Source organism: Mytilus trossulus, chromosome 13, assembly GCF_036588685.1.
Source record: "Mytilus trossulus isolate FHL-02 chromosome 13, PNRI_Mtr1.1.1.hap1, whole genome shotgun sequence".
Lineage (NCBI taxonomy): Eukaryota > Metazoa > Mollusca > Bivalvia > Mytilida > Mytilidae > Mytilus > Mytilus trossulus.
Window position 1 is genome coordinate 61,277,982 of NC_086385.1, and position 72,089 is coordinate 61,350,070.

At 32.2% G+C, this 72,089-nt stretch overlaps 1 protein-coding gene and 1 long non-coding RNA gene across 2 annotated transcripts; both read right to left on the minus strand.

The window, feature by feature from the left end:
- Positions 1-25,280: 25,280 nt before the first annotated feature.
- LOC134695272 (uncharacterized) lies at positions 25,281-39,309 on the minus strand. Its single transcript, XM_063556492.1, has 9 exons — positions 39,254-39,309; positions 36,487-36,744; positions 34,935-35,894; positions 34,595-34,701; positions 32,046-33,290; positions 31,044-31,074; positions 28,591-28,859; positions 26,297-26,324; positions 25,281-25,591 (listed from the first exon to the last, which is right to left on the minus strand). Exons 2-9 carry the CDS (start codon positions 36,524-36,526, stop codon positions 25,281-25,283), a joined length of 2,991 nt encoding a protein of 996 aa, XP_063412562.1. The 5' UTR covers positions 36,527-36,744; positions 39,254-39,309.
- Positions 39,310-42,343: 3,034 nt separating this feature from the next.
- On the minus strand, positions 42,344-50,917 carry LOC134695008 (uncharacterized). The gene is made up of 4 exons (XR_010102671.1): positions 50,762-50,917; positions 48,007-48,148; positions 45,672-45,775; positions 42,344-42,613 (listed from the first exon to the last, which is right to left on the minus strand). It is a non-coding gene; the product is annotated as an uncharacterized LOC134695008 (long non-coding RNA).
- Positions 50,918-72,089: the final 21,172 nt, after the last annotated feature.

Genomic DNA, 72,089 nt, shown 5'->3' on the forward strand with positions numbered 1-72,089 from the left:
GATATAAGTTAACTTCGAACCAGTCCTGTCATAAGTTAACATAAGTTAACTTCGGAACCAGTCCTGTCATAAAGTTAACATAAGTTAACTTGGAAACCGGTCCTGCCACAAAGTTAACTTCTGCTTGGACAAATCCGATCAAAACCAGACCTGTTCCCAAGTTAACTTTTGACTGGTCTGCTCTACACTAAGTTAACTTGTAACCAGGACCGCTCTTCGTTGATTTAGAAAAAAAAATTAATATCTTTTTTTCGTAGTATAAACATCGAAAATAAAGTAATTTGAAAATGAATACTTCCGTTTTATGAACAAAATTAAATACAAATATTTGAAAATAAGTACGCACAGAACGTAACACAAATTTATCTGTGATCTGACAATCTATCTATTATAAAAAACGATCTCGGTTACAATGATAACAGGCACTGAATATATATATATTCCGAGATCAAAATCAATCATATTATGTATATTTTTGAAAAGAAGTATATTTGATGTTAGGTGTATACGTCCTTGTTAGTTAAACATCCTTGAACTATGCAGCCACAATCAGCAATAGTTTAATTCATTTAAATAATGACTACAAATTTTTGCTCGCCTAAATTAAGGGTGCCAGCATGTCCTCTTTTTACTCAAGTATTGATACGTAACAAAATTTCAGTAGTTTTGATGCCTCCAGTTGACCTGTACAACAAAATTATTTGACCGCATCCACCAAAACTGACCATATATGCACTTTAATTTGTAAATCTATATACCTGCATAGTAAATCAGCCATATTTTTTTTATGTCAGGATTCAATGTATAATACAATCATGACAATAAACAGCAATATTGCAATATAATAACAACAAATTTTTGTTCGCATGAATTTAGGATACCAGCATGTCCTCATTTTATTCAAAATATTGATACGTAACAAAATTTCAGTAGTTTTGATACCTTCAGTTGACTTGTACAACAAAATTATTTGACCGCATTACCAAAACTGACCATATGTGCACTTTAATTTGAAAATCTATATACCCAGACAGTAAATCAGTCATTTTTTTTATGCCAGAATCAATGTATAATACAGTCATGACAATGGACAGCAATATTGCAATATAATAACAACAAATTTTTGTTCACATCAATTAAGGATACCAGCATGTGCTCATTTTATTCAAAATATTGATATGTAACAAAATTTCAGTAGTTTTGATACCTCCAGCTGACTTGTACAACAAAATTAGTTGACCGCATCCACCAAAACTGACCATATGTGCACTTTAATTTGTAAATCTATATACGATGTATACACACATAGTAAAACAGCCATATTTTTTATGTCAGGATTCAATCTATAATACAATCATGACAATGGACAGCAATATTGCAATATAATAACAACAAATTTTTGTTCGCATAAATTTAGGATACCAGCATGTCCTCATTTTATTCAAAATATTGATACGTAACAAAATTTCAGTAGTTTTGATACCTCCAGTTGACTTGTACAACAAAATTATTTGACCGCATTACCAAAACTGACCATAAGTGCACTTTCATTTGAAAATCTATATACTAAGACAGTAAATCAGTCATTTTTTTATGTCAGGATTTAATGTATAATACAATCATGACAATGGACAGCAATATTGCAATATCAAAACAACAAATTTTTGTTCGCCTAAATTTAGGATACCAGCATGTACTCTTTTTACTTAAAATACTGATACGTAACAAAATTTCAGTAGTTTTGATACCTCCAGTTGACTTGTACAACAAAATTATTTGACCGCATCCACCAAAACTGACCATATATGCACTTTAATTTGTAAATCTATATACCAGCATAGTAAATCAGCCATATTTTTTTATGTCAGGATTCAATGTATAATACAATCATGAAAATGGACAGCAATATTGCAATATAATAACAACGAATTTTTGTTCGCTTAAATTTAGGATACCAGCATGTCCTCATTTTATTCAAAATATTGATACGTAACAAAATTTCAGTAGTTTTGATACCTCCAGTTGACTTGTACAACAAAATGATTTGACCACATTACCAAAACTGACCATATGTGCACTTTAATTTGTAAATCTATATACCAGCATAGTAAATCAGCCATATTTTTTTATGTCAGGATTCAATGTATAATACAATCATGACAATGGACAGCAATATTGCAATATAAAAACAACAAATTTTTGTTCGCATAAATTTAGGATACCAGCATGTCCTAATTTTATTCAAAATATTGATACATAACAAAATTTCAGTAGTTTTGATACCTACGGCTGACTTGTACAACACAATTATTTGACCGCATTACCAAAACTGACCATATGTGCACTTTAATTTGTAAATCTATATACACCATGACGTACCCGCAAAGTATTAATAAGCCATATTTTCTTTGTCAGGAATCAATGTATAATATAATCATGACAATGGACAGCAATATTGCAATATCATAACAACAAATTTTTGTGCGCCTAAATTTAGGATACCAGCATGTACTCTTTTTACTTAAAATACTGATACGTAACAAAATTTCAGTAGTTTTGATACCTCCAGTTGACTTGTACAACAAAATTATTTGACCGCATCCACCAAAACTGACCATATATGCACTTTAATTTGTAAATCTATATAACAGCATAGTAAATCAGCCATATTTTCTATGTCAGGATTCAATGTATAATACAATCATGACAATGGACAGCAATATTGCAATATAATAACAACGAATTTTCGTTCGCATAAATTTAGGATACCAGCATGTCCTCATTTTATTCAAAATATTGATACGTAACAAAATTACAGTAGTTTTGATACCTCCAGTTGACTTGCACAACGAAATTATTTGACCGCATTACCAAAACTGACCATATGTGCACTTTAATTTGAGAATCTATATACCCAGACAGTAAATCAGTCATTTTTTTTATGTCAGGATTTAATGTATAATACAATCATGACAATGGACAGAAATATTGCAATATAAAAACAACAAATTTTTGTTCGCATAAATTTAGGATACCAGCATGTCCTCATTTTATTCAAAATATTGATACGTAACAAAACTTCAGTAGTTTTGATACCTACGGCTGACTTGTACAACAAAATTATATGACCGCATTACCAAAACTGACCATATGTGCACTTTAATTTGTAAATCTATATACACCATGATGTACCCGCAAAGTATTAATCAGCCATATTTTCTTTGTCAGGAATCAATGTATAATATAATCATGGCAATGGACGGCAATATTGCAATATCATAACAACAAATTTTTGTTCGCATAAATTTAGGATACCAGCGTGTCCTCCTTTTATTCAAAATATTGATACGTAACAAAATTTCAGTAGTTTTAATACCTCATGCTGACTTGGAAAACAAAACTATTTGACCAAAACTGATCATATGTGCACTTTTATTTGCAAATCTATATACACACATACCATTGTACTGAGAGCCTTAACGTCTTCTCCTGGCGCTCCTGTTCACATTTTTGTAGGACCGTAAATGTACACGTAATCAATAATATTGGAAAACTATTAATGCAAAAACATTCTGAATAAATTGAGAATGTCAGAATTTCATCTCTTTATTCATAATAACAGTCACATCATATATAGGAGTTCATGATGGTGTACATGTAAAACAAAACTATTATGCCACATCATCAAAGTACCAACGAATCCGTACCAACACTGACATGTCTGAATTCATTTGTACTATTTACAATGATTTAATAAAAAAAGTATACGAGGTTCTCTTCTTGGAATCTATTATGTCGGTTGATTAATTTTGTTTATAGTTAAACGTCAAGTGCAACTATTTCATTAAAATGCGCATTGAGTATAATTTTAGGACGTCCCATATAAATATCGGCAATGAAAAATCTGACGAATTTGACGAGATTGTTGATAGTTTTACCACACCGTATGCTTACGGACACTGTACAATTTCTGTTAGAATATTCTGCGGGAAATAGAATAGTAAATCCAATGCAAACAAGTTGAATATCAATGAAATATCCATGAAAGTATAAATTTATGCATAAAGTAAAATTTAGGAAGGGACAGGTAAACAACGGGGAAAGAAGTAACGTAGACAATGTTGCCGATATCCCGTGATATAAGAATATTGTTCCGATGCGTTGGATAACCTTTCTATCCGCCTTCTAATAAAAAAAAACTCTGTGTGATCGTATAGCCATTTTTTATTTATATAAGAATACATGTATATCAAATAAAAGAGAGCATTTGTATAATATCTAGTAGAGTCTAGCGAGTAAATAATAAATGATATCTGCGGAAAAACAATGCGAATGTTGTTTACATATTTTAATGAAAGCTCAAGTCTGATAAGAAAACTCTTATCACGATAATCTGCCATAAGCAGACCTGTCCTCAGGTCTGGTCAATAGCAGACTTGTCCACAGGTCTGGTCAAAAGCAGACCTGTCCTCAGGTCTGGTCAGGAGCAGACCTGTCCACAGGTCTGGTCTGAGGCAGACCTGTCCTCAGGACTGGTCAAAAGCAGACTTGTCCACAGGTCTGGTCTGGGGCAGACCTGTCCTTAGGACTGGTCTAAAGCAGACTTGTCCACAGGTCTGGTCTGGAGCAGACTTGTCGATAGGTCGGCAGCAGTCCTAAAAAAGTAGACCGTAGGTCTGGTCCACCGACGACGAAGTTAACTTGCTTGACTGCTTAAAAATTCTCAAGTTAACTTAGAAAGCAGTCAACAAGTTAACTCTAAGTTAACTTTTGTCAAGGTTAGGACCGCACCCATCTGTACATTATAGTTCGTTGCTGTGTGTGTTACATTTTGGTGTTTTGTTTCTGTTGTGTCGTAGTTCTCTTATATTTGAAACGTTTCCTCATTTTTAGTTTGTAACCTTGATTTGTTTTTTCTCTGTCGATTTATGTATACTACTGTTGCATTTATATAGACCAAGGTGAGCGACACAAGCGCTTTGACCTCTAATTCTTATGTTGTATCGCACATTTCCCTTGTACTCTTGGCTAGTTCAATAAACAAAAGGGAGTGCCAGTTTTGCAAACCGGTCAGATTTCTAAGTTGCAGTGGCCTTGCGTCGTATCTGCTGATTTTTTCTATCAATCAGTATATGGGAACAAAAATAATTAACAATACGGTGTCGATACTCGACATTTCATAAAGCATTATGTGTTGCCATCAATGTAATTAGTGTTGTATCGTTGATGTGTAGTTCTGTTATTACTATGTACTTGGTATCTTCTTCTGGTCACATTCATAGCTATCTTTTACATTTTATATATAGATAAAGGCGGCAGGAGTATTTAATTATTATTCCGATCTCATAATAAAATATCAAGGACAATTGAAGGTAAAAGCAAATACCTCAGGAAATCGTATGGACTCAAAATTGAGCCCGACATGGTGTGGTGACATGATTAAAGTTTCATATGATGAAAGTCTTACTCGGCATGCACATCGATGCTCAATCAAAAAAGGACAGTTAAAGACTATAGCAACATATCGGTAGGCAGTAAATATAGTTATACGACATTGTCTTTTGATTTTTTTTATTAAATCTTATCATAAAGACCAAGTGCATGTTCTAAAATGCGTATTGTGTGGTTTCCAACCAATAACTTCTACTGCTATCTACAAAAGACAAAATATTTAAATTACATCTTGGCTAAAAAAAAAACACCCAAAACACTGCATGACTGCATAATTCAGTAAATACAAAAATCAATATAAACATAAATTGACAAGTTCACTTTTCAAATGCAGTGAAGGAAACTTATATACAAACTGTTCATTATTTCATCAATTGAACACTACGGGATACAAGAGAAGATTGGAGAACCAGAAAATACACAAGTCCATGTTCATGGTATAATTATAAATTTAAATCATGCTCTTTGTAAGATCATTTCAAGTGCAGCAGCTGTCTTTACATTAATGGGTTTATATAATGGTTTATATAATAATATATTTATGATTGCTATCAAAGAGTGAGTTCAATTTACTATGATGGTTATTCATAGTAACAGGAGTAGGTCCGGTAAGGGACAATTTTTTCCTCAAATTTCAGCTCCATCTGACAAAAGATTTTAGACACTTTTTAAACGCTTAAATGTCTTTTTCAATTCATTCAATTAGTTTATGTGAAGGATTTTAATTGATTAAGTGATTAAAAACGCTCAGATTCAATCTTAAATATAAAAATCTATCAAATGCCAAAAAATGTCCTTTTTCAGATGGTTTTGGTTAAAATTAAAAATGGCTGCATACGTGTACATCCTTAAACTTTATATATGTTATGTATTATCATCAAATACAACTAATTTTTCAATATAAGAATATACAAAAATGCGTCCACTTTCATTTAAGACGGACACCGTCTAAAATTTAACTTAAATGCTAAAATTGTATTTCCAGTAGTTTAGCATGATGTTTATGCATTGTATTAACAAAAACAGCCCATATTTATGTAACAGAAGCATTCTACTTACCAATAAATAACTTAAAGTTTACACTTAACAACTTTGTAAAACTGCTATATATATATTTGGGCCAAAAAGGAGTCTTACAACATCTTTTACATTGAAACGATAGTTCTGGTGTTCATTTAGTTCAAAATGGGAGTGAAACAGTACCGTTTCGTCAATTAATACAATATGAAAAAGAAGATGTGACATGATTGTGAATGAGACAACTCTCCACAGGAGACCGAAATAACAGGTCACCGTACGGCCTTTAACAATGCATCAACAATGTTGCAAGCTTGCTGAACGGTCTGAAGTAGCAAAGGCACATTATAATTGTTTAACACTATATTCAAACAGGAAATTCATTTGTAAAGCATATATCCATAAGATTGTTTTTGACGCTATTAACATCACATTTTTCATTTGTACAAACAATATATGTAAGTATACAATTTTGACATCTATACTACTAAAGTTAGGTGGTCCGATTTGCTAGTGACATAAAAATGAAAAAAAAACAATAAACCTTTTTGAAACTTTAATAAAGGACAATGGTTTTGTTAAACAATTGCACCGATCTTTAAAACTTACAAGGTGATTATTTATTTTATTTCAGAAAGATAATGAATACTGACCGAATTTCACAAATTGATCGGGTATGTGCATTCGAGCATAAATCATCAGTCCGTTGCCATGAATGCGATTGATGTAAGAGAACGCAATCCGCATCAGGTGATAAATTCTCAGTTTTACCATCTGGTTGAATGTGTGGATCTTGAAACCAGTCAGTAAAGGTTAGTTGTTGACTCAAAGTCCACTGAAATGATCCTTCAGTGGTTATATCCGATAGGCCTATCCACGCGCTTCTTAAACATAAGGGAATAAAATATATGTACATCATTAGAAATACAAAACCATGATAGAACAGTAACACCACACACTGCGTACTGTATTTGAATAAACAGGACAATGCCTATGGAAGGTTGTTCATTATTCTAAATACATTTCACTCATTCACGGACCATGTATATATATTCGATTTAATATGCATTAATTATATCATCTAGTCTAGTTTTCCTCATGATGTAACAACAATCTCAGTCATTTGGTGTAGGCTGATTTAATAACAATCTCAGTCAATATGTGTACCGGGGAATATCTGGTGTAACAATAACCTTATAAATAGGTGTTTCGGGAAATACATATGAGAATGTTGTCCCGCCTGCTGTAAGCACAGTTTAAGTCAATAAGTGAACTGGGAAATCCCTAATGTAAGTAATATAAGTCAACAGATGTATAGATGAATCCGTGACCGGGGAATCTCTGGTGTAACAACAATCTTAAAAAATAGCTGTACCAGTGAATGATGTAATAACAATCTAAGTCAATAGGTGTACCAGAAAATCCCGGATGTAACAACAATCAAATTCAATGAGTGAACCGTGGAATGATATAATTAGTTATCAAAGGTACCAGGATTATAGTTTAGTACGCCAGACGCGCATTTCGTCTACATACGACTCATCAGTGACGCTCATATCAAAATATTTGTAAAGCCAAACAATTCCAAAGTTGAAGAGCATTGAGGATCCAAAATTCCAAAAAGTTGTGCCAAATACGTCTAAGGTAATCTATGCCTGGGATAATAATAACAGTCTTAGATGTATCAGCGAATCACTTGAAGGCGGTTGTAACACTAATCTAAGTCAAAAGGTGTTCTGTAGCAGGGTATTCCTGGTGTAACAACAATCAAAATAAAGGGTGTATCGGGGAATACATATGAGGAGGTTGTCCCGCGTGGTATAAGGCAATAGGTGTACCGGGGAATCTTTGATGTTACAACACTATAATTATTACTAGGGAGTCCCTGGTGTAGCAACAATCTAAGTCAATAGGCGTACCAGGGAATCCCTGATGTATCAACAATCTTAATCAATAGGCGTACCAGGGAATCCCCTAAAATGCTAATTAAAAACAATTAAAACAACCAAAATTAATCAACATTTGCAAAAATATTATTATTCATAAGTTATATTCTTATAAATTGGTTCTTTTAAATGAAAATTCACATTAAATATCAGCATTCCTGCATCAAATTTTGCTGACTTGATAGAAAAGCTGGATCTTTGGTTCCCTGTATTTTACAATCCAAGATAAAGGAAGACACCAATACCACCTTAAACATATGCATTTACTGTTTACCTGAATGTTTTATTAACTATGTATTTTCATTGTATCACAGATAACATGTATTCGTTTATTGTGTGTTAACTTGTGTCACTACGTTCTTTGATTGAGTCTTCCAATTGACATCTTATGGTGTGCCTTTCTATGTTGTGATGTTATACCACTGTTTCGGAACAGGGAGCCGGTTTGTTACCATTAAAACGTTTTTAATCTCGCTGCAATTGTTTGCACCTGTCCTAACTCAGGAATTTGATGTTCAGTAGTTGTCGTCATAAGTGTTTCTTGTTTCTCGTTTTTACATAGATTAGAACTTCGGTTTTCACGTTTTAAATGGTTGTACACTAGTATATAATGGGGCCATTTATAGCTTGATGTTCTATGTGAGCCATGGCTCAGTGTTGGAGGCCGTACCCTGACCTATAAGGGTCTTAATTTATGAAATGTTTCTTGGAGGGAGAGTTGTCATATTGGCACATATACCACATCTTATTATATTTATTCTCTTTATGATAACTCATTGTCTAATTGCGTGTTGAATTGTTAATTTACCTAGATTTGCGATATAAATTTGCTTCGAATACTCCAAATAACAAATCTATAAGAACTTTAAGATCTAACTGAATAGCCTTATCCATCGGAATAGTTTATCGAAAAACTGTATACACATGATTGACATGGATAGATTGTGTAACCAAACTGCTTATTTTCAAATTACGACATATCAGTTATATGAGACACTTCATTGGACTTTGACACGATGTAAACCAACAAAGCACCTTTGACCTGGAGGTGGTCAATACGTATTGTCATAGTTAATATGTTATTGTACTGTTACACCACTATCTCATGTTTAGAAAGGTTGGACACCCGCTTACATTTTAACCCAACAACATTATGTATGTGCTCGACCAAAGTCAGGAACTTGTAGTTCGGTAGTTGTTGTTGTTGTTGTTATTGGTTTTGGAAGGCAGCTTACTAATGTAGTAATTGCGCCTTAAATTCATATAACATAAGATATTATATATATATACTTCCAGTCTTTAATTTATTTTTATTTTTAGTATTACGTTTTGGCGAGTAATCTTATGAATCTTTTACGAACATGGTTGCTGAATTAGTAGGAAATATATATATATATATGTTGAGAGACCAAAAACAAACCAAAACAAAACACATATCAGAAGATACCTGTACTATGAAAATGAAAAAAAAATCAAGAGCAAATGATAGTCCCTAATGAAATGTACATTATTAATTGATAGGTGTCATAAAATTGTTTAGAAAATTTATATGGTTGTTCACCTTTGTGTCGTCTGTGATATACTAATAAACATGGATATAAAAAAAAGTATATTAAGATACCGGTAACAAGACATGTGCTAGTTATATGCACCATATGCGTATTTCGACAACACATGTCTCTTCAGTGATGCTGATGGCCAAATAAATGAAGGCCATACGGTTACCTATAATTTTCAAATTCTGCGCGTTTAGTATCTTAAGGGGAGTTGTCTCATTGACAATCCTTAGAAATATATTTTTTGACATTGTCATTAAGCGGTAGGGGAGGTTTTGCTAAAATTAAACCGGGTTTAGAAAACATGTTGATATTCCTGTGTAGGAGCCTGTAGTTGTATGATTGACATGTTTTGCTAAGTTAAGTGAAATTCATAAATAAAATTGAAGAAAGTATAATATCTTAATTCCTCTTTTCATTGATCATTTTCGTAGATATAATGTTTCATTATATGAAAAAAAGGAAAATCACAAAAATACTGAACTCAGAAGAAAATCAAATCGGAAAATCCCTCATCACATGGCAAAATCAAATGACAAAACACATAAACAACGAATGAGCAAGAACTGTTATATTCCTGCCTTGGTACAAGCATTTTCAAATGATGGATTAAATCTGGTTTTATATCGCTTAAACCTCTCACTTTGTTGACAGTCTCATAACCTTCTTTCAACAAAAATAATCTGTTCACCTTTTTTACTGTTTTGTATTTGTAATATTGCCAAGTCAGATGACCAAACCTTTTTTGCAGTTAAAGTTTATTACTTGGTACACTAGAGTCATGATTTATCTACAAACGACTTTTCATTGGTTCTTAAACCATAACATATGGCCGGCAAAATCGAACAAAAATTAAAAATCCACAAAACTAGAAAAGACCACACACAGCTTTATCAAGTAATGCTGGTTGGTCGAAAAAATACCTAACAACAAAAAGCATTATCAGTTGCATCATGTTATTCATAATTCCGGAGCAATTACAGACCAAATACAGCAGGGATGAGGAACTAGAATTCTGGAATGATTGTTGAATTACAGCTTTAAATGTAAACAATGCATTTAAAGTTATTCCATAATTCTATTTTGATCTTTGATGCTGACGATAGGTTCATACCTATGAAATGTATACCGTGTTGTTTTCAATTGTTAAGGTAATTTCCAATTTAAAGTAATATTTGGTTTTTATATTTTGTTATATATTTTCTTTCAAGTTATAATAGTGTCTCCTATACATATAACAATAATATCGAATAATAGCAAAACGCATTACAAATTAATGAATATGTTAGAAATTGCTAATTGTTGCTATGAATCTTATCATTTAAGAAAGAGGCTGTACCAAGTCAGGAATATGACAATTGTTATCTTTTCGTTAGTTATATTAGAACTTTTGATTTTGTCATTTGATTACGGACTTTTCTCGGAGTTCGGTATTTTTGTATGTGTTTTTATCTATACCCTTACATTACTAAGTATCATGGCAAAACTGAATAAAACAAATGGTATCATTAAACAAATTAAAAATTAAATCAGTGAATAGTTGGTTTGACCTCTGTGGTTTTAAAACAGTCACTTACCTTATATTCCGACGTAGAATTGTCACTGAAATTCCCTGTTGAATTGTACATCATCTTATTTTACTGAAAGTAACAAATCAAGTTTTCTAATACACCACTATTCTTTCCAATAAGCAGATATATTTTCCCGCAAAACGAGTGCCGTTCAGCTATGTTTTAATGATCTACGTTGTAATGGAGTACATACAATAATTCCTTCACTTAGAATTAAATGTTGGATAGAATTCGTTGTATTCAAAAGACGAAAACAAACATTGTATATTGCTATATGTTCACAAGCTGATTTAATAAACTCGAAATGAACTTTAAATGAATAAACTGTTTTTCGAATAATTTGAAATAAGTTTTTTTTTCTCCAGAATACAACCGATTATAAGACTTAATACGAATATCAACACTAACTAGATTGATATCAGGATTTCATAAAAACGGTAAAAACATCCAGTATCATCTGATCATATATATCATAAGTTGACTTTTATTCTTCTGTTGTGTTTATTGTATCCATTCTAACGATTTGAATGGTTTGAGGTTACATTTATCAGAAACTGTTATAGCAGAACTATCGGAAATACTATATAAACATGATAACATATCACGTACGTGTAATCCTTGTCTTGTGTTTTTTAACGCAAATTTCAATAAACGTTTATTGTCTGATTGGTTATCATACAAGAAACATTTGGAGAGGGATAATAATAATTTTGGGTCCTTTATGCGCTTCAACTTTATACTTGTTTTGCTTCATAACAAGTTTTGATCTAAGCGTCACTGATTAGTCTTTTAAAGACGAAACGAGCGTATATCTTAATGTTGCCTTTTGGCTCTTTAATCTTTGTTGTTTTGTTAACATTTTATATTTTATATATTAAAAGAGTGGAATACATTTTACAAATTTGTACAGAATTGTGGGACACATAAGTGGTAAACCATATCTGTTATAAAACACAATAGAACTTAAAAAAAGACTGTATGTTATAGACATTAACCGATATTCACATCTAATACGTCCTTTAAAGAGCGTCAAACGATACTAGAGGAATAGTAAAACGCATTGATCAAAACGCCAGGGCTAAAAATGAAAATTACTATCAGACAAACAATAGTACACAAGAAAAAACATAGAAATTTAAAGACTTAGCAAAACGAACCCCACCAAAAACTTTGGGTGATCTCAGCTGCTCTGGAAGGGTAAACATATCCTGCTCAACATGTGGTACATGTCGTGTTGCTCATGTTAATAAAAACTATTTGTAAAAAGTAATATCACAGAAATACTGAACTCCGAGAAAAATTCAAAACGGAAAATCCCTAATCAAATAGCAAAATCAAATGATTAAATACATCACGTGAATGGACAACAACTGCCATATTCTTGACTTGGTACAGGCAATTTCGAATGTAGGAAATGGTTATTTGGTTTTATAGCGCTAGACCTGTCACTTGTATGACAGTCGTGTAATATTTTATTATGTTTACAGAGATGCGTAAACAAAACAGACATAATAGGTTAAAATAGTCAAAATATCGGTACAGCAGTCACCACTGTGTCAGAATAAAAAACAAACAAATATTTAATAAAAAAGAACAAAAAGCATCTATCAAATTTTAAAAAAACGCATGCATTGCTTAGCGGGTTTGACGTCATAAAATGTTAACTTCACATATGAAGAAATGTAAAATGATTTTGCCGATCAATTTTTTTTCAAAGTAGTTATAATTCGCCGTTTCAGAATCTAATGCATTCTGGGTAATATTTTCACAAGCGTACACCAAAACGTTGGGATTGGTTTAAAAGTTTCTAAACAATCGAAATTCACCCAATGACGTAACGTTTTTTCTTTTTGGTGTACGAACAATGATATTACCCATAGTCCTTTAGATCCTGAAAAGGCAAATTTCACATGGGTTTGGTGATATGCAGGGTTAAAAAATAAAAAAAAATATGTTAGAACTTGCTGCAGAAACAGACCGAGATTTAAAGTTTTGCAGAACTTTAGAGTTTTTTGAGAATCAACATATGGTTAATATTCCGACGAGAGTACAAAATGTCGTTCAAAGTATTTTCAAGTCTATAACATTACATATAAAGAACCATTACACATTGGCGGGATCTTTAAAAGCACATACTAGTTATCAAAAGTACCAGGATTATAATTTTATACGCCAGACGCGCGTTTCGTCTACATAAGACCCATCAGTGACACTCAAATCAAAATAGTTAAAAAAACATATAGATACAAAGTTGAAGAGCATTGAGGATCCAAAATTCCAAAAAAGTTGTGCCAAATACGGCTAGGGTTATATACTCCTGGGGTAAACGTAATATGAACCAAAGATACCAAAAAAGTCGCACATACAGATAACACCAGTAAATATGAAAGATAATCCAAACACACTGACGGGATTCATAAGAACCGAGCCACGTTAAATGATATCAGAAAACAGTGAAAATGATATTAATAATAGATCAAAGACAAATATAATAATAATATAACATGTTGGTTACATGATAAACAAGGTCTTGGTACCTTCCGATGAACCTTTTTAGAAAAAGGATGAAACATTCTTTTACATACCCCTGGTTCATCAACATTCTGCTTAGACACTGGCGTCGTTTTACAAAGACTGAGAAGGAGCTGCAAGTTCTTCAATATCGAATAAGTTGGCTAATGCTATCCCAAATACAGGTGAAGTAAGAATATTGCTACTGAGGTGGGGGAAATTGATAAATTAAATTTCAAATTTTAAATCGTATCTTTTCGTTTGTCATAGATTCTGTGATGACTGTGTATGTCGAATTCGAGGTATAAATCTAACAATGAGGCGGAGGAAACTTGGTCTGTTGTTTCTTTAATTTCTAGTTCTGGGGGATATATTAATGGAACCCATTCAGAAAAGTTTGGATTGTTAATGGTAAGAACATCATCAAAATATCTGAGAGTGACTTTAAATAATCTGGCTTCTTTGATCTTTTTGTTTTTGACAAGTGCCTGTAGGACCTCCGATTCATAAAATATAAGAAGAGGTCGGCAAAGAGAGGCGCGAAGTTAGTTCCACTAGGAATACCGACAATTTGTTGAAAAAGTCTACCTCCAAATTCAACAAATATGTTGTCAATAAGAAACTCCAACACACACTGATCACTTGTCCCTCTGTGTAGCATGTTTTACCCTTTTGTTCACTTTTAACAAAATTCGGCTCATCAAAAGGAATAAATTTATAGCATATGCTACCATAAAGGCACTATTAGTTAAACGAATACTAAATTGTGTGAAAGATCATACCATTCAAGTTATATCGTAACTGAATAATGTATTACAATTATAGTATCTACAATGAGTTCTTAATACTAGGATATTACTTAATCAGGACGGGGTAACTGATAGGCAATGTGTCTTCATAGAACTCTTTGATACGCGGTGAACAAGGTAGTCCACATTTATATCATACATATTATTGCATATTTGATGTATACCAATCACACCAGTATCTGTAATACTCAACCTTTTGAAGGGAGTAACGAGTCAGCATACTTACATTTTTTTTTATGTCAGTAATGAAAGTAGTAGTGAAAAGTAAAATCACAAAAAAACTGAAATTAGAGTGACAAGTATGCGGTTAACCTAGACAAAAAAAAAACAGGTTTAATCTAGCATTTTCTACATAAGAAATTGTCCGTACTAAAGCAGGGATAAAATTGTATCTGTTGTTAGAATATCGAATATTAGGTTTAGCTAGACAAAAATAAAATGTCCGTACCAAATTAGGGATTTGATAGTTACTGTTGATATTTCTCGCTAAATAATTCAAAATTTGGTGACCGTTTTGAACGCATCTTTCCCATCAAAATAGATGTAAAGGATACAAAAGATACAGCCAGGGTTTCCGCTGGAAATGATAATTGTGGCGATAAAAATTCGTCATTTGTGCTAGAATTTTGCGAAAAAAATATATAAAACGATTTATTTTTCCTCCATCTTGTTTATTTACTTTTTTCAAGTTTCTCGGACTTTTCCTGATCAGACAATACATGTAATCGGAATTCACCTTGACCTCATTCAGATTTGGACAGAAAATCAATAATCAGGTGATTGAATTTTATAGCTATCGACAACAGAAGACTAATAAATAAAGGTGTTGACTGAATTTTTTGACAAAATGATAAGGTTAAATGGCTTCTACTAAACGTCACATACAGAATTTATTTACCACTTTGCGACGCACTTGTTTGAAACAAACCTTTGACGTCTCCTCTCCTTTTCAAGATAGTTTAGATAAGAAAGATGCTGTTTTGACGAAAAATGTTCAAAAGCAAGAAAAATCTCCGATTTAAAACTTTAATTATCCTTTGACTTTAATATAGGTGATTGATTCGGGACACTACTTTAAAAGTCGTTTGAGTGACACACGTGTTTCAAGCATAGTTGTACGTCTCAAATTTTTGCATTTACGACAGCAATCAAAAAGAGAAAACTGTCGTTATGACGAAATCTATCCAAAAGGTTGGGAACAACCCCTCGAATGAGAGTAACCTTTCAATATAATGACTACAAATGAAATGAGGGCTCAAGGTCATGTGATAAAAGCTTTTGTTTTGTTGTAAAAACCACTTCTTAGTATAAAAGGGCACATCGGTATTTTTTCTTTTAAAGAAACTTTCCCAACGAACTATACTGGCATTATATGACCAAAACATGTACATTAATTTTGTTATATCCCAGGACTTATATCTTCTTTATTATTAAAGTATAGTGGGCCCCTTATTAGGAAAGTTGTTTAAAATACAATGAATATTTTTCCCTTTTAAGTTAAACAAATTAATAAGTAAATGTTTATAGTGTTTATTCATTAAAATGTAGACTCCAAAACAAGTTTCAGAGAATATTCATAGACACAATGGGACAACATCATCTGATTTAAGGGAAGGGGGACGGGGGGAGGGGGGGTAGAAAAAAGATAAATTTTAAACGAAAAATATAATTATGTTACTTGGCGAAAAAAAATAATAAAGTGGCGAAACATATATAGTTTTGGCGAAAGAGGTGGCGAAAAAAATAATTGACCCAGGGGAAACCCTGGATACAGCTAAGTATGCCTCATATCTTTTTTAAACAAAACATGTGTATGCAGAAACATGACAGCAGCTCCTGCATACGGGGTATATATCTCCATATTGATACGATATTCCAAGGCTTGTATTTCCTATCATGGATTCCTTGATTGAGGGTTGCTGCTAACAAGGAAACTGGCGAATTCAATTATAATCCTGATAACTTTGAAAACTACTGACACAACTGGGTTGATGCCACTGCTAGTGAACGTTTATAGTTTACCTGAGCCGTATTTGGCACAACTTTTTGGAATTGTGGTTTCTTAATGCTCTTCAACTTTGTACTTGTTTGCCTTTCGAACTTTTTTTTATCTGAGCGTAACTAATGGGTCTTATGTAGAAAAAACGCGCGTCTGACGTATTTTATTATCATCCTGTTACCTGTGATAACTATTAAACCAAGAGTGCCAAATAATGCAGTTACAAAATGTCTTCGTAAATTTTACGGACGCCATCACGAGTTGGTTGATCGATATTGAATTATCGTTTCAAAAATAATATCAGATATGTTCATTATTTTGTAACTACAATTCCCTTGACCTTGTACGAATGGGACCTATCGATATAGACTTTTTACCTGGTTTGTAATAACATGACTCTCTTCACCAAGGCCATCTACACCTAGACTCTCTACGTCAAGACCATCGTCACCTAGACACTCAACACGAAAACCATCTACACATAGACACTCAACACCAAGACCATCTACACCTAGACACTCAACACAAGGCAATCTACACCTAAACATTCAACACCAATACCATCTACACCTAGACACTCAACACCAAGACCATCTACACCTAGACACTCAACACCAAGACCATCTACACATAAACACTCAACACCAAGACCATCTTCACCTAGACATTCTACACCAAGACTATCTACACCCAGACATTCTACACCAAGACCATCTACATCTAGACACTCAACACCAAGACCATCTACATCTAGACACTCTACACCAAGACAATTTTGTATATTTGTAGACATTCTACACCAAGACCATCTTGTATTATTTTTAGACATTCTACACCAAGACCATCTTGTATTATTTGTAAAGTTGTCAATAGATAATACAATATAACGAGTCTATATTGTTAAGGGAAATGTACACCAACATTCTTATAGTAATAATTATTGATGAAAAAAATAGTAATGTGTATAGAAACAATGTTAGCAATGTCTTACCTTATATCGCTTTGAATATCTTTTGCTTAAGTTATATTATATTGCTTGAACATTAAATTCCAATATTGTGTAGCCTTAATGCATCCATTACTATACTAGTTTTACCACGGAATACTGTAGGTCAATCCTGAATGTTGTCGATATGATTGTTATTTTTAACGACACATTTTCATTATTTATTTTCAAATTTATTCGATGCAAAGTTCACCTTAATCCAATAAAGGAATCTTCTAATCATATTTTTTTTTATAATTATGTATGTTATAATACTAATCCTGCTTGCTGTATATATGATTGATACTTAGAGGTTTTAAGAACAATCGTATTGATGAATCTTATGTTGATTGTTGAAGAAGTCAAAGTATGTCAATGCTTATATAGGAAGAATACAAATTATCTGAAATGATTTTCTTTTGGTTTTAACAATACAGTTGATTTATCATTATTCGTTGGATACCAATTTTCGTCGATTTCGTAGGTACAGATGGAAACGAAATGAGATGTTCATCGATTGACTTAATCTGTAAAGGCTGGCAAGCACCCTTCGGTAAAACCATTAAATCAAATATTTAGGAACGTGTAAGTTTTCCCTATTCCACGAAAATTGATACAGATATCTACGAAAATAAATAAATCCAAAGAATATAATTGATTGATTGGTTGGTGTGTAACGCCCCAGTCATCACTAGTGTGATACTTGGTAACGGTTTTTCATAGCTGGACACCGTCAGTTAATGCATTTTGAAATATGTGATACTATCGAAGCTACTAAGTCTTCGACATAATTATTTTGTTTCATGATATTGACCAAACTAAACCAAACAAAACTCAAAACACTATCTCCAAGTGATTAATTGAATAGATGTTGGTTTTTCTTTCAATTTTTATACATACATTAGGCCGTTAGTTTTCTCGTTTGATGTGCTCTACATTTGTCAATACCGGGCCTTTTATATATCTGAATATGCGTTATGAGCTTTGCTCATTGTTGAAGGCCGTACGGTTACCTATATTTATTTATCTCTGTGGCATTTGGTCTTTTGTGAAAACTGTTTGCATTGGCAACCATACCACATGCATTTGTTTTACCTATATCATACGACAGCAAGAGCTATGTTTCCAGTGTAAGGATCCACAGTAGAAACAGTTCTTTATCTTTTGATAATTAAAGTATTTAAGAAACAATATTACCGTTCTCTTAACAAGTAAAATAAATACTGCATGCAGGACGTCGTTATAAGAATGAAATTACAATTTTGCTGTCCTCCTGAATTCGCAAGGCCTATGTTCCGTGACTGAACAACATCTTGTGTTTTCTCATATGATACCAATCGTTTGTCATAATGTATCGATGTTGAATCATTGCTTGTAGTACAAGTAATTGTGTAAGTTAGTCAGCCGTAATTTAATGCAAATTTGCATTTCCTATATCATTTTGAAATTGAGGATACTATCGAAGTTACTAAGTCTGCGACATAATTTAATTTGTTTACGATACTGCCTAACTAAACCGGACAAAACTCATACATTTTACTGCTACTATCTACAAGTGATTAATTAATCTGATGTTTCTGTGTCTTTACTGACTTATGTCTTGTTTCCTTGGTCAAAGCTATGTATATGACACACGAGTCGTCTTGTCTTAGTCTTGGATGCTGACACGTTTAGTCGCAGTTCATTGACATTACAGTTTGTACATTGATAGTTGAATCGATTCACCCTGATGTTTGGGTCAGCGACTTTAATTTGTTTCTATGAGATTTTAACATTGGTATATTGTGTAAGTTAAAATCTCTTATCAAAATCTCCAATACATGGTTAAAACTAGCCTTGTTGAATGCACACGTTTGAGAAAAATGCGATGTATATTACTTATAATCGAAATGCGCATCTGGTGCAAGAAAATTGGTACCGTTAATTTTATTACTACCACTGGGTCGATGCCTCTGCTGGTGGACTATTAGTCCCCGAGGGTATCACCAGCCCAGTAGCCAGTACTTCGGTACTGGCATGAAAATACGGATTTTTTTTGTGTTATTTAAATTTGCAGTAACGAAATATAGGAAATTATTATAAATTAAGGAATGTATCTCCCTCATGCAAAGCTCTGATTCTTTTCACGGATTTGGCTATACTTTTTGGACCTTTTGGATTATAGCTCTTCATCTCTATATAAGCTTTGGATTTCAAATATTTTGGCCACGAGCATCACTGAAGAGACATGAATTGTCGAAATGCGCATCTGTTGCAAGAAAATTGGTACCGTTAATTTTATTATAAAATATAAAAAAATCAGTCAAACCTGCGTAATGGACCATCTATATTAAGTAAAATCCTTTATTATAAGACCATTGCTTTAAAATCCCTTTTTAGTACATTTCATATAGATTGCATCTGTATTAAAAAACCACTTGTAAAGTCGTTGAGGAGAACTGCATACTGTACGTACTTGTTATATAACGTGTATGTATGAAACATCCGCGAATAATTGATTTAGAGTTATCGCTCTTTGAATACACCAAACATGTAGAATACATTTCATCAGTTCTTTTTCAGTTATTTAAAATTATTAAACGTTGCATCAAGTTTATCATATTTTTAATTATTTGAGATAGGCTCTTTTTGCTATAACATTAATGTTGATACCGATGAATAGTTATCAAAGGTATCAGGCTTATAATGTTTAAATATACCAGACGCGCGTTTCGTCTACATAATACTCATCATTTACGCTCAGATCAAAATAGTTATAAAGCCAAAAAAATAAAAAGTTGAAGAGCATTGAGGACCTACAATTCCAAATAGTTTTGACAAATACGGCTAAGGTAATCTATGCCCTGGATAAGAAAATCCTTAGTTATTAAAAATAATTGTTACTTTTGAAAGAGTTAATTTAATTTTTTTTTACATATATTGATATTCATGGCAACACCGAAGTGCTGACTACTGAGTTCGTGATACCCTCGTGGACGAAACGTAAATCAGCGATAGAATCGACCATTGAGGACCTAAAATTCCCAAAAAATGTAAATTATTATACAATTTACCGGGTTTGTAATAACATGATCAACACTAAGAGTGTCACATGCGGATAAGGATATGATAACCTCTCTGGAGCTCTTGAAATCATCTCTATTTTTGGTGGGGTTTGTGTTGCGTATTCTTAAGTATTTTATTTTTTTCTGTCTAAGTCATAGCTTTGTCAGTTTATTTTAATCGTTCAAACAGTTTGAATGTCCTTCTGGTATCCTTCGCCCCTCTTTTATCTAGTATGTCAAAATATCATCCTTTAATTTGAAGATGCAAACAAAGATATAACTTTTTTCTTTAACTTTTAAGAATTATATACGGAAGCTTCGACTTAGAAAGTTTCCCGAAATGTACATGCAGCTAAGGCTTCCAAAATTTGCTCTTATAATGAAGGATTTAAAATTTTAATTTTTGTATTTATTTTCTCTGTTTCCATTGTAACAGAAGCCAATTTAAACCTTATACTATCTCTTGCACAACTTTGCATAGTGATCCATATTATGGTCCCTGAAATTTTTTCTCTGGAACCGGGATCGAACCAGGATCATTTGTTTTAGTATTCTGATGCACTAACCACTACATCACAGCTCTCATTTAAACACTGGAATAGAGAACATAACATTTAAAATGCCAGTGGAAAAAGAAACAATAACGAATAGAGGCAAACCATTTACATAACTTCGATTTCTATGAACAACCATAAAATATATGCCGAGTATTATTGTTCTTATGTTACGATGGAAAGCAAATAAAAACCCCAGTCATATATAAAATATTTTCTGAGCTATTTGTCAAAAAGATAAGATAGAAGAAGGAATTATGGTCCATATACTAGATGATAACAAAAATAATAATTGTAATAAAAAAATAAGAACTAATAATGGAAACGCAGACAAAAAAAACCAACTCAGAGATAAATAGCATCATCTATGTGATCCCCCTGATTTTGATGGGGTTCATTTTTCTATGTTGTGTTTCGTGTACTTGTGTTTGTCTGCTGGTCCTTCTTTTTCTAGACATGGGATTGTCAGTTTGTGTTCAGCTTGTGAGTTTGAACCTCTCTGGTATCTTTTGTCTTTCTTTTTGAATGCCTATTGAAAAACTAAGTTTTGCTCTACATGATTTAGCGTACATTAATTGGCAAATATGTACTGCTTAACAAGCTTTATAGAGGACCTAAATGACAGTTGTAAAACAATTGACCGAGAACACCAGACGAGACGGGGGCACACTATACCAAGATCTGTTAAGTTGTGTCACTTTTGCGACTCAGTTGACATCAGTGACGAATACTATCATATAATCTCATGCAATGTTTTCAAATACTAAAGAAAGAAATTTTTACAACAAAAATGTAAAAAAATGACTGATTTGTAGATCTTACTTTGCTGAACAATTGCTGTTTATATTGTTTCTCAATCTATTATAATATTCAAGATAATAACGAAAAACTGCAAACGATTCTTAAAATTACCAATTTAGGGGCGAGAAACTCTATTTTGTTTGGATTTATCTTTTTACTGTTATTTCTGATTAGAGCTTTTATTGGCAGTACATTGTTGCTCGTAGATATTTAAGATAATCCCGTTTTTTGATCATCTTTAAAAGCTATAAGAAGACATATATACTCATTAAAGGGGTGGTCCATAATTCATAATGCAATAATGTGTTTACAATTGAAGACAATATGTGCCAGCCAAGTATTGCTCTTTCAACAACCATCATTGCATAAACATTAACGTTAGGATATATCACCTCAATATTTATACTGCTTACCCTTCCGGAGCACCTGAGATCACCCCATGTTTTTGGTGGGGTTCGTGTTGTTTATTCTTTAGTTTTCTATGTTGTGTCATGTGTACTATTGTTTTTCTGTTTGTCTTTTTCATTTTTAGCCACGGCGTTGTCAGTTTGTTTTAGATTTACGAGTTTGACTGTCCCTTTGGTATCGTTCGTCCCTCTTTTATACAACTTTGAAACAACACAACAAGCTAAAGAGATTCCGATGTAGTAGTTACATCTTTAAAAACGAAAACCAAGGATATCTCCACTTTCCTCCTTTTGTATTGCTTTTATCCGTTTATCACTGCTGGGCGGCCCACATCTATTTAACAAATTATGAATAACCAAAAACTTGCATTCAAAGAAACACCAACATTTATTTCAAAGTGTTTATTATAAAGCAATTAGATATATATGATATTAATAAAAGCTATATTTATATAATAAGTAAATAATATAATTCTATATGAAATGGTTTATATTTCTTAATATTTCGACAGAATAAACAAAAAAGAAAAGAAAACCAGTCGAAATAAATTGATCAAAACCTTATCATTGGGTCTGCTACAACATCATGGGGTCTGATGTAATCAAAGCAATATGACTTACATGTTTTCATGTTTACTTTTAAACTTTTTATTTGTCGGCTTTCTAACTATTTTGATGTGAGCGTTACTGATGAGTCTAATGTAGACGAAAGGCGTGTCTGGCGTATCAAATTGTAAGCCTGTTCCTATGTTAACTATTTACACATCAAATCTACAAAAAGAAGAAATACCAGGATCATTTCCCGCAGTTTATATCATACCACATGAACTGTGTTCCGTTATCATAGTCCGTCAGCTCTTTTCTTGTCACGAAAACTCCATTGAAAACTCACAACAGATTTTAATGCAGCCTTTCAGTTAAAAATGAAACTTTTTTATGTATATATCTGTTTATTTATTTTCATTTATAAATTATGCCTATATTCTAGTTATGTTTTACCTGAACATACTACTGCAACAGTTTGTCATCGCAACTCATCTGAAACAACATTCAAGAGTTTTATGACTCTGTGCAGATAATAAGTACGCACATGAAGACGTTTGAGAAAATGAATATTCCGAAATAACTGAGGGATCAGTTGACTCTGCTAGGAGTATGATTCCTTCAAATTCAACATTTTATGATACTTCATTTGAACATTAGCATATTGATGTCACCAGCTTGAGACCAGCAATCTATATTTCTTTTAGAACTTCCCCCAGTGTCAAAAATATTCCAGAAAAAAAGTTATATACATATGAACCTTAAAACACAATACATGGATTGTTTGCTGCCTGGTAAAACATACATATCCGTAACAAACTTAGAGGTTATATATAGGAAGATAAAACAAAAATATACGGATCTAACACCTAAGAATTAAAACAAGAGCTACTACACGAAAAAAAATAATTGACAAATTAACTAACAAAATACAAAGCAAAATATAAAAAACTAAATTGTACACAACATTATATAATTATTCCTTTGCAATAAAAACACCTTTACATTGCTGATTTATTGTTTCTATCATTTTCCACGATTCTATTGATTAGCAGAAAAAAAACACAACTAATAATCAAAAACAAATACGGATGTCTTGTGTTAATGTTTCAAAGCTTGCCTTGATAAATTAGTATAGAGTTACTTCGCATAGGTAAGGATGAAAAAAACCACGACTGTATGCACAAATATCTTTGCAAAAAAAAAAAGTGGTAGTACTTTCGTCTCAAATCTGCATGCTTATTACATGACATTTTTTGTAAATTAAAATCAAGTTAACTTGAACGTTTTCCTCTGCGTTAACACCGATAATGTGCGTTTGATTTTGAACTTTTTGACGTTTAGTATCAGTATTATCTACTTAATGGTTTCTAGGACTCATTGATTCGCAAATCACATGACCAGTGAAATAATAGTGACTATAATTCACTTAAATTTACTATTAAATTTACATTCACGATATAATATCAATGATGATAAGTAAACAAGTAAGTAAGTATTTCAAAAGTAAAAAAGATAATAAAAGTATGTGTACAAGACGAACACAATATCACAAAATAAGCAGAACAAAATACAAAACGAGGCCAATTGAAAAAAAGGAAGTCTATACAATTATTTATATAAATAAAAACGTTTATGTTAATAAAAAGAAATCTGTTAAAAAGAATTTTGAAAAAAAGATGAAAAAATGTTTTTATAGAAACTATTTTGAACTGAGTGTCACTGATGATTGTTATGTAGACGAAACGCGCGTCTGGCGTATCAAATTATAATATTGGTACCAATGATAACTAACTAAAGTAAACGTTGAGAAATTAAAAAGGAAAACATGGTGCCACCGAACTTGTTTTCTTGCTAGAAGTAAAACACGCAATTTCTAATACTTTCATTCATTAAAAAATACCGTTTGTATTAACTCCACTTAAGTGGGTAAGTTGAAAATTGATTTAAACAAATTGAATATTTGCTTTTTGCTGTAATATATCACTAAATTTTCTTACATTGGTTTTAAGTCTGTCTCAAAAATGAAAGAGTGTTTTTTAGATGCGTGCAAGAGAAAATCATTCTTAATTCAAATTCTTAAATGCTAAAATAAATCTGATAATGTGTTTTCAACGAGTTTTATATTTTTGCCAATGTTACTGAATGCACGTCCAATGATTCTCAATGTTGGTTTTAAATTGTGCATCCTACAAAACTTAAATCTCCATTCTTCTAAGATATCCTGATTCAGTCGAACCAAATCTCTTTCATTTTGTCTGTGGCTGATCTGTTCCCAGGTATGAAAGTCCAATCCAAGTTCGATAAGGAACGGGAGGGAGTTCTTTCCTACCAATGGAGCCAATCTGTCAATGTGTTCTGCTGTAGGTACCAGATCCCAATTCTCATGTCCCATGTCTGCGTTGTTAAAATGTAGGGAAATGTTTGCAACATAATTCAAATGACAATTAGAATATTACAAAAAAATATGCAATTTAATGAAGAAATATACATCATGTATCGTTCTTATTTGGTGAAATACAATACTTATATCATGCGAGGTGTTATTTGTGTTTCTAATTCATATCCGATAACAATATAAATGGAAACTGACTTGATGCAACTATTTTTAATTCCTATTGATGCAAAGGACACATATTTACCTTAATTTTTATGTTATAAAATTAGTTAGCATTTTCATTTATATAATCGTAAAAATACCAGCAGATATATCATAAAGATGTCATTTGTTACGCAACATACTGGAAAATAGCGTTTGCTATTGCTAATTGATGTAATCGAAAAACATCGTGAGGGAAAATCAATTCAGAAAATATTTATGATTTTTTTATCATTGTAAATCTGACGTTTTTCGCAAACACAGAACGTAGCATTAATGTCTGACCCTACTGCACTTACTTGTTGTACGTTTACTATTTCAGAGTGTATAACATTTGACCTATTCAACTTAGTTTATACATTTGTTTTTAGAACTTGGAACACTATAAAATAGAACACATGCATATTTGAAAAATACCTCTTCATTGTATAGACAATCAGTTTCCACGTTCATAGTACTACATGTTTTGGGAATATAATGGAATCACATATATTTGTACTTACCAAAATTAATATGTTCACCTTTCACAAGCTGCAAAAATGAAAAACCTATTAGTGTCACAACTGTCATAATTGAAAGCATTCGTATTGATGTACAGTAGAATGAAAATTTATTTCATATCATAGATATAGAAACATGTGGTATGAGTGATAATGAGACAAGTCTCCATCGAAATTACAATTTGTAAAAGAATACCATTACCTGTAAAATATAAAAAAATGAAGATGTGGTATGATTGACACTGAGACTTCTTCCCAGAAGAGACCAAAATGACAGAGAAATTAACAACTCTAGGTCAACAATGAACAAAGTCCATACCACATAGTCAGCTCTAAAAGGCCCCGACATGACAACGTAAAAAATTGCAAACGAGAAAACAAACGGCCTAATTAATGTACAAAAAATGAACGAAAAACAATAATGAAAAAAATAAACAAACGACAACCACTGAATAACAGATTCCTGACTTGGGACAAATACATACATACAGAATATGGCGGGGTTAAACATGCAAGCGGAATGGTTACCGGACATTAGCTCACAGCGAACAGTAAGCTTTAAAGAGCCACAAACAAATGAATAGTGATAAGCATACTTAATACAAATAAAAAAATATTGCAAGACAAAAAATAAAAACGTAAAATAAATACAAAACAACAAATTGTCGGATGTAACAATGATAAGGTTTTTTTTTAATTTCTGTTTTGTTCTGTATGCATATGGAAGTGTAACACAGTATTTAAACATGATGATTTTTTTTATATCTACATAACGTCATAAAGTTGTCTTCTAGTTGAAGTCTATAAAAGAAGGGCTTAAGATACGAAAGGAATATTCAAATCATTAGTCGAAAAAAACCCTGACAAAACCATGGCTAAAAAATTGAAACAAACTGACAATACCATGGGTAAAAAATAAAAATAAACTGACAATACCATGGCTAAAAAGAAACTGACAATACCATGGCTAAGAAATAAACAAAACCTGACAATAGCATGGCTAAAAAAGAAACTGACAACACCAAGGCTAAAGAATAAACTGACAATACCATGTCTAAAAAATAAAAATAAACTGATAATACCATTTCTAAAAAATAAAAATAAACTGACAATACCATGAATACCATGGCTAAAAAAGAAACATAGACTGTCAATACCATGGCTAAAAAAGAAAAATTAACTGATAATACCATGGCTAAAAATAAACTGACAATACCATGGCTAGAAAATAAAATAAACTGACAATACCATGTCTAAAAAATAAAAATAAACTGATAATACCATGGCTAAAAATAAACTGACAATACCATGGCTAAAAAATAAAATAAACTGACAATACCATTTCTAAAAAATAAAAATAAACTGACAATACCATGAATACCATGGCTAAAAAAGAAACATAGACTGTCAATACCATGGCTAAAAAAAAAACATAGACTGTCAATACCATGGCTAAAATAAAATGACAATACCATGGCTAAAAATAAACTGACAATACCATGGCTAAAAAATAAAAATTAACTGACAAAATGAATATCATTTCTAAAAAATAAAATAAACTGACAATACCATGGCTAAAAAAGAAACATAGACTGACAATACCGTGGCTAAAAAATAAAAATAAACTGACATTACCATGGCTAAAAATAAACTGACAATACCCTGGCTAAAAATAAACTGACAAAACTATGGCTAAAAAATAAAAAAAATTAACTGACAATACCATGGCTAAAAAAGAAAAAAAAAAAAACCAATAAAATACAAAATATAATGAAATGAAAAAAAGACTGAATAACACAAACCCCACAAACAATTTTGAATGTACAATGTTGCTTTATGACTTTCCTGTTTGAATTGTCCTCAGAGTTCAGTAATTTGGTGAATATACTTTTAATTATAGTTGTTATTATCAATGATTTTATGTAAATATAGCTTTGTTCACCAAAACATGTGTTAGATATGTTATAATTTTATCGCAAATGCTAACTGTTTTTTGGGTGGAAACATTAACTCTGACTTTGACAGAAAGGATAGATTGAAATCGTTTGTTTTATTCTCTATGTTTTTAAAGAACATAGCAGTGATGTTATTGTATCAAATAACAATCAATCTCTTTTTTTCTTCCTTTATGTTATGCAGACAAACATTAATAGAAGTACCTATTTTGGTTACTAAACACCATCGATATGACTATATGTTCAAGTAAACATTGTTATACGACCATATACCATAAAACTAACTATAGTGATAAGCAAAACAATGTTACTTTATTTGATAGTTCATCAAAATATATTTACCTTGCAAAGTATATGGATACTTTCTTTTCCAATACTCTCTATCGCCTCTACGATGTCTTTAAATGTCACCATCCTGCTATCTCGACATTGTAGCAAAATTGCAAAGCTTGATGTCAAGGGATCTTCAGTTTCCAGTATGACATTCACTGCCCTGTTCGACAATCCTAAATGAATTGCCAGTTCTTTAGCCTCGAGTGGACTGTACATCAACGACAGACGTCGTAAATGTATGTCTGATGGTGTCACTTTCAGAAATTCATCTTTGGTAACTGTATCAGAAATATTGCATATTTCTTCAAATATCAAAAAGTAAAATCATCTAAAAATACTGAACTCCGGGGAAAATTCAAAACGGAAAGTCCCTAATCAGAAGCTCAAACACATTAAACGAACAGATACCAACTGTCATATTCCTGACTTGGTACAGGCATTATCTTTCTGTGGATTCATTATTATTCGTTGGATACCAATTTTCGTGGATTTCGTGGGAACAACGGAACCAAAAATTTCAATGTTCAACAAATTACTAATTTGCTAAAGAAATGTATACAGACTTGACCAAAACCACGAAATTAAATATCCACGAAAATGCAAGTTTTTATCAAGCCACGAAAATTGGTACCCACGAAAATAAATCCACAGTATGTAGAAAATGGTGGATTGAACATGGTTGTATAGCTACATTTGTTTTATAAAATTATAATCCTGGTAATTTTGATAACTAATTAGCTTAACCTCTCACTTGTATGCCAGTCGTATCAAATACCATTATATTGACAACGATTCGTTAACAAAACAAACAGACATAATAGGTAGAAATGTCAAATATACAGCAGTCAACATTGTGTTATAATTTTAATCACTAAAAGAAACAAACAAATATATAACAAATAAGCGCAAAATGGCATATAGGCCAATCATATTACATCGCATTAAAGACATACATACACATATTTGCCTTAGCACAATAACGCAAAAACGGGATGTATAAGAGCCACTTCATATATGTAACAAAGAAACATAAAACGGCATATAGACAAAGCACAACTCTAAAAGGAATACAAACAAAGCACATCAGGAAACGGTTAATATAAACAAAAAATAGCCATTACAATATTAGAAGAGATACGTCTTACCAAATCACGAAAACGATATATAACAAGTATATACTATTGTGATGTAAACAATACTATCAAGAATAAGGAAGATCAAACAACATAAAACAAGAAAAACTTATACGCACAGCATTATTGCAAACTAACACTAATACATGCATTTATCGCTATTTTGTGCATTTTTCCGTAGATCATTTTTTGTGATAATTATTTATATCATGCTACTCGCTTGAGATAGAAAATTATCGTGAGAAACTAAGAAGGCACGTGGCGCTGCTAACGAAATTGACATGAAATTGACAACATATTCATAGATAAAATAGCGATAAACAGATTATCATTGGTCATCTCAACTCGATTGCTTTTCTCGCTTTCGCCGTACCGGCTCAAGAGAGAAAAAAAAATCTGTTGAGATGATCAATGATAATCTATAAATATCTTCAAACCGGACAAAAACATGAACGCCGGGAAATGTTCACATATTCTTAACATTCAACTAAACCATTGAGAAGTCAATCCCTATCAGATTGAAAGAAGGCCAAGTGGTAAATGTCAACGGTATCATTTTTCAGGTAACGGGTCATATGTTTATGATTCGAAAATTGTATTATATAAAGCTTATCTTTACATGTCAGCCGTTTGCCTTTAGAAAAAAACCTTATAACTTTAAAATAAACTCATCATAGATACCAGGATTACAATTTTATATTTACGCCAGACGCGCGTTTCGTCTACATTAGACTCATCAGTGACCCTCTCGAATCAAAATATGTTTAAAAGGCAAAATAATTACGACGTTGCAGAGCATTGAGGACCAAATAGTCCTAAAAGGTTTACCAAACACAGCTAAGGTAATCTATTCCTGAGGTAGAAAAGCCATAGTTATTAAAAAATTCAAAGTTTTGTTAACAAATAATCTATAATTATGAACATATCGATGATAACTCAAGTCAACAAGGAAGTGCTAACTACTGGGCTGGTGATGTCCTCGGGGAAATAAATCACCACCAGCAGTGGCATCGAACCAGTGGTTGCAAATAAACTCATCATAGATACCAGGAATACAATTTGATATTTACACCAGACGTATTTGTTAAAGGATTATCATGTTATCAAACGAAACATTACAAATCGGCGTGTTTTAATCGAACAAGAATGATGTACAGTAATGAATACAAGAGTTATATCAAATACGTGTTTTTTATGTTTTAACTATTACAATGTACAAAGTTGAAAGGTTCCTATTGTATTACAGTTAATTGTTCTCCACAAGGTGCGACCAAAAACATAATGCTTAACATTGGCATTTGGCATTATTCAACATTTGTTATACATTACCTGTGCACCCTGGTTTACACTTTTCGTCTTCCTGAGAATAAAAAGGAATTTATAAACTAATTGAAAGGTACTCATTTTATTTTGTAAATCAAAAATTTTATATCCATTATTAGAAGATATATAATCAAACAGATCGGGTTGAAATTTAAAACCGCTTGTAAAAGTCAGAAACACTCTTTTTCTACTAACGCATATCATGCATATATAGGCTTTGATGGGCTTTGCTCATTGTTGAAGGCCGAACGGTGAACGATAGATGTTAATTTCTGTGTCATTTTTGTCTCTTGTGGAGAGTTGTCTCGATGGAAATCATACCGCAACTTCTTTCGTATACATGCATACAGAATGATCCATATGTTTACTTGAATGCATTCTCAGAGTATGTATGAATAATTATAGTAATTTCCATTTTCAGATGTATATCAATTTAAAAGACAGCTGATTAACAAGGAATAACTTGCAATTCACAATCATTATTTTTATCGTTTATTTGTTATAACTTTTTGGTTAACTAAAAATAATCATTGCATCTTTGGCAGTACATATTTTTGCGGATCTCATTTGATACAATTCAAATTGATAAGCGAGTTTATCGATAACAAATTACAATTTCGAATCGAACTACATGTGTGTTAATTTTTGTATTGTCCCTGCCGTCCAAACTTAAAGAAACAATACATAACATAAATTACAACCTTTTCTTCAATCCACGATGTAATTGTGTGTACGCTGTGTTCGCTGCCACGTATTTCACAAAAGGAAGGGTATTTAGTTTGATCTTTATTCTATCGTTTATTTATGGTAAACTAAAAAACTAATCATTGCATCTTTGGCAGTTCATATTTTTTCGAATCGTATTGGTAGATTTGATACAATTCAAAATGATAAGCGAGTTTATCGATAACAAATTAGAATGTTGAATCGAACTTAATGTGTGTTTATGTTTTTGCATTTTTCCTGTCATGCCCTCTAAAAGAAACAATTCATAACGTAAACTACTACCTTTTCTTCAATCCACGATGTAATTGTGTGTATGTTGTGTTCAATGCCATGTGAAGGACATATCCATATTTGGTCTGTGTGAGCTAGATCGTTGTCAGGAAGAACACATGAGTTGTTTGGTGAGTTACAACATATCCTGGTCATAAAGGATGCATCACTGGTTTGAGTCTGATCACTACTTGTTCTAATATACAGCTGACTTATTTTCTCCAAGGCTGATGTAAGACATTCATAGATGCTAGAGGCTACATCCCTCATTATAAGTGTGTTTGATGTGGCATGCACAAGATGGACAACAATCCTTTCATCTTCGCAGGAAATGTACAAATCTGAAGACGGATCAATGGTAAACACGCCAGCCCGATGGAACAGCATGTCCTTGTTTGTATTTCCGTATGTTTTCACCGCCCAGACATAAAGACAGTAACTAATAAATCTAAAAGATAATGCAGGAGGTATCATCAATGATGACGATTGGAAGGCTATGGCAATACTTCTGGTTGTAAAGCCAGCTGATTGAAGGTATCCAGAATCATCTTTAGCTCGTACCATACTTGCTACATAGTAGAAGTCAGCAGGTATACGGTTGCGATCTAAGTCGTATCTTTTTGGTTCTACCAATATATCCAGGTGAGTCATAACGTCCAGTAAATAATCTTTATCTTTGTAGAACTTCTTATATTTCTTTTTCTTCCAAATTTGTTCGATTATTGGTTTTGATACCACCCCTTTCTTACCCATAACGTCCCATAACTCCTCTCTTTGTGCATCTCCTTGACAGAATCCTCTATCAGTTACAATAGATTTGAAGGCATCAATGAGAAGAGTGGGAGACAAAATTATACGGTCGTCTAATTTATGTTCATCAAAGTACAAAAGCTTGCCAATGGAATGTTGGAATTTCAGAAATACCTTCAACTCGGTTTCTGATAACGGTCTAATAGGTTGCAATGCGTTGATTTTCTTTAGATGCTCTAGTGTAATCAGAGGAATGCCTTTTCTGATCAGCGATGCAAATTCTAACTCTAAAGGGATAAAACACTTTGGAAGTGATTCACCCCATGTTGGTTGCCTCTCTGATTCGCTGATAATAGCATCCTTGATCTTCGTCATTTCTGGGTCATATTTGTCTTGTGCGTTAACAAATATTTTATCCTCAAGCACTAAATGTTGCATTAACGATGTCTGGTGAAACATCTTGTTGATTTCTGCAAATATTTCATGTCTTCTTTGCTCAACCTCATTCTAAGAAAAAAATGCAGGGAAGGTTTTTTTACAAAATATTTATAGTAAGAAACAATTATCTTTATTGAAATGACATGTTTATGGTAAAAAGAGTGAAGAGTGGGCATTCTGCAATGAAAACAATGGTATCATATTATAAAAGCAAATACAACAGGTACGGAATAAGTACACAGATAGTATAATCGATGCATTTTTGTAGCATACAATCTATGACAATAAAAAAAAATGATGCACGATTATATTAAGGCTGAAGTCAAACAAATCTCTCAATTTTCTGAAAAGTCCCTAAGCAAAAAGCAGATAAATAGTGACATTTCAACACTGGTGATACCTAAGATAATATGGCTGGTATCTTTTTGAAATTGACGCAACATACATATTTACCCTATATGCTTGTGACCGGTAGATTTCAAGAAGCTTGACTTATATAGACAAAACAATAGTTTGGCGTACTACTGTCTAAGCATAGTACCTCCGTTAGGTTACATGTAGTTTGAGACTCTGTATACCACATAACACAAAAAGACCACTACTAAAAGGAAATAAGACAAAACATACAAAACACCATACCTTGGCAGTTCATTGTTTATATAATATAGTTTCCATTCCATTTAGTTAAGAGCAATTTACGATAAACATTTGCCACTTCTTTCTTATCTGAACTGATTTTAAGAGACATTTAATTGCATCACTAGTATACAAAAAATAGGAATAGTATTAGTTTGATGCAAGTGTTGTAGACTGCGGTACATCCAGTACTGTTTAAACAATCAACATGTAGTAAAATAGGTTCGGTTGAGTCAGGGGTCAAGAGTTGTTATATACATGAACACTAAAATATTTTATTTAATCACATACAAATTGTTAAATTACATCTAAATAAATACTGACCATTCATCATGTTCAAGGATTGACCGCAAGCACAGTATGAGAAAATTATAATAAGTAAAAGAAAAAATCTTTAACCAGACGTGTTTTACTTATTCAGGCCTTCAGGGTGATGTTTAGATAAACAAAGATGTTTAAAACTAATCATCATTTATTATCGGACTTTTAATTGCGTTTACCATGTTCGCTTTGAATATCTTATATTTTAAACAACTATGATTTTTTTAAAAGACAATACTACATGACAACCTTGAACTATTGTTAGTATTGATTGTATCTAATAACAAACATTAGTACATGTACAATCATAATCTTCTCGATTTTTTCTACAGTATTTCCTTTAAATATTATTAAGAGTCAAAATCAATCCCCGTTACAATTGACTAGAATTAACTGATGCATTATTACATACTTACAGCTTTTACCCGATCTTTGTGAGTTAAAACAACCAGAATCTTAGGAAATCCCTGCACGCTTCCCTTGCAGTATGTTACAATTGTGTTTATCCAGAAAAGCAGATAATCTGTAAGAGTAGAGAAAAGTTATATGCAAAAAATAATTTATTAAACTAAACGGTCATGTTTCGAAGGAATCGAAAAGATGAAATTAGTTGCCTATTATTGCTTGTATAATCTAAAGAGTGATAATATTTTAGTTTCCAAAGTTTCTCTGTGACAAAGTATTGGGATTTTAATTTGACTCATACAGGTGTTACACACCAAGGTGTATTGGAAATGAATGTATATGTATACACACCTCTTCCTGATTTATGTCCACTCTTTCCCGGGAGGTATTGTTCATACGGACAGGGATCATCAAGTTTTCTACTTCCATCAAGTACAATTATGTAAATCGCTCTGTATGTCAGAAATGTCTGATGAGTTGAATAGAAAACATCCTGGCCTCCAAAATCCCAAATAATTATTGGTGCTATCTTTTTGTTGTGTAACTGCTTTTTTCCTACTTTAGAGGTCTTCTTGAGAAAGTTTTCTTTCGTGATTGATACTTTGACTTCTTTAACTTTTTTCGAAACCCCGAACATTTGTTTTAACTTTCTGATCAATCCAGGTTGAGTTACAGTTTTTAGGTGCACCTCTCCAGCGTTACCTGACTCGGCATGATCCGAGTCATCCATTGAAATGTCTGTATATGGCAAATCTTCACCTATACAGTTGTCTTTTGAGAAATCGGTATAATCTTTTCTGGTTGGATTTTCCTGTTCTACTTGTATGTTTCTATTGTCACCTGACCTTTCTCCGTCCGAAACTAGTAGTTTTGATTGGTTTCCTGAATTACGAGTGCTATCTTGTATGACTGTCTCATAGTTTTCATCGTTGCATTGTGATTTTGCATTTTGCTTACATAACTGACTTACTAGTTGTTGGCTCATATTCCCGTCTATACTGCTAATATTAACTGGTACGGTTTCAAATTGGAATTCAGAACTGTTCAATCCTGTTTTGAAACTTTTAGTGGAAGACAAACTATCCGATTCTGAACATTCTGACCATTTTGACCATTCTGCCCCTTCTGGTGTTGTAACTGACATTGAATTTTCTTTTGATTGATGTCTTAGTTTTTCTTTGCTGGCCGGCAATGATATGGCTTGTGACATGACTGGCAGATCTTTGCTTTTTAGCGTTGTATCATCTACATTTATAGTTTTCACTCCTTTTAAAAGTGATCTGCTGAAGGTTATTTCTTCCAATGAGAAATCTAAAATGAGACAATATGTCTAGTATTATATAATAGTATAATTCAGTATGTTCGTTCTAAATTAAATATTGTACAATGTTAATGTTTTTCTAACTTATCTAGAACAAATGGGATGTAAAATAGTTATCATATGCGAACGCGATGTATCATTGTAAGATCATCCCAATGGCCGGAGAAAATCAAGTCCGATATATTCTCTCCAATTAAACAGTAGTTTATTGATACAAACGGATATATGTGAGCTTACAATTACTATAAATTGTCAAATTGTAAGCTGAATGTTAACCATAAATTGCTATACATGAAAAAGACTACCACTGATTTTTTTTTTTAATTTTGCACACAAATTAAAGTTGTTCTTATGAAGTTAACGTGTATGCAAAATTTCATGTCAATATAAAAGCATTGCATTTTGATCATATTGTATGGGTTTCTTTCATATTGGCTGTTTCAAAATAACTCTAAAGATAATGTAAATAGATATTCCATTATCAATTGTATTGATACGTTTGCAGTAATCTAATTTATAAAAAAATGTCCTATTGTTGTTAATAATTCACATGTTCTGTTTTGCATTTATTTGAAGATTTACCTTGGTGTCCACCCAGCCAGTCTTTTGATTCACGGTCCATATATGAAAGACCATTGTATAGTTCTATTCCATCGGTCGATATCCTGAATCTAGTGGGACGTTTTCCAACCAGATATCTTGCTATTGTCGTTTTCCCTGTACCCTGCTAGCCAGCTAACATGACCCTTGCCTCAAAATGGGGATAACTTTGTTCCTCCAATAGACTAGCAAATACTTGCGCTGACTTTGTATCGAACTTTTTAACTTCAGTTGGAAGACCTAAACATCAAAATATTTGACTGGTTGATTAACAATTGATATATTTTACAAATCTAGATTTTATTATTTCTACTAATCGGGCCTTGGTATGTTTAAGAGCGGTTCGCGTATGATTTTTGAAGTATGTAATTTATTCTATTGTGTTTTCACAATAGTTGTAAACCGGTTTTGGCTGTCAGTATATAATGAAAATTTGAACGAGATTTAACTATCGAGGTTTGGGCAGTGACCATTGTCGTACGTTTCTGTTGTACTGAAGTTTAATTTTCATATAGAATTCTGTTTTTTTAATGTATTGAAGTTGTATGCAAAACATTAATGTGTTTTGTATATATTTTGTAGATGTTTGATTGCTGTCTTTTACCGGTATTGTTGATTGTTTGATGTTTATTTACCGGGATTTGTTTTCGTAGATGCATGGTTGCCGTATTCAAAACATGAACTGTTAATGATGTTTGATATACGTAATATTGTTATCTCTGGATCTATAGTTATTAAAATTGAGATGGTCATTGCGCCAGTATCTAAATATGTATTTAGATTTCTATTATGCCTTTATCGTATAAAGGTACATATCTGAATATTCTCAGATATGCATGCTTTACAAAAATCTAGAGAGAGATTGGGCACATAAATACTTTATGTTCGTTTGAACACAGTGAATTAAGAACATAATGTATTTTATCGGTAAAGCGGAGCCGCCAATCTTATATAATGAGTAATACTGATAGACCATATTTAAGAAGAACATCAGTGATTAGTCATATGTGGCTCAATAGAAATTATATGTTTCATTTTTCAAATGTTTTTTCCTCTTCTTGAGAAGAGAAAATTCCTGATTGCATGTGATATTCTTACATTTGGGGTTATATTTCGATATCTTTATATTAGTTTACTTCTGAAAGAGAGACGAGAGATACCAGAGGGACAGTCAAACTCATAGATCGAAAATAAATTGACAACGCCATGACTAAAAATTATAGAACATGTCTATTTTGCAGCTATAGCAGCAATATAAAAGAAACCGCAACAGTTGTATACCGCTGTTTGAAAGTCATAAATCGATTGAGATAAAAACAAATCCAGGTAACAAACTAAAACCGAGAAAAAACATCACAACTACAACGAAACAACAGAAACACTGAGGTAGACAAAAACGACAATGCAACACACACAGAAACAAACCATAAAATATCAACAACCTTTTTCCTCACTTGGCACTGGCCATTTTAAGAAAATAAATGGTGGGTTGTACCTAGTTGTGTGGATAGTCAAACCTCTCACTTTAATGACAATGTTGAATGAATCAGACCATACATGACAGAAAACGGTACAAATCAATGCAAGGACATTCAAGACAGAGAAATACTGTAAATTCAGAAACTAATGCGAGGCTTATAATTTCGAAAAATGAGACAGACGTGTAAACAGACTTGTACACAAATTAACAATAAAAACGAACACGCAAAACATCATAGGATAGCATCCATTCAACAAAAAGACACAAAGTCCTCATAGATACTGAAAACTTGTTCAGTGCCAATAACAACTGATTAAACGAATCATGCATCCAAGACTGAATATTCAATCAGTTCACATTAAACGTCCAATGGATTTAGGGTAATGCCGTCATAAACAATCAGAGAAAAAAAATACCATGTGCAATACCAAGATACAGGAGTCGACAGATTATAGTTCCATGAAAGTGCATTTGTACATAATAATAATATTCAGTTTCCTTTTAATTTATTTATTTAGAGGATTAATAAGTTTTCAAAGATCGTGTATAAATTCCCGTGCAAGGTAAAAAAACCCATCAGTGTACAAATGAAAATGTGCTGTCCCGTTTGCAATACGTTTTCTACAACCGTTATGAACACATAATTAACTGACGGATGTACACTCATTTGTTATGGGCTTTTATTTGAATGCTATTATGTTCTCAAAAATGAGAAACAATAAGAAACATTTCAAAAATAACTTTACATTTCTTTTTTAAAATCAATTGTCTGTAATGATGGATTAGATAAGTAAATTTCTTAATTGATTAAGTTGTGTATATAGCTCAAAGTAGGCACTACTGTGCTATTTTGTGACGTTAGCTTTTATTGCTAAAGTAACCCGTAGAGCCCGTGGAAAGCCTTTAACATTCTCTTGTAAAACTAGCAATTTAGATTCGATACATGTACGAGCAGACCTTTCACGTGTGGGACTCGATCTCAGAATCGCAGTGTTGACAGGTTTCAGAAACAGTAGTTCGACCATGAAGACACATCGGTCACGGAGTCACCCCCTCAGTTAAATAAACGCATTAACACTTTTATTAGTGCATTTGTTTGCACCGTTTCCTTAAACTTGGATGGAGAGTTGTTTAATTGTTTTATTGTCACTCATACCAAATCGTCATTTATCTGTGTCGTGAGCATCACTTATACATTTGTATTTCTGACTATTCAACTTCTTCAACAAGTAAGGCTTTTCAGTATGCAACAATGGAAAAAATACTAACCTGGTAAAAGATTCTTTTCAAATGCCTGCAATAAAAAAAAATGAAATAAATGTCTTTCTTTTATATCAATAATTAAACAATCAGAAATATATACAACCTAGTTGAGATACACCTTTATAGTATACACTGATAATGCATATTTAATTGGGAACTTTAGCAGTCAGAGGTTTTACATGTTGCATCCTTTGTTTTGTTAATGTAATTACTACATTGTACTCGTTTATAAGTGTCAGTGGCGAAATTGCGGATAGACGAAACATTTAAGAAGTACAGTTGTGTACAGTCATAACCTGAACAGCATGTTATCTTGGTCTAAGTAATTCGGTTACTCCCAAAAAAACAGACACGATATTAATTTAACGTTTGGCTGGTGTGCTCAACACTAAAATAAATTGTTACCAGGACCGCTCTACATGTTTTTTTTATATATATTTTTAAATGACCGTGTTCCTTGAAATATGCAATACTCATTATTTTCATAGTGATTAATATGATCTAATATTATAACACAATGCTGACTGATGCACCCCTATTTTTGACATTTTTATCTTTTTATGTCTGTTTGTTTTGTTCACAAATCGTTGTCAATATATTGAAATTTGATGCAACTGTCGTACACATGACAGGTTAAGCTAGCTTTATAAACCAGGTTTAATCAACTATGTTCTACTTAAGAAAAGTCAGGAATATGACAGATGCTGTCAATTCGTTTGTTGTTTTGGGGTTTTTGATTTTGCATTATGTTTAGGGACTTTCCGTTTAGTATTTGCATCGGAGTTCAGTATTTTTGTGATGCTACTTTTACTTTGAAACACAATCTTATAAATATCTAATGCACTAAATGAATCTGAATCAATATAACATGAACGTTCAAAAATTCAAAGCTTTAAATACTCAATTTCAGTTATATATTGCTTAAATATAAGATATTGTTGTTCAATCTTTGAAAAGTGAATGTTCTGCGAATAGGATTTTTGCTTTTATTAAAAAAATATAAAAATAAATCAAAAATGTAATATTACCTCAAATAACGTTGTTATAGCCTCATAGATGGTCAAATCTATTGGCTTCTTTCCCTGAATCACAAGAAAATATTATGATAAATTGATGTCAGCTGAAATTGTGTTTAATAAAAGTTCGTTTTACAAATACAATTGTTTCAAGAAAAAGGAGTGGTAAAAGCAAGAAACTATATTGGGTACCTTATTGATACTGAACAACATATAGAAAAGAGAGAGCAGGAATGTTAGTGTGCATTAGAAAAATACTTCTAAAGTTTGAAAAAAAAGTAAAATATACCAAAAACCTCCTCAACAGTTTAAAATACAACATTAAGAAACAACATTGCCATCATTAATTAATTGTATTGATTGTGCCGTAATAGGAAGAACAGATATTTCTGTAGACTTGCATACCAAAGACAATAACAATCAAAACCAAGGAGTAAACAATGACTCATCAAACAATTAGATATTTACATCAACAGTTACAAATAATAAACTAGAAACAACAAAAACTCCACATAAAACCGGGAGTGAAATAATGTGCTCCGGAAGAATAAGCATTTCAGCAACGGCACCCGTCGTGAAACATTTGTATTAAACTAATAAAATGTTGACATTTGCACAGTTAATTGGATGTTATTTACATTTTTGATTTTTAGCCATGGCGTTGTCATTTTACTTTCGATTTATGTTTTTGACTGTCCTCCTGGTATTGTTCATCCCTTTTTAGCTCACCTGGCCCGAAGGGCCAAAGTGAGCTTTTCTCATCACTTTGCGTCAGGCGTCCATCGTCGTCCGTCGTCGTTAACTTTTACAAAAAAAACTCCTCTGAAACTACACAGGCAAATTTTGTTCACGTAAATATCACGTGAAATTCACGTGAATTTCACGTGAAATTTTTCACGTGAGATTCAACTCAAACGAGCTTATACATGAAACTCACGTGAAATTTTTCACGTGAATTTCACGTGAATCTGATGTGAAATTCACGTGAATTGAGATTAACGTGAAATTCACGTGAAATTTTACATGTGAAATTCACGTGAATTGAGCCTTCACGTGAAACTCACGTGAACTTTTCACGTGAAATTAACGTAAATCGAGCTTCTTTTAAAAAAAATGAAATTAAAGTGAATTCACCCTCAATCACACAAATTTCACAGGATTTGAGCTAATTTAACATTCTTCTTAGTCTTGACCATGTGTTCATACTTCCATCCTATTTCTACTTTCTTTGTTTCCAAATGTTTTTGGTCTTAAACGAAGAAAGCAATAAAATCATCACAGGTTATAAATAATATCCAGGGCACCTTAGTTCACTCCTAGAACTATTTTGGTTGTGTTGGAGTCTCAATCCTTATTTGTAAATGATTTATGGACTTTATAGGAGATGTTTGCACTGATGTATATTTCATTTCAGTTGATTTTTATTATGTATGTATGAATAAGTCATATTGTGTGGTCATCAGTTTTGATACAAACCAATCACATAATATGGAAAAGTACCTGCACAAGATGCCAATTCTTTTTAAGAAGGTTTTAAAGAAGAAAAAACAGTTCACCTCACAACATATGCATGTACCCATTTAAAGCCAGAAAGCGTTTCAGTGGTTGTATTAAATTTCATCTTAACTAAAAGAAAATATTCAAAGAATTTGATGTTGATGGCTATTCTCGATTCATAGATCCTGGCATATCTTTAAGACACCGGTCTTTTGTTGAGGACTGCATGTTAGAACCTAAATGCCTTCAGGTGTTTTTGTTGTAGTATTCATTGCTGTCTGATTGATGTTTACCTCATATCTATTGTACTAATAAACTAAAATAGAAAGTTCTGTGAAATATAGCTGATATATATACAAATGTACCATATTGAAAGTCTCTCTGTAATTTACAATCATTTACTTCTTATTTCATATATGCAAAAATAGTTTGTTTTTCTCATTTTAACCCTGATCTTAAGGTTAATGCATAATGTTGATCTCAAAGCTTGGCTGCACAATAAGCTAAAAAAAATTGTTATTTCATTTTTTATATAAAATTCATTTTAAAACGTTTTCATTTTTTACTGTAACATGTGTGTTGACACAATAATTTGAATTGTATTATAATTCTGAAAGTACTTGAGGTTGAAAAAATATACACAATAGTTAATTCCAGTTGGTTTACACTTCTTGAATACACCACTACTTTGACTCTGTTAATAATGTTTAAGACTCCTCTTCTGCATATAATTGCGTTTTGTTCCCAAGGATTCCTTTATACATTTGCACTTATCATCCTAAGATGTTGCTCCAATAATAAAATCCTGTAATGCATACTTAGCAATCAGACATTGGAATACTTCCTACAGTTCCTGTAATATAACAAAATCAGCATGTTTGTATTTGTAGTCAAGCAAAAAAGATTACATCAATTTAACATGTTTAATCTCCAATGATTTATCAAACTTATAAAAGGAGATAACTGTAATTTATTTTAAGCTTTGACATGATCAATTGGTGATTTGATGGTGATTATTATTTACCCAGTTAACATAACCAATCATGACTGTTGTGAACGTTAATTATCGCGGCAGTACCTTTTTGTAAACGTTACGTCGTTACCGGCAAATTTGACAGTTGCCGATTTAACGTTACGAAATTCCGCCAACATGTGGCGTTCGAATAGCATCTTTGTTTTCTAGCTTGTTATGAACCTTACATTTCTTTAGTTACTTGTATTAACATGCTTTATATTGTTAAATCGGTGTCGAGACGTACGAAATCATGCTTGCTTTCTTTATAATTCATTTTTATGTACGTACTGACAGTTATTTACATGATAAACCTTGACCGGTAAGGAACTATATTCTTACACGCAAGGATAAGGTGTGCTAAGAACTATAACCAGATGCTCCGCAGGGCGTAGCTTAATACGACCGCAGAGGTTGAACCCTGAACGGTTGGGGCAAGTATGGACACAACATTCAAGCTGGATTCAGCTCTAAATTTGGATTGTGATTAAATAGTTGACACAGCGTTAGGTTTCTGACACAGAATGAATGTGTTCTAATGAACTTAAAATTTTTATTTTCTCTTAGAGCAATTCACTATGCTGTTGAATATTAATCCTCTCAAAAAAATGTTTGAAGAAATTTTCTTTTTATTTATGAAATTTCAAATGAGAAAAATTGAACCCAATTTTTTTAATCACATCCCCCTTTCCCTTATTCCAAAACTAATCTCAATTAAAATTTCTAATGGAGTTTGCAACAATAACTACTCATTTAAATACATCATAAAATATTAAGATGTAAAAAAACTGCTTGTTATCACTGAATGGTAAAGATTATTTCAATTTATCAGTTGGTAGTAAAAAGTGAATATACATTGTATATTGTATATAACAAAGATTTAAGTTGATTCTGAACAAAGAAAGATAACTCCAATTAAAAAAAATTATTGCTATTGCACAATATTGTGCATTTAGTTAGATATTTCTTGCTTACTATTCTGGACAAAGAAAGATAACTCTAATTAAAAAAAATAATTAGCTATTTCACAATATTGTGCAATATTGTGCAATTAGATATTTCTTGACATTGCGCAATACTGTGCAATTGAAAAGACTTGCTATTGCACAATACTTAATATAATAATTTTAGATCCTGATTTGGACCAACTTGAAAACTGGGCCCATAATCAAAAATCTAAGTACATGTTTGGATTCAGCATATCAAAAAACCCCAAGATTTCAATTTTTGTTAAAATCAAACTAAGTTTAATTTTGGACCCTTTGGACTTTAATGTAGACCAATTTGAAAACAGGACCAAAAATGAAGAATCTACATACACAGTTAGATTTGGCATATCAAAGAACCCCATTTATTCAATTTTTGATGAAATCAAACAAAGTTTAATTTTGGACCCCGATTTGGATCAACTTGAAAACTGGGCCAATAATCAAGAATCTAAGTACATTTTTAGATTCAGCATATCAAAGAACCCAACCCATTCATTTTTTGTCAAAATCAAACTAAGTTTAATTTTGGACCCTTTGGACCTTAATGTAGACCAATTTGAAAACGGGACCAAAAGTAAAGAATCTACATACACAGTTAGAATCGGCATATCAAAGAACCCCAATTATTCAATTTTGATGAAATCAAACAAAGTTTAATTTTGGACCCTTTGGGCCCCTTATTCTGTTTGGACCAAAACTCCCAAAATCAATACCAACCTTCCTTTTATGGTCATAAACCTTGTGTTTAAATTTCATAGATTTCTATTTACTTATACTAACTTTATGGTGCGAAAACCAAGAAAAATGCTTATTTGGGCCCTTTTTGGCCCCTAATTCCTGAAATGTTGGGACCAACACTCCCAAAATCAATACCAACCTTCATTTTGTGGTCATAAACCTTGTGTTAAAATTTCAAAGATTTCTATTCACTTTTACTAAAGTTAGAGTGCGAAAACTAAAAGTATTTGGACGACGACGATGACGCAGACGCCAACGTGATAGCAATATACGACGAAAATTTTTTCAAATTTTGCGGTCATATAAAAACCGGACTTTTCTTATAACGAAACCAATTTGAACCGAGCTTGAAAGAATACAAGAGGTAATAACGCATACACGAAAAACACATTCAAACGTTTTAACATATTGTATTTCATTTACCTGTATTTATTATTATTGATAATAATAATCTCTGATACTTTTAAAAGTTGTTTAGTCATTATTTAATATCCAGAAACCAAAGATATTGTTTTAAATTAAAGATTGGCAACAATCTTTACAATGACCCATAAAACAAATACTGTCAAGCAAATAATACCAAGTCCAAGGTCAGAAAAACCAAGGCAGACAGACATGTGCACCTTGCAATCATTACCTACACCAAATTTAGTTGATCTCTTAATTAATTATAGCTTGTATATAGTATACAACAAACAGACCAAAATATGAAACTTATTATTGACCAATGAACCATGAATATCAGGTCATGGTAAGATGAACCCTGCCCAGACAGACATGTACACTATACAATCAGTTGCAGACAAGACAAAAATGGCATGATTCATGATACCAGTAATTGTTTAATCTTGGTCAAGCTCTTTTGATAATTTTCCTCAAACAACAAGCATAACACATGGGAATATTAATATGAAATAAGAATTGAAATCCTAGGAAATACAGATAATAAAATTATATTCTCATAAATTTATATGGACTGAAAAATGGTAACTAAATGCCTAATTCCATACATGTATATAGCAGATTAACTTTACCATTGATCTGTTGATTGATAGTATTTTTTTTATTTTGTCAGTTTGTGTAGACTCCTTTTTAAATTTGCACAGGCATGACAGGATTCTGCATCTTTGTTATATACCATTTTGACTACAAATACTGTAACAAATACATACCAGTTTAAGTTACATGTACTGTTGATCTAGAGTCTCCTCTACATGTATATCTAATCAATTCATTCATTTATTGTATAGCTTCACTTCCACTTACATCTTGGGAGCTACAAATATGTAATTGTTAAAATTTAAATTCCATTAACATGATTAATTATTATAAATATATAAGCCCTGAACCTGATAAATGTTTTCCAAATAAAAAAATAGGAATACAACTGGAAATTCATTTACCTTAGATATATATGTCAAATTCACACAACCAACTGTTGTAAAAAATATTTGCCAAGAGCAGTGAATCGGATAATTAGGTCAGACACTCACAGACATTTTTAGATTTTTTGGTTGAAATACAGACATAATAGAGGAAAAAAATCAAATTTCTCTTTCGGTCAGACAAACCCTAGTCAGTTTGGCACAGACTGCAACGTTAACAGAGAAAACAATGGATTTATTTTTACAACCAATAAGTGAACATCACTAGCAAAATGACTAGTACTAGTTTTCTAGATTGAACTGTTGCACATTTTGTCAGGATCATTAACAGTTGTATTGTTCTGTTCATCGTTGAAGGTCATAATAAAAGTGGCCTAAAAGTGCTTGCATCCCCTTCATGTTGAACATGGCTGATCATGATCATTTTTTTATTGGCAATCCTACCACATCTCCTTATTTTTAATTTACTAAAAATTTTCAATCTTCAAGAATTAAATTCTATTCATATACAAAAAAAATGTACACCTCTACTTTTGCATAGACTGCTAGGTACTATTTCTGAGACTGTACCAAAAATATGTATTACTGGAAATCCACTTTTAATATTCAGTACTATTTTGTAACTTTAAAATTATTGTAATTTTAGGTACTGTATTTTTGTACTAAAATAATTGGTATAGAAATAATAAAATTTGGTATAGAAATAATACCCACAGTGATCACAATATTCCATGTTGGAAAATCATAACTTTAAGAAATTTGAAATAGACAAGTACTGTAAAATACATGTACAGAATGTCCAGTACTATAATTTTATAGAACAGAAATAGTACCTGCAAAAGTAGCAGTGAACATGTACATGTACATTGTATATACCTGTAATCAATTAAAGGTAATCTGATCAGCACTATGAAGCAATGTCATTAATATTCAAAACACTCTGCCATTATCAGAAATCAAATTAATCTAAACTCCAATGACATTCTATATATATGTGCTAAACACTCAAAACTTTTTTAATACCACAATCTGACAGAATTCATAGATATACATGTACACAATCATCATTAAGTATAAAAAAGAAGATGTGGTATGATTGCCAATGAGACAACTGTCCACAAGAGACCAAAATGACACAGACATTAACAACTATAGGTCACCGTACAGCCTTCACAAATGTGCAAAGCCCATACTTAATAGTCAGCATACAAGGTAACTTGTGCTCACCTTGGTCTATGTGCATATTAAACAAAGGACACAGATGGATTGATGACAAAATTGTGTTTTGGTGATTGTAATGTGTTTGTAGATCTTACTTTACTGAACATTCTTGCTACTTACAATTTTCTCTATAATAAACTTGGACCTTTAGCAATGTTTAGTTACAAAGGAAAATATTTTTAAAAAATTTACACAAGTAAGTTTACCAAATTAATGTAAATTGTTCAAAATTGACTATAAAGGGCAATAACTCCTTAAGGAGTCAATTGATGGTCATTTTTGTCATGTTGACTTATTTGTATATCTTACTTTGCTGAACATTATTGCTGTTTACAGTTTATCACTATATACTAGATATCAGCCAAAATCTACATTTTACCCCCATGTTCTATTTTTAGCCATGGTGGCCATCTTGGTTGGTTGGCTGGGTCATTGGGCACATTTTTTAAACTAGATACCCCAATGATAATTGTGGCCAAGTTTGGTTAAATTTGGCCCAGTAGTTTCAGAGGAGAAGATTTTTGTATAAGTTTACAGACTACGGACGCCAAGGGATGAGAAAAGCTCACTTTTTGTTGGATGCTGCATCATAATTATTACAAGTTAAATGAATGCAAGTCATTAAGTACATATATGTAGTTACTACACAGCTACTTTTGCATAGGTACTAATTAAAGTAAATTTCCAGTACTGCATATTTTAGTACAGAAATAGTACCTACATGTATGCAAAAGTAGGTGTGTAGTACATAATATTTGAAGATAAAATAAAGGATTTAATCTAATTATTATCAGTCTCTGGTCAGAAATGAAGCCACACAACAGCGAAATGTAAGTCTCAGAGATGCACATACAATCATTGTATATACATTTGTACATGTATGATGAAGATTAATACTTACCATTGGCTGTCAACATACATTTTATGTACATATAAAAATGGACTGTCAGGCATTGAATCATTTGACCCTGCATATAGGTTCCTTCATTCCAGTATCAGTCATTATCCATAGTCAACTCCTCTGTCCATTCCTTGTTATATTGCTGAAAGGGAGAAAACAGTATTTAGCATGTGGACACAATAATATTCAAAGAGTTTTGCAAACAATTAGATTATAATATCCATGAATTTCTTTCTATTTGTATTAGACTTGGAATTGTACTAATTATCTACATGTATCAAATATCATGAGCCTGTGTCGAGCCTGTGTCGCTCACCTGTCTTCACTGTTGTTTTAAAAATCACAATTAATAGCATTAGATACCCTTTAAATGATTGAGGCAAAGTTTGATTAAATTTGGCACAATAACTAAAAGCAGGTCATCCCATTCATTGTCATGATTGTAGTCTTACAAAAGTAACTGAAGACCCTCCCCCTTTTTGTCATTATTAAATTAGTTTTCAAATTTTTACCATTTGAAATTGATTTTTATACAATTTTCCCTTACACTTCAATAATAAACCCCTTTGATCTTATTTTTTTACCACTTTGGTATCGAACCCTGAGGCTCAATTTCATAGAGATCCATAGAAAGGTACACTGTATGGGATTTGCTCATTGTTGAAGGATGTACTGTGACCTGTAGTTTTATAATATGTTAACCTCTATGTCATTTAATCTTGGGTGATGGGAAATAATACCATATCTTCTTATATCTATATATTCGTTCAGATGAACATATACAAATGGTGCACAATGTACATGTATATTATTCAAGGGTTTAATGTTTGGATACCAGAAATCCTTGTTTTTTACCCATAATTATAAAAAGGTTTAGTCCATTACCCCAAAAAGTAATCCAAATCTTCCTTTTGAGGTATGGAACTTACAATGCTACATGTACAAAGTGGTACAATTTTATAGAGATCCTACACATACACAATTTATTGCCATGAAACATGAAAAATGCTTGTTTTGGACCATAATTCCAGATCAGTTTCTGCTAAAATAAAATAGTCTGAACTGAAACAAATGTTACACTTGATATGCAACTTGTCATGGAAAAACTATACAATAACCATGATAAATCATAATAATCAGATCAATATCTTCAAGCATATATACATATAACCCCAAAAAAAGAAATAAACTGATTATTTGCATGAACTTAGTACATAGCTCTGCAAAAATAAAACATCTGAAGTTATTTTTTCTGAACAGAATATTTAGAGCTTCATTTGTAAACTTGTTACTGCTTGTCATAATCTAAAATAAAAATATCTATAATAAGGGTGATGTTTAACCCTCCCCCCCCTCCCACTTTCTGTATATGTATGTGCCAGTCCCAGGTCAGGAGCCTGTAATTCAGTGGTTCTTCTTTGTTGCTTTGTTTGTTACATAATGATATTTGTTTTTTGTTCATTTTTTTTGTTTATTAATTCTGCCATTAGTTTTCTTGTTTTAATTTTTTACATGCACATTTGTGATTTTGGGACCTCCCATCAGGGTTGGCAAAAACCCGGGTTTTATGAGTATTGCCCAGCCCAGTGGGAAATACTGGGAAAACCCGGGTTTTACTGAGTAATACTGGGCAATACTTGGTAATATAGAATACTGGCCTGAATTTTAAAGAGAATTCATTTATAAAACACAAATGCAATACATTTTTAAGATATATATAAACCTATTTTTATTTTTACGATGTTCCGGACCATATGAGTATTTGGACCGTACGCGTACGGTCCGGACCGTATACGTATACTCGTACGGTCGGACCGTATGAGTGTACGCGTACGGTCCAGCTGATCATACGTTTTGGGATCATATTGGTTAAATTTAAACAAACATTTATCAAAATCTTTATTTTTAGTTATACAAATTGTTATTATTACAAAATAGAAGGCCGATGATAAAGTGAATAAGCGAACAATTGAAATTAAATATTTGCTTAATTGTATATCCGTGAATTCTATTTTTTTTACTCTCGCCAAAGGTGACACTTGATTTTAATAAGAACGTCGTATTTTTTCACATTTACATGTTTTGTTAATGCATGTTCCTTTGCGTATGCATTTCTTTTGTAAAGTTCATAAATATTCTAAAACAGTTGTCCTCCCACATTATGTTTACATCCGGGAATACCCGGGTTTTCCCGCCCCAGTAAAACCCGGGCGGGTTATACTTTGCCAACCCTGCCTCCCATACATGTAAATGTAGCTGAGTATGTGATATTGGCTTTGCTTATTGTTGAAGGCTGTACAGTGACCTTAAGCTGTTACTTTCTGTGTCATTTGGTGTCTTGTGGAGAGTTGTCTCATTGACAATCAATTCCACATCTTTTTTATATTGTATCATCTTGTTGTAGTTATCATGGTTATTGATTCATACCATTTTGCCAGTTCAAGACTTACAAAAATGTATGGGAACATTTCCCTCCCCTAACTGGAAATCCCCTGGCCCTTGTGGTAGTTTTCTATAAATTGTTATCCAAATATGTTTGATTAAGAGAAATCAACACAATTGTTTTCCTTATGATATGACGTTAAATGGTATCTAATGTAAAAAGTGAGGTACAGCCACCTGCAGAATAAGAGTGTTCACCAGATTAGGTATTTGTGCTGGATTTCAGTTACTGCTAGCAAGTCGAAGATGAAAACATTCAGTCATTGCAGATTTCTGTTTATTCCTGCACTATTAAATCATTTGTTTGAGTTACCTGTAGTATATTCTCGAGTATTTATTACTATTCATAGCTCCTTGATATTGGTTGTCTTGTTAAATTAGCCAAAACAAATACTATTGTTGTTGACAATCGGCTGCGTCCTTCTCTTCAAAACGCGTCATAATCTGTATCTTTCAAGCGTTTTAAAAAATCCGAATCCGGACTAGAGATTGGCGGATATTTTGCTGATGGTCAAAGCATTTCTCCATATAAAAAAAAGGTATCCCCCTTCTTTTAATATATACTATACAAATTCTTGGAACATATAAATAATTATTTTGTTTATTAGCATCCTTTACAAAGGAGCACCTCCACATGGACAACCCTTTAATAACACCCTTTAATTTATAAAATATAATAACTTATTTAACTATAATTTCAATTAATGACTAAGGGACTGTTATATTAGTGATCATTAGTTAGCATAATTACAGATTATGACTGTGATTTCATTATGTAAAATAATATATATATAAAGATAAATGTTTAACTTTAATTCAATGAGAAATAACCCAGCCTTGTCCAATTAGCAATTCATTTACCATACATAGCTTTCAAATACAAGGGCAGATCCAGAAATTTTCATAAGTGGGGGACCACTGACTGCCTAAGAGGGGGCCCGCCCAAGCCACGCTTCATTGATTCCCTATATAAGCAACCAATTTTTTTCTCCCAAAAAGGTCCACCCCTAAATCCGCCTCTGAAATAATATTTTACTGTCAGTCAATTAGTTTTCATAACATACATAAAACTTAGAATGGAAAACAATTGTCAAAGAGACAACAACCTGTCCAAATAGAAGACAATAAACAGCCTACTAATCCATCTAAGACACTGTATATTAAAGACCATAAATTTATTCATTATAAATAAAGTTAAAAAGATAATTAAAAATTTGAAATCAGTTCTTAAGCAGATTTTATGGGAAAAAGGGGATGGGGGGGATTTACCACATTCCCACGGTACCTTTTCTTTTTACAAGTCTTCTCACACTTTTTCAATATCCTGGACCCATATCTGTCAATAATTGCAACTTTATTTACTTTGCCTTTTTTTCTGAAACTATTTTCCTACATTGATTGGAAAACAATTCCCATAAGAAATTCAAATAAAAGATACACATGTATACAAAATTCCAATTTAATGACTCTACTAGATATATATATATATAAACAGTGATAGAAAATATAATTCAAAACCAACATGTTTTTGTAGTTGCATCTAACCCATTATCAAGGGAGGTAATTCATGCTTAAGAAAGGATAAATATTAATCATTTACATTGATGTACTTCTTGAGACACAAAGAATAACAGCTTTGAAATGATTCAATTTTGCAAAAAGGAAATTGGAATGAATAATAGTATGTGTAAAATTCAGGTGAATTTGTTTCTCATAATTGCATAAATTTAACTCAATAAATTTAAATTTGTCTTATTAACTCATGGTTTAATTCAGATAAAATGAAACATAACTTTCACAGGGGTTTTGATTCATGTTAATTTCAGGTGAAATTTTTCACGTAAATTTAACGTGAAATTTTTCACGTGAATATAACATGAATATTTTCACATGAATTTCACGTGAAATTAGAATTTTAAAAATTAAATAGATTCCCAGGGAATATATGATACATATAATACAAGGTATGAGATGTTGAGAAAATTTTTGATTTTCAGTTAATTTTTTATAACTTAGACACCATTCTTATTTTTTCACGTGAAATTCACGTGAAATTTTTACGTGAAATTCATGTGAAATAATTTCACGTGAAATTCACGTGAAAATTTAATGTGAATTTCACGTGAAATCTCTTCACGTGAAATTCACGTAAAAAGTTAACGTGAATTTCACGTGAAGTCACTTCACATGAAATTCATGTGAAATTCACGTGAAATTAACGTGAAATTTATGTGAAATTCACGTGAAATGAGATTCACGTGAAATTCACGTGAGCAAAATTTGCCTGTGTACTGGTTAAGTTAAAGCAAACTTGGCCACAATCATCATTCTTGTATCTAGTTTAAACAAATGTGTCCAGTGACCCGGCCAAACAACCACGATGGCCGCCATGGCTTAAAATAGAACATAGGGGTAAAATGCATTTGTTGGCTATAACTAAAAAAACAAATCATTTAGAGCAAATCTGACAATGGGTAAAATTGTTTATCAGGTCAGGATCTATCTGCCCTGAAATTTTTCAGATGAATCGGACAACCTGTTGTTGGATTGGTGCCCCTCAATTGGTAATTTTAAGGAAATTATGCTGTTTTTTTATTAGCTTGAATACTATTATAGATAGAGATAAACTGTAACAGCAAAAATGTACAACATAGTAAGACCTAAACATAAATCAAAATTACCAAAATGGTCAAATGACCCCCTAAGGATTTATGTCCTGAATAGTCAATTTTTAACAATTTTCAAAAATATGTTAATGTTTACTAACATTTTAAACTGAAACTACTGGGCCAAATTATTCTTAAATTGGCCACAATCATCTTTGGGGTATTTAGTAAAAATGTGTCCGATGACTCGGCCATCCAACTCCGATGACCGCCAGGTCTTAAAATAGAATATAGGGAGTAAAATGTAGTTTTTGGGTTATAACTCAAAAACCAAAGCATTTAGAGCAAATCTGACTTGGGTTCAATTGTTGATCAGGTGAAGATCTGTATGCCCTGAAATTTTTCAGATGGATCGGACAACCCGTTGTAAGGTTCCTGCCCCTGAATTGGTTATTTTATGGAAATTTTGCTGTTTTTTGTTATTATCTTGAATACTATTATAGACAGAGATAAACTGTAAACAGCAATAATGTACAACAAAATAAGACCTAAAAATAAGTCATCATGACCAAAATAAATAATTGACCCCCTAAATATCGATTGTCTTTTATTGTAAATTTTTAACAATTCTTATACAATTAGTAATTTTTACTAACATTTTCCACTGAAACTACTAAGCCAAGTTCATTATAAATATAGATAATTGTAAGCAACAAGGATGTTCAGTAAAGTAAGATGTACAAACACATAAAATACAATTTCGTCATGAATCTATCTGCGTCCTTTGTTTAACAGTTACAACTTGTTTTTTTTATTATTTGGATTATATACTACCATAATTCTGATATGATTTGCATATCAGCAAATACTGGAACTTGGTTGGTCCATTAGCATTTTTTTGTTTACACTTCGATACACCATGCTCCTGACACTATTTTCGTAACCTTAATTGTGATACATTCATGCGCGCTACAGAAGCCAGAAAAAAAGGTTTTACCAAACTGAGATGAAAGAAAAACACCAAAAACAAACAAATATCTGTCAATTCTGTTCTCATAAATAATAGAAAGACATTGAAAAATGTATTAGGCTTTTATAATGTATTAATTACCAATAACTTTTACATCTTTAAAGAGTGTGATGTATTAACTTGACGTCATATGAATGAATACTGGAAGGATGAAGATTATTCCGTTTCTTGTACGCCTCAAATTTGAAAGTACGTAATTTAAATGATATTTTTGAGGTAATGTTATTTCATTTTAGATTATTTTGCATTAATCAAATATCAAAAGTTTTCAGAAGAATGACATTTAAGCCTAAGAAAAAAAAAACAGTACAAAATGTGCACCCAATTTGTACAGATACTTTAATCTGAACACACAATTATGAATATTTGAATATTTGACTTTTTTTTCATTTTGTTGACTATTTTGTATTAACAAGATGGCGGCTTACTCCTAAACTACGAAATTTTAATTGAGCGTTTGAACAACAACACTTACCTGTATGGATATAACGAGCAAGTGGTCTTATACTGGACGTTAAAAACCTTAACTCAAATTTGGATAGAATTAAGCGTTTTATGTAAATAAGAAAAACAAAAAAATAGAAAAAATGCATGCACTACCTTCATACATTATGCTCAGCCGCAATATTTCAAACAGACGTATAATCACATTTCCCTTAAATGTGCATGACATAGATAACTCAATAATAAAATTAGATGATTTCGAAACGGCACCGGGAATGTTGATTATGAATCTGAAAACAATTAAAACAAATGAATTTTTTAATGCATTTAAAACGTTTTGGGAATATTGGGTTACAAGTAAGGATCGATTTAAGATCAGTCAAGTGTGGTGGGATGCAACACAATCAAAGATTTAATATCTTATTACGGAAATTAGTCAAAAACTAAACCATTTATCAAAACAAAAAAAAGTCATTGATTAAGAAGAACAAAAATAGCTTGAAACATCAATCGAAAGAATCAAATAAAGCATGTGACAACATTTAGAAATCGATAATAGAATTAAGAAATATGATATAAATAAAACAGTTTCTGCAAAAATAAGATAAAGAGAAGACGACCAAATACCTATTCAATTTAGAAAAGAAAAGAACGGGCAAAACAAATTATGACAACGGGTAAGAAAGGAAAAACGGTAAGTATACATGTGTCATTGATTCTATCTTGAATGAATAAGTAACAATGTATACTAAACATGATATACAGACGAAGCACTTTCTCACGTTTATTGGACACCATTGACTAGCGGGGCGAGTAATCGAAAAGTATCTCAATACAAATATATCGATTTTAAATCATGAAGTCACGTTTAATGCAGGAACCATTGAAAAGCTGGAGTGCGTACGGTAAGTATTGGTCACGGAAATTTGATGATAAATATAATGATGGCTTTTTTTAACTGATTCTTACCTTAACATTTGTTATGTTTGGATCACAGTCTCTGTTTAATAAAAAGGTAACAACTTTCTGGCTATTGTTCTGTGCAGCTATATGTAACGCAGTCTGTCCATTCTTGGAAAAAAATAAAACATGAAATTTGAAAGATTGTTTTTACATTTAAAATTACATTTTTATTATTGAGGTTTTAAAACGAAGTAAGATTACAAAATAGTAACTTTTTAAATACTTTTTCTGGGTATTATCTAGGTAGAGTATTCAAACTATTTTATGTAAGATAATGTTTCAGTAACATTTCTTTCTACTGCCGTATTCACAAAATCGTTTATAGCAAAAAAAGGTGCATTGTATTTTGTATTTTGTTGTAATTCAATTGTCTGCAGAGGGAAATTGTAAATAGTTTGTTTGATTTCACTGATGATGTTTAAAACCTTAAAAATAACTACTCGGAGTGTGACAGATTAAAGGGTAAATCATTATCCGTCCGTGCTTCTGTAAGTATTTTGATACTACAGTGACGAGTAAATAATGAGGAAAAATTGATATTGGCAAATGTGTGATAGTGATATAACACAAAGTGCGACAAGTTCGAACTTGAGGTTCCAACCTCATATTTATGCCTTTTGTTTTTATTAATTTTATTTATTATATAAAGTCAAGTTAAAAATAAACCCCAAATTAAAGCTATTGTCTGAACATTAACTTTGGACTAAGTAATAATAAATAAGCTTTTGTCAGTTAAAGCATGATGTTGGAATACTCAGGTATAGGATTTGGCAGGTTCTACTGTAATACAATATAAGGTTTTTATGCTTTTATATTCGTTACAAGATACGTTAAGGTATGCTTTGACATGCCAAGATGGTAACTTAATTTGAACTTACGACGTCAGAGTTATATCATTGTCATATAGAATGTATACCACAGAGAATTAATGTAGCATATAATACACACTGTTCCTGTTATCGCCCGGAAACAAATCATTCGGCTAATTAAGTACTTACAATGTCCTGCATATTCTTTTCACATCCAAATTCAATCAAAATCTGTATTACTTCTGTTTCATTATTACTAGCAGCATAGTGTAATGCATTCTTTCCATTCTGAAATTATATAACAATCTTTTTGTTAAGCTAGAGGCAGTTATTCATATGATATAAGTCTCTATGGAGACATACAGTATTTACGCAAATGTGTGTTTTTTTCTTTCATTCTAAAACGTGCAGTATATATCAATTGTATCTGCCAAACACACTAAACGTTAAAAGATGGTTTACTCTTACCAATCGTGACTTAGAATGACAGTATTGTCATTGCCATCCCACATTTTCTGATATCGTTAAAAGGATAAAAAGCTAAATGTTTATTTCATTGTTTATAACATTGAGATTTTTTTTCATGGTAAACTGTCAGGGTACAATATATTTACAGATGTAGGTGACATTGAGAGTGTCTGCTTGCATACTTGTATCCAGTGTAACTTCAGTTAGTAGTACATATAATTACGAGAGAAGAAGGGGTTATTAACCTGTAAATATAACAAATGTTTAAAGATATGGTATACGAACGTAGATGTCTTGTACATAGATGCTTTTATGAGATTAATGTCTTAATAAACTGCATTTTTGGATATGCGTTTGCATCAAAAGCATATTCCAAGTCAAGTTTCCGTTTTAAAAGGTTCTTTTGCGATTCCTTTGTAATTCTTCTTTTTTTCATGGCATGATTAATTGAGTCCAATATGTCTTTACCTCCAGAGTTTTACATTAACTTTCTATTGTATTTTTTTAATTTTATAATCTCCACAAAATGTTGAAACAAAATCAACATATTTTGTGGGATAATCAATAACGTGCAACACATTGTAATGCTAAAAGAAATACGGTAAAATTGAGAATGAAAATGGGGAATGTGCCAAAGAGACAACAACCCGACCATAGAACAGACAACAGCAGAAGGTCACCAACAGGTCTTCCATGCAACGAGAAATGCCCGCACAAGGAGGCGTCCTTTAGCTGACCCCTAAACATATATATATACTAGTTAAGGGATAATAAACACCATACTAAACTCCAAAATGTACACAAGAAACTAAAATTTCAAAAAATACAAGACTAATAAATGCCAGAGGCTCCTGACTTGGGACAGGCGCTAAATAGTGGCGGGGTTAAACATGTGGTCTTATACTGGACGTTAAAAACCTTAACTCAAAATTGGATAGAATCAAGCGTTTTATGTAAATAAGAAAACGAAAACAAAAAATAGAAAAAAATGCATGCACTACCTTCATACATTATGCTTAGCCGCAATATTTTAAACAGACGTATAAGCACATTTCCCTTAAGTGTGCATGACATAGGTACTTCAATAATAAAATTAGATGATTTCGAAACGGCACCGGGAATATGGATTATGAATCTAAAAACAATTAAGACAAATGATTTTTTAAATGCGTTTAAAACGTTTTGGGAATATTGGGTTACAAGTAAGGATCGATTTAAAATTAGTCAAGAGTGGTGGGATGCAACACAATCAAAGATTGAATATCTTGTTATGGAAATTAGTCAAAAACTAAACCATTTATCAAAACAAACAAAAAAGTCATTGATTAAGAAGAAAAAACAGCTTGAAACATCAATCGAAAGAATCAAATAAAGCATGTGACAACATTTAGAAATCGATAATAGAATTAAGAAATATGATATAAATAAAACAGTTTCTGCAAAAATAAGATCATGAACTAAATGGGCTGCAGATAAAGAGAAGACGACCAAATACCTATTCAATTTAGAAAAAAAAAGAACGGGCAAAACAATTTATGACAACGGGTAAGAAAGGAAAAAACGGTAAGTATACATGTGACATTGATTCTATCTTGAATGAATAAGTAACACTGTATACTAAACATGATATACAGACGAAGCACTTTCTCACTTTTATTGTACACCATTGACTAGCGGGGCGAGTAATCGAAAAGTATCTCAATACAAATATATCGATTTTAAATCATGAAGTCATGTTTAATGCAGGAACCATTGAAAAGCTGGAATGCGTACGGTAAGTATTGGCTTCGATCATTTGATGATAAATATAATGATGCCTTTTTTAACTGATTCTTACCTTAACATTTGTTATGTTTGGATCACAGTCTCTGTTTAATAAAAAGGTAACAACTTTCTGGCTATTGTTCTGTGCAGCTATATGTAACGCAGTCTGTCCATTCTTGGAAGAAAATAAAACATGAAATTTGAACGATAGTTTTTACATTTAAAATTACATTTTCATTATTGAGGTTTTAAAACGAAGTATGATTACAAAATAGTAACTTTTTTAAAAACTTTTTCTGGGTGTTATCTAGGTAGAGTATTTAAACTGTTTTATGTAATATAATGTTTAAGTAACATGTCTTTCTAATGCCGTATTTACAAAATCGTTTATAGCAAAAAAAGGTGCATTGTATTTTGTAATTTGTTTTAATTCAATTGTCTGCAGAGGGAAATTGTAAATAGTTTGTTTGATTTCACTGATGATGTTTAAAGCCTTAAAAATAACTACTCGGAGTGTGACAGATTATAGGGTAAATCATTATCCGTCCGTGCTTCTGTAAGTATTTTGATACTACAGTGACGAGTAGATAATGAGGAAAAATTGATATTGGCAAATGTCTGATAGTGATATAACACAAAGTGCGACAAGTTCGAACTTGAGGTTCCAACCTCATATTTATGCCTTTTGTTTTTATTAATTTGATTAATTATATAAAGTCAAGTTACAAATAAACCCCAAATTAAAGCTATTGTCTGAACATTAATTTTGGAATAGTGGTTCTTCCAACGTAAAGGAAAATAAATAAGCTTTTGTCAGTTAAAGCATGATGCTGGAATACTCAGGTATCGACTTTGGCAGTTTCTACTATACATACAACATGTACAATATAAGGTTTTTATGCTTTTATATTCGTTTCAAGATACGTTAAGGTATGCTTTAACATGCCATGATGGTAACTTAATTTGAACTTACGACGTCAGAGTTATATCATTGTCATATAGAATGTATACCACAGAGAATTAATGTAGCATATAATACACAATGTTCCTGTTATCGCCAGGAAAGAAATCATTCGGTTTATTGAGTACTTACAATGTCCTGCAGATTCTTTTCACATCCAAATTCAATCAAAATCTGTATTACTTCTGTTTCAGTATTACTAGCCGCATAGTGTAATGCATTCTTTCCGTTCTGAAATTATATAACAATCTTTTTGTTAAGATAGAGGCAGTTATTCATATGACATAAGTCTGTATGGAGACATACAGTATTTACGCGAATGTGTTTTTTTTCTTTCTTTCTAAAATGTGCAATATATCTATTGTATCTGCAAAACACATTACACAGTTAAAATGGCTTACTTTTACCAATCGTGACTTAGATTGACGGTATTGTCATTGCCACACCACAGGTTCTGATATCTTTAAAAGGGTAATAATCTAAATGGTGTTGAGTTATTTTATTGTTTATTACATTGAGATATATTTCAAGGTAAACTGTCAGGGTACAATATATTTACAGATGTAGGTGACATTGAGAGTGTCTGCTTGCATACTTGTATCCAGTGTAACTTCAGTTAGTAGTACATATAATTACGAGAGAAGAAGGGGTTATTAACCTTACCTGTAAATATAACAAATGTTTAAAGATATGGTATACGAACGTAGATGTCTTGTACATAGATGATTTTATGAGATTAATGTCTTAATTAAATGCATTTTTTGATTTGCGTTTGCATCAAATGCATATTCCAAGTCAAGTTTCCGTTTTTTTTTTAAATGTTTTTGGAGATTCCTTTGTAATTCCTCTTTTTTTCATGGTATGATTAATTGAGTCCAATAGGTCTTTACCTCCAGAGTATTACATTAACTTTCTATTTTTTTTTTAATTTATTATCTCCACAAAATGTTGAAACAAAATCAACATGTTTTGTGGGATAATCAATAACGTGGAACACATTGTAATGCTAAAAAAATACGGTAAAATTGAGAATGAAAATGGAGAATGTGCCAAAGAGACAACAACCCGACCTTAGAGCAGACAACAGCAAAAGGTCACCAACAGGTCTTCAATGCAACGAAAAATTCCCGCACACGGAGGCGTCCTTTAGCTGGTCCCTAAACATATGTATACTAGTTGAGGGATAATGTACACCATACTAAACTCCAAAATGTACACAAGAAACTAAAAGTTCAAAAAATACAAGACTAATAAAGGCCAGATGCTCCTGACTTGGGACAGGCGATTGAAAAATTATGTCTTTATCATATGAATATCAGGCACAATCCTCCCCGTGAGGGGTTTAGTATCATAGCATCATAACATATATGAGTAGAACAGAACCCGTGTAATGCCAACAACTGTTTTGTAAATACATGTGTTTAGTTCCGATGCAAAGATCCTATATTGGATCTGAAATACTTGAACGTATAATAAGTCTGCATGTTGAGCTATATTTACGAATGATGTCCTCATACTGATGACACAATTAAGTGAATGTTTTGACAAGTTTGTGATATCGAAAACCCTGGTGTTATAATTTTTCAGTAATACATAAATTTCTCTCGTCAAAATCTAAAACAGTGTAACATACACGAGCGAAACGTACAAGTTGAGATACATAAAAACAGTAAGATGGTGACAAGGGAACATCACCTTCTAAAAATGGATAATTAACGATAGGAAATGAGAAATCGAGGAAAGGGCAGTGGTCATTGTTAGTATTAGCTTAATCTAATGGAAGTTCAGCAGGATAAATGTATTTAATCAGGGACGTATATATAAGTCCTTGATTTAATATACATACTAAAGTCGTCATTATTGAGAGCCAATATATCATCTAAATATCTAAAGGTATTATATTTTTTTTGTATCAAATGTTGTTATGATGTGTCTTTGTTGATTTTTGGGTCCGCAATGAGTGGTGCACAGTAAGTCTCCATTATAGTTCCGATATTCAGACAATATAGGGAATCTCCAAAGCGAAAAAAAATGTTATTTTGTAAAATTTCAGGGCATATATAGTATCAAAGCATGTCCAATTGACATAGTTCTTTTGTTTATTGCTACTTAAAAATGACCTTAAAGAGTTTGAACATATATATTCACATTCTGACTTTTTAAATAAAATTGAGGATGGAAATGGGGAATGTGTCAAAGAGACAACAACCCGACCAAATAAAAAAAACAACAGCAGAAGGTCACCAACAGGTCTTCAATGTAGCGAGAAATTTCCGCACCATGAGGCTCTTTAATTAGGTGGGTGAGTTTTTTTCTTAACGAGAATGTGAGGCAATGTGGTATATAGTGTAGAAAAATCAAAATTGTGAACAAATTCAAAATCCCCAATATAAGCATGCAATTTATCAAGTACTTCCAACGTGTTTTTGACACTTAAAAATAATAAATTCCACTATTTTCAAAGGCCTTATTTGAACAATGTATTATCAGGTTTTTGATTGTACCAAGTGTACTGGTAAGCATAATATACACTTTAGTAGTGGAACAATGGCTTGCAGACGAAATACATCTATATTTGTAAGGTGTGGTGTGTATCGTTACGAAGTTAATACACAGTTAAGACTTGCATTGTATTTGGTTATGCTTGTAAAGAGGTAGCTACATGTTTACAGGTGTCGTTTTCTGAAAAAAAGGAGTCAGTTGGAATGTTGGTAAATTGGTAATTCCTTTTTTCAGAACCGTAATGTACAATTTACGTCAAACAATTATAAAATCAATAACAGCTGTATCGGCCGGGACACAAACTAATTCCTGGTCTAGTTCTTTTAGTTTATGTTTGATACGAGATAAAGGTTTATTGTGGTTGTTGTTAAGAGTAAAATGTTCTTTAAAATGTTGATTACGCATATCAACTATGTTCATTACTGAATTAAAAAAAAAAATCCAAAGATGTTTTATCAAGCTTTTTCACGTTTTATCAATTTCAAAGTAAGGAGTGAGTCGTGTATTAGAGGTTTCTCAACATCTTAAGAACGAACGAAAATCGCCCTAACTTGACGTAACTTGCCGTAACGAAAAAAGAGGGAGCGCTTATTTATTCAATAATTTTGGACTAGCGGCTGTGAACTCCCATTAGAAATGGTTCTGCATAATCAAAACAAAACCAACCAAAAACATACATGCAGGTTTTTTTAAACCATTCTGAGTTTTAGAAATATTCTATTGACTGCAAATAGTCTCAGATCTGTACTTGTTCGGATGAGAGAGGCAGTACATATTTTTTAAAACTTATTTAAGCTCAAATTAAAGGTGAAAGTTCAAGGACAAAAACGGGGTAAAATAGATCTTTGACTGTACGCCTGTATGAATAGGCCGGTTTTTAATTTGAAAAACAAACAAACATCCTCGCATTCGAGATAACTGTGTTGATCCAAAGCTCTTAAATCCAAATGTGAACTTCTTCGCCTTAAATGATTTATTTTCAAGCTAAATTTGCAAGAAGATAGATAAGGGAAAACGTTGAAATAAATGTTTGAATAAAAAGAAAAGCCAGTTGACTTATAACAGTTGACTTGTAAATGATGTTTAGTAATGTATATTGTTTGGCCTTTGGCTTGTTTTGATTTTATGGCCATTCTTATTTCTCTTTTTGCATGATTTTATTATAGTAAAGGCGTATACACATTAGTATTAATATATTTCTACTTGTTTGATTATATATTTTTTTTCCCCAAGGGTGACTGGGGTATAGAAATATGGTCACTTGGTCTTCTCCCGACCGGCAGTAAAACGCTTGCCGAAGTGGGGCGTTCGTTTAGCTGTGCGGGATGTATCAAGTTCGCAGTCACGTCCGGTCAGAAGGGGGGCGTTAAATTCGATGCCTCGTGTAAAGAGAGTGCCACGCTCTTTCCACGTTAAGAACCCTTGCAACAACTCTTTGAGGGGTCCGTATGTTGCCTGTTGCAGGGCAAAATTTATGTCCCTATCCAATATACCCTCCTTTTCCGGTGGTAGTCTCCGACCATCATCCCAGATAGCCTCTATTGTATCAACCTACCTATTGTATTTATTGTGAACTTGTTCTCGTCCTGAATATGCATGAAATATTTGCCACCGGACGTTAAGCAACCAACAATCAACAATCAATATATATTTTTTAAAATTAATTTCTGTTTTTATGTAAATCTACTTGTTTCTATATATATATTTCAGTCAGGTATTTTAAAAAAAAATGTAAACGATTAATAATAACTATAATTATATGATAATTACTTTTAGTTTTGTTGGTGCTGTACCACTCATAATTTCAATTCGAATACATAAAACTATTAATTTACGATTTACCGAATGCAACTTTATATTTCAATTACTGAGACCCCCCCCCCCCAAAAAAAAATAAATCAAAATAAATCAAAAATCAAAAATAAATTTAAAAATCAAAAACACCCTTTTAAAACAAATAAATATATATATAGCGGTGTTAAAGCCTTTTTCATCTATTCCTGCATACACTGTTATGGACCTTTCTAGCGCTGGAGAGAACATCTACAGTGGTAGACGTCAGATCTACAGATTTTGGCCTTAGATCTACTGCGCGAGACAGTTTTAAATTGCATACACAGCACTTGGCGTTAGATCTGTTACACTGGAAACATCAACTCTGTATCTGTATGCTTTATTCATTCTGTCTGTCTTGGACATGAAAAGGATGCGTATGCGTATCAGCAACTCGGACCAATTGGACCTGGTGCACCTTTAGAATTTCCAGCAGGGTACTTTATTTTAGTAGACAGCTTATACCCAAACACCCTCCCCCTTTTTTGTCGTGCCATTAAAGGCTGCCGAAACATTTCGGGCAGATGCAAGAGAAAAAAGGAGGATGAGCAAATTTAATAGATTACACAAGAGCATGCGGATTTATTTTGGGCATGTACGTCATCAAAGAATTGAAAACATTTTAATAGGGTCATTGGTTCCTTGTATCGACACCAAAGATGGCAACTGTCATGTCTTGTAGAATTTTGTGCTGGGTTAGCGCAAAGACGTGTTGGTATAATAAATGAAACATACTAAAAATAAAATCAACGGTACCAATTTTGTTGCACCAGATGCGCATTTCGACAATACATGTCTCTTCAGTGATGCTCGTGGCCAAAATATTTGAAATCCAAAGTATATATAAAAGATGAAGAGCTATAATCCAAAAGGTCCAAAAAGTATAGCCAAATTCATGAAAGGAATCAGAGCTTTGCATGAGGGAGATACATTCCTTAATTTATAATAAATTTCTAATATTTTGTAACAGCAAATTTTAATAACACAAAAAATCCGTATTTTCATGCCAGTACCGAAGTACTGGCTACTGGGCTGGTCATACCCTCGGGGACTAATAGTCCACCAGCAGAGGCATCGACCCAGTGGTAGTAATAAAATCAACGGTACCAATTTTGTTGCACCAGATGCGCATTTCGACAATACATGTCTCTTCAGTGATGCTCGTGGCCAAAATATTTGAAATCCAAAGTATATATAAAAGATGAAGAGCTATAATCCAAAAGGTCCAAAAAGTATAGCCAAATTCGTGAAAGGAATCAGAGCTTTGCATGAGGGAGATACATTCCTTAATTTATAATAAATTTCTAATATTTTGTAACAGCAAATTTTAATAACACAAAAAATCCGTATTTTCATGCCAGTACCGAAGTACTGGCTACTGGGCTGGTGATACCCTCGGGGACTAATAGTCCACCAGCAGAGGCATCGACCCAGTGGTAGTAATAAAATCAACGGTACCAATTTTGTTGCACCAGATGCGCATTTCGACAATACATGTCTCTTCTAAAGTGTTATCATCTCAATCACTTATCAATCCTTTAACACAGTGAAACCAAATGCTTATATCGTCGTGATATGCATTGAGTTCCTACCACTGAGCGTTAAACATCCAACAATCAATAAATCAAATGCACAGTAGCACACGATTCAAGGTTTTTTAACAACGACATTAGAAAGATAAGTTCTTTTTTAATGGATAAGGGAGATAAATCAAACGCATATATTTGAAATGTAAACAAACGAAACTCAACGTATGAATACGTAACATTCAACAACAGAAAATCAATCAGAACACTTATCTTTAACCACAACAATAAAATGCAAGGTTGCAAATATAGTATATAATTGTTTATTGTTGTCTTTAAACATGCTACAATATCGTTAGAAATATTTTACTGCACACAATGACTGCTCCATAACGATACGTTCGTCGAGTTTCGTCCGTTCGTAAGATGTTGAGAAACCTCTATTACGACACTAATTCCTATTAATAATTGACGGGGACGATATTTTGGTCCTTTACTGAGGAATGATTTTAACTCTCGGTCTTCAACGATGTGAAGATCTGTTATAACTTGAGAAAAGGGTCCATAAATGTATTTGGAATTATTGCAATTACATGAAGTAGGTATACATTCACTGATATTAACATATGTACACAATAGGCTATAATCAAACACAAAGTTCCGGGTATATTTCTTATCAATATAACAAATAAGAGGGAGCTCAGAACTATCAAAATTCCAAGGAATTTGTTCTTTACAGAATAGTCGTTAAAAATGGCGGCAATATTTACAAAATCAAAACCTTACTTGGCATACTTTTTTTTAATAGAATGATTGGTATGATCTTCAGGGCAAATAATTTTAAACAGTTTAGAATAACAATATGCCATTATAATTTGAACGATTTCATTCTTAGGACTGCTAATGAAATTGTGTTGCAATCCTCTAAAATTTATTTAACTTATTAACCGGTAATGAACAGAGCTTTGTTAACAGATAATGTCTGCAGTTGTTTTTTTAATTATAAATAAGGTCCGCAATATTGGTATGATTGGTTCGAAATTTTCTTTGATTGCGTTTTTTTCTACGACCATAAGAACGGTTTTTACATGAATATCAATAATGTGGTCACTTCGCTTTTATAAATTTCCTGTTTACCAAACTTTGAATCTATCGAAAAACTAACGATTTTCTTATCACAGGCATAGATTATAGCCGTATTTTTGTATTATTTAAAAAAAAAATGGATCCTCAATGTTCTTCAACTTTGTACTTTTTAAATATTTTGATATGAGCGTCACTGATGAGTCTTATGTAGACGAAACGCGTGTCTGACGTACTAAATTTTAATCCTGTTACCTTTGATATACTATTTACGAACAGTTTTAGAAACTATATCCAAGATGTCAACTAAATCGGTTATTGATATCTTACCAATTCCCATGATATTATCATTTTGACCGAGAGGGTAGACTGTCTGTATTTTTTGTATTCAATGTAATTGAATTATTATTCGTGATCGTACAAGCTGTGAATGAGATTCACAAGGCTGCTTATTTACTACTTCTTAAGGTTGAACTGTTAAATATTTAAAAGGATGATTGTGCTTTCTAGAATGTTGACAAGTGATGCTTTTAAATTTATTGGGTCTTTTAAAACGATACAGATGTTCTTGTGTGCGTTTATATACATATCGTCCAGGTTGACCCACGTACTGAATACCCGATTTGTTTCATGTGAGTAATAAATAATACTGGTTTTTTTTCAAGTTATAATAGTTTCAAAATTTTAAGAACATGTGCGACCATTAAACGTGGACCTTACCGTATTGTTGGTGGAAAGACGGGGACATATAAGTCATTTTAAGGCATGACACTAATCGATAGACAGGTAACCACGATTTTTATTGCTAAAGATGTGAGCTATGGTGGTATTTTTAGAAAGGCGATTTTGAAGATTGATACCTGTCGATACCATTTGAACGAGTTTAGTATTTAACAATTTTCCATTTCTGAGCTTCACATATGTTTTTTGTTTGTGGATTATATTAGAAAGGAGCACCGACTGGCGTCCAGAATATGAATCATCATACAATGAATTAAATTATGTAAACATGATAAATCTGTTTGGCTAAAGATGTCAAACGCTTTCCGTATTAATTACCCGAAACAAAAATATATATCAGGGTATCGACTGACGTCTGACTAAATAATAGAATGGGACTCAATATGGAAATACTAAGCCTACCCCTATTGCATAATAAACAAATTTGTTCAACTGAAACTCAAAACTAATATTCATATAAATACTCATCACCAAATGATATAAATATCAAACAAAGCAAATATCTATACATGCTTTGTCATGTTAACATTGAGTTTAACATGAACAAGAAAAATAAACAGCTCATTATGTAGGTACTTTTTCCGTAATTACAAATAAAGGCAACAGTAGTATACCGCTGTTCAAACTCAGAAATCCATGGACAAAAAACGAAATCGGGGTAACAAACTAAAACTGAGAAAACGTATTAAATATAAGAGGATAACAACGACAGAACACTACAATGTAACACACAGAAACGGACCAAGCATCAGACAAAATCCCACGAGAATAACAAATATAACATCAAAACCAAATACCTGAATTTGGGATAGACAAATACCGTGACACGTCTTATCGCAATGTGAATGTACACTACAAAATAAGAGAAATCAAACGACGCTACGTTAAAATGTTACACACACAGAAACGAACTATAATATACATGTAACAATGGCCATATTCCTGACATCTTATGTAAGAATCCTGGGTTTTGATTGGTTGATATCCAGTGTATTTTTTTTCCAATTTACTGTTATCAAATGAATATCGTTCATATTTTAACGCCGCCGGGGTATTTGCAAAAAGGATTTACCTTTGTTACCCTCTCTGTCGTGATATTTGCCAAAAAAAACCTATTAGACTGGACGCCTATAACATCTCGATCATCAATGCGTTTTTCAACATTAACATTCGGTGTTATTAAACAGATGTAGCATGTTCTTGAGGGGTATTTGAGAAAAACCCTCCTTAACATGATATATCTGTTCATTATAGACAGAAAGTATAGATGGTTAATAATATTTTTTTTAAAACGATTAGATAAATGTGTTGTTTTCAATTTTGTAACGTCTGACTCCTTTTGTTCTTTTTATTGTGTTAAATTGTATCGAATTATAACCTTTATTCAATTGTTGGTCAATAGACTAACACAGGGCCTATACTATTCCTACTAAATTAATTGATGTTGTTATCTTCTGAAACATGCACGAAATGTTTAACACTGGACCTAAAGCAAACTGCAACTAATCGAAAAAATTTTTTACAATATCTTTCCCTCCCCCAAAAAAAAACAAAAAAACAAACAAACACAAAAACAAAAACAAAACAAAACAAAAACCAACGACATTGTTTCAAACTGTCAACACCAAGTGGCATTTTTATCTTCTATCTGAACGACATCATTTGGATAAGCATCGTTCTTTGACTCTGTATTAAATTGAACACTTACAAAAAATAAGTGTTGTTTGAGAGATGAAGAAACTTTCCCAAATAACTGTACATCTTTCAGGTATCCAGGATTTTTTTATATTCCAGGACATATATCTTTTTTATTTTAAAAGTTAGTGGCGCCCTTCTTTTAAAGTTGTTCAAAATATTATCAAGCCCTATAAAGGTCTTTTTTTTTTAAAGTTTAATGTTTAGTATTTGTCATTACAATGTAGGCTCTAAGACAAGTTTGAGAGAATAATCATAGACAGCAATTGGGCAAACTCATCTTATTAAGGGGAGGGGGAATGCAAGTTTTAAAAGAAAAATAGATTTGTGTTACTTGGCGAAAAAATGTAATAAAGTGGCGAAAAATATATTGTGTTGGCGAAAGATGTGGCAAAAAAATAAAATAATTGACCCAGTGAAAACCCTGGTTGTGTCGCAGCACAACATAAGATTGAAGTGTTTCACATCCGTTGAAAACGGACTAACTCATTAGAACGATACAAAGCAGACACACATTAATAAAAAACAAACTCCCTTTGGAAATAGATATAACATAATTAGTCATAACACATCATGTTTTCTGTTAATTGTCGTGTATGCATCCGTGTGATGCTGATATGCAAAGGATTCAGATCTTAAGCAAACCTGGTGATTATTAGTAATATGGATTACTAACTCTGATTGTATTAATAAAAAGTTAACGATGTTTCAACTGCCAGGAATTGTAAAGCGTATCTAGTAAAAAGTAAACTCACAAAAATATTGAACTCCGAGGAAAATTAAAAAAACAAAAGTTCTTAATCAAATGGCAAAATCAAAAGCACAACCACATCAAACAAATGGATTGCAACTGTCATACATGGTACCTTTTGTTAGCTATTATTCGTGTGTTTCTCCGTCTAATAAGTTCTCCCAATTATTTATATTGTAGTTCTTGTATATTGCCGGTTTCATGCCATTTACCCCGATTTTAATGCAACCTGTCCTAGTAACAGTTTTTCAAAACACCATTTAATTGTAGTCGAGTGTTGTTATCAAAAGGGACTTTCCCATACCATTGTCTGAAATATTCCTTCAAGCTTTTGTATGACATTCATTAGATCGGCCTACTAGATCTGAACACGGATTATACTTATCCGAGATAAGATTGTATAATATTCGATCTGATTTTCAATGCCATTGAACCAGGGAAAATATAACTACCCTCATATTAAGGAAATATAATTAATTTCTTACCAAATTATCAACTTGTATTTTTACATACTGAAACACTTGTCTTATGATGAATAACTGGACAGTGATATATATATTTATGAATTGTATTTCAAAATGTTAAATGCGCTATGGGCTTTGTTTTATATCATGTACATATATGCATGAAACGAGAATATCCCACTTTATTGTGATTTGTAAAATGTGATACATTATGGTTGCACTTTGTAAATACATCTGTTTCACAAACCACGCCATTTATGGGGAGATGTATATTATTCGTGTTTTCTTTACGTACTGGATCTCTTCAAAAAGACATAATTTGGAAATTGTACCAGCATGAATACAAAACAAAAAACTAGAGATACAAAGATTACCTCAATAAAATAAAATAAATACTAACGTGTCCTATCATTGATATGTATTAAATATTCAATATTCACAGAACCATCAGAAAATGTTAAGCAAATGAGTTGCTGGATTGACAATATGGAAAAACAGAGACAAATGCCCAACACCATTGGTCATAAAAAAAGATCATTTCACCTGTCAATGATGTATTCTCATGACTTAGGAGTTATGCATATCAATTTATCTGTGAATACAATTATTTTATAGTTATAAAGGTATGTTTATAGTAAACAATAGCTGTACTAAGGAGTTAAATAAAACAAACCAGAGGCTAGCAGTCAGTCCTATAAATCTTTTAATGAATTCATACATCAGAGTGGTAACCGTATAAAAACAAATTTTGGAAATATGACTTTTCTATACACATCTAGTTCATATATTGGCTACATTATGTAATTATAATTTTATTCGTTTAAACGGGCAGTGCATTAGAGTGAAATTAATTTCTCCTGGGTGTTTCATCATATGTAGCATAGAGGGCGTTATGTTTTCCCGCTTCAAAATTATTTTCCCGGTATGTTATTGCCTATTTAATCATTCAGCACGACATCGTCAATATAGCAGTCGAATTTTCTTGGTACGCTGCCTATCTTGAATTTGACAATGAACCCAGAATCTCCATCATTACTCGAGGAATCGCCTGCATGGTGTTTCACAACAGGACATTTTCAGCACATGTAAACAACATTTTAAAATTTCATCATTAGCCCTTTCGAGAACCTTATCCAGTTGGTATGCCGTTTTCTCGTTACATTGCAACATGTCCAGCACGAGCAGAAATCAGTCTGAGTTTCAGGAGCCTGCTTTGGTTGTGGATAACCAATATTTGAGGAATATATGCCTATTCAACCCGAAAGCAGTCGATAGGCAAAATACGGAATTATTTATATAAGATGAGTTTTTAAATATTTCTATTGGTAGTCAATCGAGTGCACACTTACTCACACCCGACTATTTTCATTTTGAATATGAACAAGGTCAGTCTAAAATTATCGTCAGAGATAGATTATAGAGACATATTGATTTTTGGTAGAACATTTGGTTGTCATGATTTTATTACCGATACCATTTTACACGCTTATAAAAATACATGTTTATACTACACGGCTGTCCGTTTGTTTACAAAACAATTGTTCTGCTATTACATACAGTGATTTGGTTTTAGAAGCTATTGAAGATCTTTTGTTTAGAGGACTTGTTATTGAATGTACTGATGCTAAACCATTGGTTTGCAAATTGACTTGCTACTTCTGTTCTAAACAATGGTAATGAAAGTTTAATTTTAAATATAGGTCAATAGGTCAATTTACATCTATGGAAAACACCTTTGTGAAATTTGAAGATAGCATGGTAGCTATGCATTCTATTAAATAAATTTGTTATTGTTTTAGTTTGACATTCAGCTTATCACCATATAGGCATATACGATCTTCATGCTGATTAATTATCATGGTTTTTACTGGACATATGACAAGGTATAATAGTTGAGACTACAAATCCTTGGATGAAAGTTCATATATTTTTATTCTCGTTCCCCCCTTTTGGATAAAGTTCTGCTTATTGTATATTTACTAAAGTTACTTGACCACTAAT

Coding starts and splice junctions, on each gene's coding strand:
- LOC134695272 (XM_063556492.1), bottom strand. CDS start 36,526: ATGGACCGTGAATCAAAAGACTGGCTGGGTGGACACCAAG. Junction 35,895..36,486: donor CTGGCTGGGTGGACACCAAG/GTAAATCTTCAA, acceptor GTCTCATTTTAG/ATTTCTCATTGGAAGAAATA. Junction 26,325..28,590: donor GTATCCATATACTTTGCAAG/GTAAATATATTT, acceptor TCATTTTTGCAG/CTTGTGAAAGGTGAACATAT.